Here is a 72,089-nt window from a genome sequence, read left to right on the forward strand (position 1 = left end):
TACCAACTTACATGCATAAACACATACAATAACAGATTTAAAATACTACACGTATAATGCACACAAAGTGATCTGTAAAAAAAGATTGTTCATACATGCATACATATTATACTGGAAAAGAGAAAAAAAAGTCAGACAAAAAGAGTAATAAAGTTGCAAGGACAAAGAACAAATACAGGTTATAACAAACCCGATGCCAAACTCATCTTCAACATGAAAAATCCTTGTCGGCCGCCATCTGTAAGAAAACAGAAGAGAGACAAAACAGAAAAAGAGAAAACAACGTACATGCATTTACACATACAATGGAAGAAATAAAATATTACACATTGCAAAACTAAAGGATACTACAGGGAGGGCCATTTATATGGATACAGCGTATCTATGGATACACCCCATAACCACACAGACCAATAGCGGTGGTTGTTTGTTAACTTCACAATTTACATAAAACGGTGTATCTATATAAATGGTCATATAAACGTGTATCCATATAAATGGCCCACCCTGTACTGTGGCCTCCTCCTCCCCAATAGCCACCCTATTCCTCTCCAGATTTATTTTCTTTAACAGTTAGTGTGCAAAATCTGCACAGTGAATGTCAAGACACAAATATGCCCAACTGTCACCGCCATAACAATTCACATGCAAAAGTCTTTCTCAACATGAAAAATACTTGTAAACCCCATCTGTAAAAAAACAGAAGACAGACAAAAAAAAATACCAACTTACATGCATGAACACATACAATAACAGATATAAAATACTACACGTAAAATGCACACAAAGTGATCTGTAAAAAAAGATTGTTCATACATGCATACATATTATACTGGAAAAGAGAAAAAAAAGTCAGACAAAAAGAGTAATAAAGAGGCAAGGAGAAAGAACAAATACATGTTATAACAAACCCGATGCCAAACTCATCTTCAACATGAAAAATCCTTGTCGGCCGCCATCTGTAAGAAAACAGAAGAGAGACAAAACAGAAAAAGAGAAAACAACATACATGCAACTACACATACAATGGAAGAAATAAAATATTACACATTGCAAAACTAAAGGATACTACAGGTTGGGCCATTTATATGGATACACTGTATCTATGGATACACCCCATAAACCACACCATACCATCAATTTTTTTGTTCCAACAGTCTTGGAGGGATCTTTCCAATGTGGGTTAGTGTCAGACCAATAGCGGTGGTTGTTTGTTAACTTCACCATTTACATAAAACGGTGTATCTATATAAATGGCCATATAAACGTGTATCCATATAAATGGCCCACCCTGTACTGTGGCCTCCTCCTCCCCAATAGCCACCCTATTCCTCTCCAGATTTATTTTCTTTAACAGTTAGTGTGCAAAATCTGCACAGTGAATGTGAAGACACAAATATGCCCAACTGTCACCGCCATAACAATTCACATGCAAAAGTCTTTCTCAACATGAAAAATACTTGTAAACCCCATCTGTAAAAAAACAGAAGACAGACAAAAAAATACCAACTTACATGCATGAACACATACAATAACAGATATAAAATACTACACGTAAAATGCACACAAAGTGATCTGTAAAAAAAGATTGTTCATACATGCATACATATTATACTGGAAAAGAGAAAAAAAAGTCAGACAAAAAGAGTAATAAAGTTACAAGGAGAAAGAACAAATACATGTTATAACAAACCCGATGCCAAACTCATCTTCAACATGATAAATCCTTGTCGGCCGCCATCTGTAAGAAAACAGAAGAGAGACAAAACAGAAAAAGAGAAAACAACATACATGCAACTACACATACAATGGAAGAAATAAAATATTACACATTGCAAAACTAAAGGATACTACAGGTTGGGCCATTTATATGGATACACTGTATCTATGGATACACCCCATAAACCACACCATACCATCAATTTTTTTGTTCCAACAGTCTTGGAGGGATCTTTCCAATGTGGGTTAGTGTCAGACCAATAGCGGTGGTTGTTTGTTAACTTCACCATTTACATAAACCGGTGTATCTATATAAATAGCCATATTAAAGTGTATCCATATAAATGGACCACCCTGTACTGTGGCCTCCTCCTCCCCAATAGCCACCCTATTCCTCTCCAGATTTATTTTCTTTAACAGTTAGTGTGCAAAATCTGCACAGTGAATGTGAAGACACAAATATGCCCAACTGTCATCGCCATAACAATTCACATGCAAAAGTCTTCCTCAACATGAAAAATACTTGTAAACCCCATCTGTAAAAAAACAGAAGACAGACAAAAAAAAATACCAACTTACATGCATAAACACATACAATAACAGATTTAAAATACTACACGTATAATGCACACAAAGTGATCTGTAAAAAAAGATTGTTCATACATGCATACATATTATACTGGAAAAGAGAAAAAAAAGTCAGACAAAAAGAGTAATAAAGTTGCAAGGACAAAGAACAAATACAGGTTATAACAAACCCGATGCCAAACTCATCTTCAACATGAAAAATCCTTGTCGGCCGCCATCTGTAAGAAAACAGAAGAGAGACAAAACAGAAAAAGAGAAAACAACGTACATGCATTTACACATACAATGGAAGAAATAAAATATTACACATTGCAAAACTAAAGGATACTACAGGGAGGGCCATTTATATGGATACAGCGTATCTATGGATACACCCCATAACCACACAGACCAATAGCGGTGGTTGTTTGTTAACTTCACAATTTACATAAAACGGTGTATCTATATAAATGGTCATATAAACGTGTATCCATATAAATGGCCCACCCTGTACTGTGGCCTCCTCCTCCCCAATAGCCACCCTATTCCTCTCCAGATTTATTTTCTTTAACAGTTAGTGTGCAAAATCTGCACAGTGAATGTCAAGACACAAATATGCCCAACTGTCACCGCCATAACAATTCACATGCAAAAGTCTTTCTCAACATGAAAAATACTTGTAAACCCCATCTGTAAAAAAACAGAAGACAGACAAAAAAATACCAACTTACATGCATGAACACATACAATAACAGATATAAAATACTACACGTAAAATGCACACAAAGTGATCTGTAAAAAAAGATTGTTCATACATGCATACATATTATACTGGAAAAGAGAAAAAAAAGTCAGACAAAAAGAGTAATAAAGTTGCAAGTAGAAAGAACAAATACATGTTATAACAAACCCGATGCCAAACTCTTCTTCAACATGAAAAATCCTTGTCGGCCGCCATCTGTAAGAAAACAGAAGAGAGACAAAACAGAAAAAGAGAAAACAACATACATGCAACTACACATACAATGGAAGAAATAAAATATTACACATTGCAAAACTAAAGGATACTACAGGTTGGGCCATTTATATGGATACACTGTATCTATGGATACACCCCATAAACCACACCATACCATCAATTTTTTTGTTCCAACAGTCTTGGAGGGATCTTTCCAATGTGGGTTAGTGTCAGACCAATAGCGGTGGTTGTTTGTTAACTTCACCATTTACATAAACCGGTGTATCTATATAAATAGCCATATTAAAGTGTATCCATATAAATGGACCACCCTGTACTGTGGCCTCCTCCTCCCCAATAGCCACCCTATTCCTCTCCAGATTTATTTTCTTTAACAGTTAGTGTGCAAAATCTGCACAGTGAATGTGAAGACACAAATATGCCCAACTGTCATCGCCATAACAATTCACATGCAAAAGTCTTCCTCAACATGAAAAATACTTGTAAACCCCATCTGTAAAAAAACAGAAGACAGACAAAAAAAAATACCAACTTACATGCATAAACACATACAATAACAGATTTAAAATACTACACGTATAATGCACACAAAGTGATCTGTAAAAAAAGATTGTTCATACATGCATACATATTATACTGGAAAAGAGAAAAAAAAGTCAGACAAAAAGAGTAATAAAGTTGCAAGGACAAAGAACAAATACAGGTTATAACAAACCCGATGCCAAACTCATCTTCAACATGAAAAATCCTTGTCGGCCGCCATCTGTAAGAAAACAGAAGAGAGACAAAACAGAAAAAGAGAAAACAACGTACATGCATTTACACATACAATGGAAGAAATAAAATATTACACATTGCAAAACTAAAGGATACTACAGGGAGGGCCATTTATATGGATACAGCGTATCTATGGATACACCCCATAACCACACAGACCAATAGCGGTGGTTGTTTGTTAACTTCACAATTTACATAAAACGGTGTATCTATATAAATGGCCATATAAACGTGTATCCATATAAATGGCCCACCCTGTACTGTGGCCTCCTCCTCCCCAATAGCCACCCTATTCCTCTCCAGATTTATTTTCTTTAACAGTTAGTGTGCAAAATCTGCACAGTGAATGTCAAGACACAAATATGCCCAACTGTCACCGCCATAACAATTCACATGCAAAAGTCTTTCTCAACATGAAAAATACTTGTAAACCCCATCTGTAAAAAAACAGAAGACAGACAAAAAAATACCAACTTACATGCATGAACACATACAATAACAGATATAAAATACTACACGTAAAATGCACACAAAGTGATCTGTAAAAAAAGATTGTTCATACATGCATACATATTATACTGGAAAAGAGAAAAAAAAGTCAGACAAAAAGAGTAATAAAGTTGCAAGTAGAAAGAACAAATACATGTTATAACAAACCCGATGCCAAACTCTTCTTCAACATGAAAAATCCTTGTCGGCCGCCATCTGTAAGAAAACAGAAGAGAGACAAAACAGAAAAAGAGAAAACAACATACATGCAACTACACATACAATGGAAGAAATAAAATATTACACATTGCAAAACTAAAGGATACTACAGGTTGGGCCATTTATATGGATACACTGTATCTATGGATACACCCCATAAACCACACCATACCATCAATTTTTTTGTTCCAACAGTCTTGGAGGGATCTTTCCAATGTGGGTTAGTGTCAGACCAATAGCGGTGGTTGTTTGTTAACTTCACCATTTACATAAAACGGTGTATCTATATAAATAGCCATATTAAAGTGTATCCATATAAATGGCCCACCCTGTACTGTGGCCTCCTCCTCCCCAATAGCCACCCTATTCCTCTCCAGATTTATTTTCTTTAATAGTTAGTGTGCAAAATCTGCACAGTGAATGTGAAGACACAAATATGCCCAACTGTTACTGCCATAACAATTCACATGCAAAATTCTTCTTCAACATGAAAAATACTTGCAAACCCCATCTGTAAAAACACAGAAGACAGACAAAAAAAAATACCAACTTACAAGCATGAACACATACAATAACAGATATAACATACTACACGTATAATGCACACAAAGTGATCTGTAAAAAAAGATTGTTTATACATGCATACATATTTACTGGAAAAGAGAAAAAAAAGTCAGACAAAAAGAGTAATAAAGTTGCAAGGACAAAGAACAAATACATGTTATAACAAACCCGATGCCAAACTCTTCTTCAACATGAAAAATTCTTGTCGGCCGCCATCTGTAAGAAAACAGAAAAGAGACATAACAGAAAAAGAGAAAACAACGTACATGCATTTACACATACAATGGAAGAAATAAAATATTACACATTGCAAAACTAAAGGATACTACAGGGTGGGCCATTTATATGGATACAGCGTATCTATGGATACACCCCATAAACCACACAGACCAATAGCGGTGGTTGTTTGTTAACTTCACCATTTACATAAAACGGTGTATCTATATAAATGGCCATATAAACGTGTATCCATATAAATGGCCCACCCTGTACTGTGGCCTCCTCCTCCCCAATAGCCACCCTATTCCTCTCCAGATTTATTTTCTTTAACAGTTAGTGTGCAAAATCTGCACAGTGAATGTCAAGACACAAATATGCCCAACTGTCACCGCCATAACAATTCACATGCAAAAGTCTTTCTCAACATGAAAAATACTTGTAAACCCCATCTGTAAAAAAACAGAAGACAGACAAAAAAAAATACCAACTTACATGCATGAACACATACAATAACAGATATAAAATACTACACGTAAAATGCACACAAAGTGATCTGTAAAAAAAGATTGTTCATACATGCATACATATTATACTGGAAAAGAGAAAAAAAAGTCAGACAAAAAGAGTAATAAAGTTACAAGGAGAAAGAACAAATACATGTTATAACAAACCCGATGCCAAACTCATCTTCAACATGATAAATCCTTGTCGGCCGCCATCTGTAAGAAAACAGAAGAGAGACAAAACAGAAAAAGAGAAAACAACATACATGCAACTACACATACAATGGAAGAAATAAAATATTACACATTGCAAAACTAAAGGATACTACAGGTTGGGCCATTTATATGGATACACTGTATCTATGGATACACCCCATAAACCACACCATACCATCAATTTTTTTGTTCCAACAGTCTTGGAGGGATCTTTCCAATGTGGGTTAGTGTCAGACCAATAGCGGTGGTTGTTTGTTAACTTCACCATTTACATAAACCGGTGTATCTATATAAATAGCCATATTAAAGTGTATCCATATAAATGGACCACCCTGTACTGTGGCCTCCTCCTCCCCAATAGCCACCCTATTCCTCTCCAGATTTATTTTCTTTAACAGTTAGTGTGCAAAATCTGCACAGTGAATGTGAAGACACAAATATGCCCAACTGTCATCGCCATAACAATTCACATGCAAAAGTCTTCCTCAACATGAAAAATACTTGTAAACCCCATCTGTAAAAAAACAGAAGACAGACAAAAAAAAATACCAACTTACATGCATAAACACATACAATAACAGATTTAAAATACTACACGTATAATGCACACAAAGTGATCTGTAAAAAAAGATTGTTCATACATGCATACATATTATACTGGAAAAGAGAAAAAAAAGTCAGACAAAAAGAGTAATAAAGTTGCAAGGACAAAGAACAAATACAGGTTATAACAAACCCGATGCCAAACTCATCTTCAACATGAAAAATCCTTGTCGGCCGCCATCTGTAAGAAAACAGAAGAGAGACAAAACAGAAAAAGAGAAAACAACGTACATGCATTTACACATACAATGGAAGAAATAAAATATTACACATTGCAAAACTAAAGGATACTACAGGGAGGGCCATTTATATGGATACAGCGTATCTATGGATACACCCCATAACCACACAGACCAATAGCGGTGGTTGTTTGTTAACTTCACAATTTACATAAAACGGTGTATCTATATAAATGGCCATATAAACGTGTATCCATATAAATGGCCCACCCTGTACTGTGGCCTCCTCCTCCCCAATAGCCACCCTATTCCTCTCCAGATTTATTTTCTTTAACAGTTAGTGTGCAAAATCTGCACAGTGAATGTCAAGACACAAATATGCCCAACTGTCACCGCCATAACAATTCACATGCAAAAGTCTTTCTCAACATGAAAAATACTTGTAAACCCCATCTGTAAAAAAACAGAAGACAGACAAAAAAATACCAACTTACATGCATGAACACATACAATAACAGATATAAAATACTACACGTAAAATGCACACAAAGTGATCTGTAAAAAAAGATTGTTCATACATGCATACATATTATACTGGAAAAGAGAAAAAAAAGTCAGACAAAAAGAGTAATAAAGTTGCAAGTAGAAAGAACAAATACATGTTATAACAAACCCGATGCCAAACTCTTCTTCAACATGAAAAATCCTTGTCGGCCGCCATCTGTAAGAAAACAGAAGAGAGACAAAACAGAAAAAGAGAAAACAACATACATGCAACTACACATACAATGGAAGAAATAAAATATTACACATTGCAAAACTAAAGGATACTACAGGTTGGGCCATTTATATGGATACACTGTATCTATGGATACACCCCATAAACCACACCATACCATCAATTTTTTTGTTCCAACAGTCTTGGAGGGATCTTTCCAATGTGGGTTAGTGTCAGACCAATAGCGGTGGTTGTTTGTTAACTTCACCATTTACATAAAACGGTGTATCTATATAAATAGCCATATTAAAGTGTATCCATATAAATGGCCCACCCTGTACTGTGGCCTCCTCCTCCCCAATAGCCACCCTATTCCTCTCCAGATTTATTTTCTTTAATAGTTAGTGTGCAAAATCTGCACAGTGAATGTGAAGACACAAATATGCCCAACTGTTACTGCCATAACAATTCACATGCAAAATTCTTCTTCAACATGAAAAATACTTGCAAACCCCATCTGTAAAAACACAGAAGACAGACAAAAAAAAATACCAACTTACAAGCATGAACACATACAATAACAGATATAACATACTACACGTATAATGCACACAAAGTGATCTGTAAAAAAAGATTGTTTATACATGCATACATATTTACTGGAAAAGAGAAAAAAAAGTCAGACAAAAAGAGTAATAAAGTTGCAAGGACAAAGAACAAATACATGTTATAACAAACCCGATGCCAAACTCTTCTTCAACATGAAAAATTCTTGTCGGCCGCCATCTGTAAGAAAACAGAAAAGAGACATAACAGAAAAAGAGAAAACAACGTACATGCATTTACACATACAATGGAAGAAATAAAATATTACACATTGCAAAACTAAAGGATACTACAGGGTGGGCCATTTATATGGATACAGCGTATCTATGGATACACCCCATAAACCACACAGACCAATAGCGGTGGTTGTTTGTTAACTTCACCATTTACATAAAACGGTGTATCTATATAAATGGCCATATAAACGTGTATCCATATAAATGGCCCACCCTGTACTGTGGCCTCCTCCTCCCCAATAGCCACCCTATTCCTCTCCAGATTTATTTTCTTTAACAGTTAGTGTGCAAAATCTGCACAGTGAATGTCAAGACACAAATATGCCCAACTGTCACCGCCATAACAATTCACATGCAAAAGTCTTTCTCAACATGAAAAATACTTGTAAACCCCATCTGTAAAAAAACAGAAGACAGACAAAAAAAATACCAACTTACATGCATGAACACATACAATAACAGATATAAAATACTACACGTAAAATGCACACAAAGTGATCTGTAAAAAAAGATTGTTCATACATGCATACATATTATACTGGAAAAGAGAAAAAAAAGTCAGACAAAAAGAGTAATAAAGTTGCAAGTAGAAAGAACAAATACATGTTATAACAAACCCGATGCCAAACTCTTCTTCAACATGAAAAATCCTTGTCGGCCGCCATCTGTAAGAAAACAGAAGAGAGACAAAACAGAAAAAGAGAAAACAACATACATGCAACTACACATACAATGGAAGAAATAAAATATTACACATTGCAAAACTAAAGGATACTACAGGTTGGGCCATTTATATGGATACACTGTATCTATGGATACACCCCATAAACCACACCATACCATCAATTTTTTTGTTCCAACAGTCTTGGAGGGATCTTTCCAATGTGGGTTAGTGTCAGACCAATAGCGGTGGTTGTTTGTTAACTTCACCATTTACATAAAACGGTGTATCTATATAAATAGCCATATTAAAGTGTATCCATATAAATGGCCCACCCTGTACTGTGGCCTCCTCCTCCCCAATAGCCACCCTATTCCTCTCCAGATTTATTTTCTTTAATAGTTATTGTGCAAAATCTGCACAGTGAATGTGAAGACACAAATATGCCCAACTGTCACCGCCATAACAATTCACATGCAAAATTCTTCTTCAACATGAAAAATACTTGCAAACCCCATCTGTAAAAAAACAGAAGACAGACAAAAAAAAATACCAACTTACAAGCATGAACACATACAATAACAGATATAACATACTACACGTATAATGCACACAAAGTGATCTGTAAAAAAAGATTGTTTATACATGCATACATATTTACTGGAAAAGAGAAAAAAAAGTCAGACAAAAAGAGTAATAAAGTTGCAAGGACAAAGAACAAATACATGTTATAACAAACCCGATGCCAAACTCTTCTTCAACATGAAAAATTCTTGTCGGCCGCCATCTGTAAGAAAACAGAAAAGAGACATAACAGAAAAAGAGAAAACAACGTACATGCATTTACACATACAATGGAAGAAATAAAATATTACACATTGCAAAACTAAAGGATACTACAGGGTGGGCCATTTATATGGATACAGCGTATCTATTGATACACCCCATAAACCACACAGACCAATAGCGGTGGTTGTTTGTTAACTTCACCATTTACATAAAACGGTGTATCTATATAAATGGCCATATAAACGTGTATCCATATAAATGGCCCACCCTGTACTGTGGCCTCCTCCTCCCCAATAGCCACCCTATTCCTCTCCAGATTTATTTTCTTTAACAGTTAGTGTGCAAAATCTGCACAATGAATGTCAAGACACAAATATGCCCAACTGTCACCGCCATAACAATTCACATGCAAAAGTCTTTCTCAACATGAAAAATACTTGTAAACCCCATCTGTAAAAAAACAGAAGACAGACAAAATAAATACCAACTTACATGCATGAACACATACAATAACAGATATAAAATACTACACGTAAAATGCACACAAAGTGATCTGTAAAAAAAGATTGTTCATACATGCATACATATTATACTGGAAAAGAGAAAAAAAAGTCAGACAAAAAGAGTAATAAAGTTGCAAGGAGAAAGAACAAATACATGTTATAACAAACCCGATGCCAAACTCATCTTCAACATGAATAATCCTTGTCGGCCGCCATCTGTAAGAAAACAGAAGAGAGACAAAACAGAAAAAGAGAAAACAACATACATGCAACTACACATACAATGGAAGAAATAAAATATTACACATTGCAAAACTAAAGGATACTACAGGGTGGGCCATTTATATGGATACAGCGTATCTATGGATACACCCCATAAACCACACCATATCATCAATTTTTTTTGTTCCAACAGTCTTGGAGGGATCTATCCAATGTGGGTTAGTGTCAGACCAATATCGGTGGTTGTTTGTTAACTTCACCATTTACATAAAACGGTGTATCTATATAAATGGCCATATAAACGTGTATCCATATAAATGGCCCACCCTGTACTGTGGCCTCCTCCTCCCCAATAGCCACCCTATTCCTTTCCAGATTTATTTTCTTTAACAGTTAGTGTGCAAAATCTGCACAGTGAATGTGAAGACACAAATATGCCCAACTGTCACCGCCATAACAATTCACATGCAAAAGTCTTTCTCAACATGAAAAATACTTGTAAACCACATCTGTAAAAAAACAGAAGACAGACAAAAAAAATACCAACTTACATGCATGAACACATACAATAACAGATAGAAAATACTACACGTAACATGCACACAAAGTGATCTGTAAAAAAAGATTGTTCATACATGCATACATATTATACTGGAAAAGAGAAAAAAAAGTCAGACAAAAAGAGTAATAAAGTTGCAAGGAGAAAGAACAAATACATGTTATAACAAATCCGATGCCAAACTCATCTTCAACATGAAAAATCCTTGTCGGCCGCCATCTGTAAGAAAACAGAAGAGAGACAAAACAGAAAAAGAGAAAACAACATACATGCAACTACACATACAATGGAAGAAATAAAATATTACACATTGCAAAACTAAAGGATACTACAGGGTGGGCCATTTATATGGATACAGCGTATCTATGGATACACCCCATAAACCACACCATATCATCAATTTTTTTTGTTCCAACAGTCTTGGAGGGATCTATCCAATGTGGGTTAGTGTCAGACCAATATCGGTGGTTGTTTGTTAACTTCACCATTTACATAAAACGGTGTATCTATATAAATGGCCATATAAACGTGTATCCATATAAATGGCCCACCCTGTACTGTGGCCTCCTCCTCCCCAATAGCCACCCTATTCCTCTCCAGATTTATTTTTTTTAACAGTTAGTGTGCAAAATCTGCACAGTGAATGTGAAGACACAAATATGCCCAACTGTCACCGCCATAACAATTCACATGCAAAAGTCTTCCTCAACATGAAAAATACTTGTAAACCCCATCTGTAAAAAAACAGAAGACAGACAAAAAAAATACCAACTTACATGCATGCACACATACAATAACAGATATAAAATACTACACGTAAAATGCACACAAAGTGATCTGTAAAAAAAGATTGTTCATACATGCATACATATTATACTGGAAAAGAGAAAAAAAAGTCAGACAAAAAGAGTAATAAAGTTGCAAGTAGAAAGAACAAATACATGTTATAACAAACCCGATGCCAAACTCTTCTTCAACATGAAAAATCCTTGTCGGCCGCCATCTGTAAGAAAACAGAAGAGAGACAAAACAGAAAAAGAGAAAACAACATACATGCAACTACACATACAATGGAAGAAATAAAATATTACACATTGCAAAACTAAAGGATACTACAGGTTGGGCCATTTATATGGATACACTGTATCTATGGATACACCCCATAAACCACACCATACCATCAATTTTTTTGTTCCAACAGTCTTGGAGGGATCTTTCCAATGTGGGTTAGTGTCAGACCAATAGCGGTGGTTGTTTGTTAACTTCACCATTTACATAAAACGGTGTATCTATATAAATAGCCATATTAAAGTGTATCCATATAAATGGCCCACCCTGTACTGTGGCCTCCTCCTCCCCAATAGCCACCCTATTCCTCTCCAGATTTATTTTCTTTAATAGTTAGTGTGCAAAATCTGCACAGTGAATGTGAAGACACAAATATGCCCAACTGTCACCGCCATAACAATTCACATGCAAAATTCTTCTTCAACATGAAAAATACTTGCAAACCCCATCTGTAAAAAAACAGAAGACAGACAAAAAAAATACCAACTTACAAGCATGAACACATACAATAACAGATATAAAATACTACACGTATAATGCACACAAAGTGATCTGTAAAAAAAAGATTGTTTATACATGCATACATATTATACTGGAAAAGAGAAAAAAAAGTCAGACAAAAAGAGTAATAAAGTTGCAAGGACAAAGAACAAATACATGTTATAACAAACCCCGATGCCAAACTCTTCTTCAACATGAAAAATTCTTGTCGGCCGCCATCTGTAAGAAAACAGAAAAGAGACAAAACAGAAAAAGAGAAAACAACGTACATGCATTTACACATACAATGGAAGAAATAAAATATTACACATTGCAAAACTAAAGGATACTACAGGGTGGGCCATTTATATGGATACAGCGTATCTATGGATACACCCCATAAACCACACAGACCAATAGCGGTGGTTGTTTGTTAACTTCACCATTTACATAAATCGGTGTATCTATATAAATGGCCATATTAACGTGTATCTATATATATGGCCCACCCTGTACTGTGGCCTCCTCCTCCCCAATAGCCACCCTATTCCTCTCCAGATTTATTTTCTTTAACAGTTAGTGTGCAAAATCTGCACAGTGAATGTGAAGACACAAATATGCCCAACTGTCACCACCATAACAATTCACATGCAAAAGTCTTCCTCAACATGAAAAATACTTGTAAACCCCATCTGTAAAAAAACAGAAGACAGACAAAAAAAATACCAACTTACATGCATGAACACATACAATAACAGATATAAAATACTACACGTAAAATGCACACAAAGTGATCTGTAAAAAAAGATTATTCGTACATGCATACATATTATACTGGAAACGAGAAAAAAAGTCAGACAAAAAGAGTAATAAAGTTGCAAGGAGAAAGAACAAATACATGTCATAACAATCTCGATGCCAAACTCTTCTTCAACATGAAAAATTCTTGTCGGCCGCCATCTGTAAGAAAACAGAAGAGAGACAAAACAGAAAAAGAGAAAACAACGTACATGCAACTACACATACAATGGAAGAAATAAAATATTACACATTGCAAAACTAAAGGATACTACAGGGTGGGCCAATTATATGGATACAGCGTATCTATGGATACACCCCATAAACCACACCATATCATCAATTTTTTTTGTTCCAACAGTCTTGGAGGGATCTATCCAATGTGGGTTAGTGTCAGACCAATATCGGTGGTTGTTTGTTAACTTCACCATTTACATAAAACGGTGTATCTATATAAATGGCCATATAAACGTGTATCCATATAAATGGCCCACCCTGTACTGTGGCCTCCTCCTCCCCAATAGCCACCCTATTCCTCTCCAGATTTATTTTTTTTAACAGTTAGTGTGCAAAATCTGCACAGTGAATGTGAAGACACAAATATGCCCAACTGTCACCGCCATAACAATTCACATGCAAAAGTCTTCCTCAACATGAAAAATACTTGTAAACCCTATCTGTAAAAAAACAGAAGACAGACAAAAAAAATACCAACTTACATGCATGCACACATACAATAACAGATATAAAATACTACCCGTAAAATGCACACAAAGTGATCTGTAAAAAAAGATTGTTCATACATGCATACATATTATACTGGAAAAGAGAAAAAAAAGTCAGACAAAAAGAGTAATAAAGTTGCAAGTAGAAAGAACAAATACATGTTATAACAAACCCGATGCCAAACTCTTCTTCAACATGAAAAATCCTTGTCGGCCGCCATCTGTAAGAAAACAGAAGAGAGACAAAACAGAAAAAGAGAAAACAACATACATGCAACTACACATACAATGGAAGAAATAAAATATTACACATTGCAAAACTAAAGGATACTACAGGTTGGGCCATTTATATGGAAACACTGTATCTATGGATACACCCCATAAACCACACCATACCATCAATTTTTTTGTTCCAACAGTCTTGGAGGGATCTTTCCAATGTGGGTTAGTGTCAGACCAATAGCGGTGGTTGTTTGTTAACTTCACCATTTACATAAAACGGTGTATCTATATAAATAGCCATATTAAAGTGTATCCATATAAATGGCCCACCCTGTACTGTGGCCTCCTCCTCCCCAATAGCCACCCTATTCCTCTCCAGATTTATTTTCTTTAATAGTTAGTGTTCAAAATCTGCACAGTGAATGTGAAGACACAAATATGCCCAACTGTCACCGCCATAACAATTCACATGCAAAATTATTCTTCAACATGAAAAATACTTGCAAACCCCATCTGTAAAAAAACAGAAGACAGACAAAAAAAATACCAACTTACAAGCATGAACACATACAATAACAGATATAAAATACTACACGTATAATGCACACAAAGTGATCTGTAAAAAAAGATTGTTTATACATGCATACATATTATACTGGAAAAGAGAAAAAAAAGTCAGACAAAAAGAGTAATAAAGTTGCAAGGACAAAGAACAACGACATGTTATAACAAACCCGATGCCAAACTCTTCTTCAACATGAAAAATTCTTGTCGGCCGCCATCTGTAAGAAAACAGAAAAGAGACAAAACAGAAAAAGAGAAAACAACGTACATGCATTTACACATACAATGGAAGAAATAAAATATTACACATTGCAAAACTAAAGGATACTACAGGGTGGGCCATTTATATGGATACAGCGTATCTATGGATACACCCCATAAACCACACAGACCAATAGCGGTGGTTGTTTGTTAACTTCACCATTTACATAAATCGGTGTATCTATATAAATGGCCATATTAACGTGTATCTATATATATGGCCCACCCTGTACTGTGGCCTCCTCCTCCCCAATAGCCACCCTATTCCTCTCCAGATTTATTTTCTTTAACAGTTAGTGTGCAAAATCTGCACAGTGAATGTGAAGACACAAATATGCACAACTGTCACCGCCATAACAATTCACATGCAAAAGTCTTCCTCAACATGAAAAATACTTGTAAACCCCATCTGTAAAAAAACAGAAGACAGACAAAAAAAATTCCAACTTACATGCATGAACACATACAATAACAGATATAAAATACTACACGTAAAAAGCACACAAAGTGATCTGTAAAAAAAGATTGTTCGTACATGCATACATATTATACTGGAAAAGAGAAAAAAAAGTCAGACAAAAAGAGTAATAAAGTTGCAAGGAGAAAGAACAAATACATGTCATAACAAACCCGATGCCAAACTCTTCTTCAACATGAAAAATTCTTGTCGGCCGCCATCTGTAAGAAAACAGAAAAGAGACAAAACAGAAAAAGAGAAAACAACGTACATGCATTTACACATACAATGGAAGAAATAAAATATTACACATTGCAAAACTAAAGGATACTACAGGGTGGGCCATTTATATGGATACAGCGTATCTATGGATACACCCCATAAACCACACAGACCAATAGCGGTGGTTGTTTGTTAACTTCACCATTTACATAAAACGGTGTATCTATATAAATGGCCATATAAACGTGTATCCATATAAATGGCCCATCCTGTACTGTGGCCTCCTCCTCCCCAATAGCCACCCTATTCCTCTCCAGATTTATTTTCTTTAACAGTTAGTGTGCAAAATCTGCACAGTGAATGTGAAGACACAAATATGCCCAACTGTCACCGCCATAACAATTCACATGCAAAAGTCTTCCTCAACATGAAAAATACTTGTAAACCCCATCTGTAAAAAAACAGAACACAGACAAAAAAAAATACCAACTTACATGCATGAACACATACAATAACAGATATAAAATACTACACATATAATGCACACAAAGTGATCTGTAAAAAAAAAGATTGTTCATACATGCATACATATTATACTGGAAAAGAGAAAAAAAAGTCAGACAAAAAGAGTAATAAAGTTGCAAGGACAAAGAACAAATACATGTTATAACAAACCCGATGCCAAACTCTTCTTCAACATGAAAAATCCTTGTCGGCCGCCATCTGTAAGAAAACAGAAGAGAGACAAAACAGAAAAAGAGAAAACAATGTACATGCATTTACACATACAATGGAAGAAATAAAATATTACACATTGCAAAACTAAAGGATACTACAGGGTGGGCCATTTATATGGATACAGCGTATCTATGGATACACCCCATAAACCACACAGACCAATAGCGGTGGTTGTTTGTTAACTTCACCATTTACATAAAACGGTGTATCTATATAAATGGCCATATAAACGTGTATCCATATAAATGGCCCACCCTGTACTGTGGCCTCCTCCTCCCCAATAGCCACCCTATTCCTCTCCAGATTTATTTTCTTTAACAGTTAGTGTGCAAAATCTGCACAGTAAATGTGAAGACACAAATATGCCCAACTGTCACCGCCATAACAATTCACATGCAAAAGTCTTTCTCAACATGAAAAATACTTGTAAACCCCATCTGTAAAAAAACAGAAGACAGACAAAAAAAATACCAACTTACATGCATGAACACATACAATAACAGATATAAAATACTACACGTAAAATGCACACAAAGTGATCTGTAAAAAAAGATTGTTCATACATGCATACATATTATACTGGAAAAGAGAAAAAAAAGTCAGACAAAAAGAGTAATAAAGTTGCAAGGACAAAGAACAAATACATGTTATAACAAACCCGATGCCAAACTCTTCTTCAACATGAAAAATCCTTGTCGGCCGCCATCTGTAAGAAAACAGAAGAGAGACAAAACAGAAAAAGAGAAAACAACGTACATGCATTTACACATACAATGGAAGAAATAAAATATTACACATTGCAAAACTAAAGGATACTACAGGGTGGGCCATTTATATGGATACAGCGTATCTATGGATACACCCCATAAACCACACAGACCAATAGCGGTGGTTGTTTGTTAACTTCACCATTTACATAAAACGGTGTATCTATATAAATGGCCATATAAACGTGTATCCATATAAATGGCCCACCCTGTACTGTGGCCTCCTCCTCCCCAATAGCCACCCTATTCCTCTCCAGATTTATTTTCTTTAACAGTTAGTGTGCAAAATCTGCACAGTGAATGTGAAGACACAAATATGCCCAACTGTCACCGCCATAACAATTCACATGCAAAAGTCTTCCTCAACATGAAAAATACTTGTAAACCCCATCTGTAAAAAAACAGAAGACAGACAAAAAAAATACCAACTTACATGCATGAACACATACAATAACAGATATAAAATACTACACGTAAAATGCACACAAAGTGATCTGTAAAAAAAGATTGTTCATACATGCATACATATTATACTGGAAAAGAGAAAAAAAAGTCAGACAAAAAGAGTCATAAAGTTGCAAGGAGAAAGAACAAATACATGTTATAACAAACCCGATGCCAAACTCTTCTTTAACATGAAAAATCCTTGTCGGCCGCCATCTGTAAGAAAACAGAAGAGAGACAAAACAGAAAAAAAGAAAACAACATACATGCAACTACACATACAATGGAAGAAATAAAATATTACACATTGAAAATCTAAAGGATACTACAGGATGGGCCATTTATATGGATACACTGTATCTATGGATACACCCCATAAACCACACCATACCATCAATTTTTTTGTTCCATCAGTCTTGGAGGGATCTTTCCAATGTGGGTTAGTGTCAGACCAATAGCGGTGGTTGTTTGTTAACTTCACCATTTACATAAAACGGTGTATCTATATAAATAGCCATATTAAAGTGTATCCATATAAATGGCCCACCCTGTACTGTGGCCTCCTCCTCCCCAATAGCCACCCTATTCCTCTCCAGATTTATTTTCTTTAATAGTTAGTGTGCAAAATCTGCACAGTGAATGTGAAGACACAAATATGCCCAACTGTCACCGCCATAACAATTCACATGCAAAAGTCTTCCCCAACATGAAAAATAGAAGACAGACAAAAAAAATACCAACTTACATGCATGAACACATACAATAACAGATATAAAATACTACACGTAAAATGCACACAAAGTGATCTGTAAAAAAAGATTGTTCATACATGCATACATATTATACTGAAAAAGAGAAAAAAAAGTCAGACAAAAAGAGTAATAAAGTTGCAAGGACAAAGAACAAATACATGTTATAACAAACCCGATGCCAAACTCTTCTTCAACATGAAAAATTATTGTCGGCCGCCATCTGTAAGAAAACAGAAAAGAGACAAAACAGAAAAAGAGAAAACAACGTACATGCATTTACACATACAATGGAAGAAATAAAATATTACACATTGCAAAACTAAAGGATACTACAGGGTGGGCCATTTATATGGATACAGCGTATCTATGGATACACCCCATAAACCACACAGACCAATAGCGGTGGTTGTTTGTTAACTTCACCATTTACATAAATCGGTGTATCTATATAAATGGCCATATTAACGTGTATCTATATATATGGCCCACCCTGTACTGTGGCCTCCTCCTCCCCAATAGCCACCCTATTCCTCTCCAGATTTATTTTCTTTAACAGTTAGTGTGCAAAATCTGCACAGTGAATGTCAAGACACAAATATGCCCAACTCTCACCGCCATAACAATTCACATGCAAAATTCTTCTTCAACATGAAAAATTCTTGCAAACCCCATCTGTAAAAAAACAGAAGACAGACAAAAAAAATACCAACTTACATGCATGAACACATACAATAACAGATATAAAATACTACACGTAAAATGCACACAAAGTGATCTGTAAAAAAAGATTATTCGTACATGCATACATATTATACTGGAAACGAGAAAAAAAGTGAGACAAAAAGAGTAATAAAGTTGCAAGGAGAAAGAACAAATACATGTCATAACAATCTCGATGCCAAACTCTTCTTCAACATGAAAAATTCTTGTCGACCGCCATCTGTAAGAAAACAGAAGAGAGACAAAACAGAAAAAGAGAAAACAACGTACATGCAACTACACATACAATGGAAGAAATAAAATATTACACATTGCAAAACTAAAGGATACTACAGGGTGGGCCATTTATATGGATACAGTGTATCTATGGATACACCCCATAAACCACACCATATCATCAATTTTTTTTGTTCCAACAGTCTTGGAGGGATCTTTCCAATGTGGGTTAGTGTCAGACCAATAGCGGTGGTTGTTTGTTAACTTCACCATTTACATAAAACGGTGTATCTATATAAATAGCCATATTAAAGTGTATCCATATAAATGGCCCACCCTGTACTGTGGCCTCCTCCTCCCCAATAGCCACCCTATTCCTCTCCAGATTTATTTCCTTTAATAGTTAGTGTGCAAAATCTGCACAGTGAATGTGAAGACACAAATATGCCCAACTGTCACCGCCATAACAATTCACATGCAAAATTATTCTTCAACATGAAAAATACTTGCAAACCCCATCTGTAAAAAAACAGAAGACAGACAAAAAAAAATACCAACTTACAAGCATGAACACATACAATAACAGATATAAAATACTACACGTATAATGCACACAAAGTGATCTGTAAAAAAAGATTGTCTATACATGCATACATATTATACTGGAAAAGAGAAAAAAAAGTCAGACAAAAAGAGTAATAAAGTTGCAAGGACAAAGAACAAATACATGTTATAACAAACCCGATGCCAAACTCTTCTTCAACATGAAAAATTCTTGTCGGCCGCCATCTGTAAGAAAACAGAAAAGAGACAAAACAGAAAAAGAGAAAACAACGTACATGCATTTACACATACAATGGAAGAAATAAAATATTACACATTGCAAAACTAAAGGATACTACAGGGAGGGCCATTTATATGGATACAGCGTATCTATGGATACACCCCATAAACCACACAGACCAATAGCGGTGGTTGTTTGTTAACTTCACCATTTACATAAATCGGTGTATCTATATAAATGGCCATATTAACGTGTATCTATATATATGGCCCACCCTGTACTGTGGCCTCCTCCTCCCCAATAGCCACCCTATTCCTCTCCAGATTTATTTTCTTTAACAGTTAGTGTGCAAAATCTGCACAGTGAATGTGAAGACACAAATATGCCCAACTGTCACCGCCATAACAATTCACATGCAAAAGTCTTCCTCAACATGAAAAATACTTGTAAACCCCAGCTGTAAAAAAACAGAAGACAGACAAAAAAAATACCAACTTACATGCATGAACACATACAATAACAGATATAAAATACTACACGTAAAAAGCACACAAAGTGATCTGTAAAAAAAGATTGTTCGTACATGCATACATATTATACTGGAAAAGAGAAAAAAAAGTCAGACAAAAAGAGTAATAAAGTTGCAAGGAGAAAGAACAAATACATGTCATAACAAACCCGATGCCAAACTCTTCTTCAACATGAAAAATTCTTGTCGGCCGCCATCTGTAAGAAAACAGAAGAGAGACAAAACAGAAAAAGAGAAAACAACGTACATGCATTTACACATACAATGGAAGAAATAAAATATTACACATTGCAAAACTAAAGGATACTACAGGGTGGGCCATTTATATGGATACAGCGTATCTATGGATACACCCCATAAACCACACAGACCAATAGCGGTGGTTGTTTGTTAACTTCACCATTTACATAAAACGGTGTATCTATATAAATGGCCATATACACGTGTATCCATATAAATGGCCCACCCTGTACTGTGGCCTCCTCCTCCCCAATAGCCACCCTATTCCTCTCCAGATTTATTTTCTTTAACAGTTAGTGTGCAAAATCTGCACAGTGAATGTGAAGACACAAATATGCCCAACTGTCACCGCCATAACAATTCACATGCAAAAGTCTTCCTCAACATGAAAAATACTTGTAAACCCCATCTGTAAAAAAACAGAACACAGACAAAAAAAAATACCAACTTACATGCATGAACACATACAATAACAGATATAAAATACTACACGTAAAATGCACACAAAGTGATCTGTAAAAAAAGATTGTTCATACATGCATACATATTATACTGGAAAAGAGAAAAAAAAGTCAGACAAAAAGAGTAATAAAGTTGCAAGGAGAAAGAACAAATACATGTTATAACAAACCCGATGCCAAACTCTTCTTCAACATGAAAAATCCTTGTCGGCCGCCATCTGTAAGAAAACAGAAGAGAGACAAAACAGAAAAAGAGAAAACAACGTACATGCATTTACACATACAATGGAAGAAATAAAATATTACACATTGCAAAACTAAAGGATACTACAGGGAGGGCCATTTATATGGATACAGCGTATCTATGGATACACCCCATAAACCACACAGACCAATAGCGGTGGTTGTTTGTTAACTTCACCATTTACATAAAACGGTGTATCTATATAAATGGCCATATAAACGTGTATCCATATAAATGGCCCACCCTGTACTGTGGCCTCCTCCTCCCCAATAGCCACCCTATTCCTCTCCAGATTTATTTTCTTTAACAGTTAGTGTGCAAAATCTGCACAGTGAATGTCAAGACACAAATATGCCCAACTGTCACCGCCATAACAATTCACATGCAAAAGTCTTTCTCAACATGAAAAATACTTGTAAACCCCATCTGTAAAAAAACAGAAGACAGACAAAAAAAATACCAACTTACATGCATGAACACATACAATAACAGATATAAAATACTACACGTAAAATGCACACAAAGTGATCTGTAAAAAAAGATTGTTCATACATGCATACATATTATACTGGAAAAGAGAAAAAAAAGTCAGACAAAAAGAGTAATAAAGAGGCAAGGAGAAAGAACAAATACATGTTATAACAAACCCGATGCCGAACTCATCTTCAACATGAAAAATCCTTGTCGGCCGCCATCTGTAAGAAAACAGAAGAGAGACAAAACAGAAAAAGAGAAAACAACATACATGCAACTACACATACAATGGAAGAAATAAAATATTACACATTGCAAAACTAAAGGATACTACAGGTTGGGCCATTTATATGGATACACTGTATCTATGGATACACCCCATAAACCACACCATACCATCAATTTTTTTGTTCCAACAGTCTTGGAGGGATCTTTCCAATGTGGGTTAGTGTCAGACCAATAGCGGTGGTTGTTTGTTAACTTCACCATTTACATAAAACGGTGTATCTATATACATAGCCATATTAAAGTGTATCCATATAAATGGCCCACCCTGTACTGTGGCCTCCTCCTCCCCAATAGCCACCCTATTCCTCTCCAGATTTATTTCCTTTAATAGTTAGTGTGCAAAATCTGCACAGTGAATGTGAAGACACAAATATGCCCAACTGTCACCGCCATAACAATTCACATGCAAAATTATTCTTCAACATGAAAAATACTTGCAAACCCCATCTGTAAAAAAACAGAAGACAGACAAAAAAAATACCAACTTACAAGCATGAACACATACAATAACAGATATAAAATACTACACGTATAATGCACACAAAGTGATCTGTAAAAAAAGATTGTTTATACATGCATACATATTATACTGGAAAAGAGAAAAAAAAGTCAGACAAAAAGAGTAATAAAGTTGCAAGGACAAAGAACAAATACATGTTATAACAAACCCGATGCCAAACTCTTCTTCAACATGAAAAATTCTTGTCGGCCGCCATCTGTAAGAAAACAGAAAAGAGACAAAACAGAAAAAGAGAAAACAACGTACATGCATTTACACATACAATGGAAGAAATAAAATATTACACATTGCAAAACTAAAGGATACTACAGGGTGGGCCATTTATATGGATACAGCGTATCTATGGATACACCCCATAAACCACACAGACCAATAGCGGTGGTTGTTTGTTAACTTCACCATTTACATAAATCGGTGTATCTATATAAATGGCCATATTAACGTGTATCTATATATATGGCCCACCCTGTACTGTGGCCTCCTCCTCCCCAATAGCCACCCTATTCCTCTCCAGATTTATTTTCTTTAACAGTTAGTGTGCAAAATCTGCACAGTGAATGTGAAGACACAAATATGCCCAACTGTCACCGCCATAACAATTCACATGCAAAAGTCTTCCTCAACATGAAAAATACTTGTAAACCCCAGCTGTAAAAAAACAGAAGACAGACAAAAAAAATACCAACTTACATGCATGAACACATACAATAACAGATATAAAATACTACACGTAAAATGCACACAAAGTGATCTGTAAAAAAAGATTGTTCATACATGCATACATATTATACTGGAAAAGAGAAAAAAAAGTCAGACAAAAAGAGTAATAAAGTTGCAAGGAGAAAGAACAAATACATGTCATAACAAACCCGATGCCAAACTCTTCTTCAACATGAAAAATTCTTGTCGGCCGCCATCTTTAAGAAAACAGAAGAGAGACAAAACAGAAAAAGAGAAAACAACGTACATGCATTTACACATACAATGGAAGAAATAAAATATTACACATTGCAAAACTAAAGGATACTACAGGGTGGGCCATTTATATGGATACAGCGTATCTATGGATACACCCCATAAACCACACCATACCATCAATTTTTTTGTTCCAACAGTCTTGGAGGGATCTTTCCAATGTGGGTTAGTGTCAGACCAATAGCGGTGGTTGTTTGTTAACTTCACCATTTACATAAAACGGTGTATCTATATAAATGGCCATATAAACGTGTATCCATATAAATGGCCCACCCTGTACTGTGGCCTCCTCCTCCCCAATAGCCACCCTATTCCTCTCCAGATTTATTTTCTTTAACAGTTAGTGTGCAAAATCTGCACAGTGAATGTGAAGACACAAATATGCCCAACTGTCACCGCCATAACAATTCACATGCAAAAGTCTTTCTCAACATGAAAAATACTTGTAAACCCCATCTGTAAAAAAACAGAAGACAGACAAAAAAATACCAACTTACATGCATGAACACATACAATAACAGATATAAAATACTACACGTAAAATGCACACAAAGTGATCTGTAAAAAAAGATTGTTCATACATGCATACATATTATACTGGAAAAGAGAAAAAAAAGTCAGACAAAAAGAGTAATAAAGTTACAAGGAGAAAGAACAAATACATGTTATAACAAACCCGATGCCAAACTCATCTTCAACATGATAAATCCTTGTCGGCCGCCATCTGTAAGAAAACAGAAGAGAGACAAAACAGAAAAAGAGAAAACAACATACATGCAACTACACATACAATGGAAGAAATAAAATATTACACATTGCAAAACTAAAGGATACTACAGGTTGGGCCATTTATATGGATACACTGTATCTATGGATACACCCCATAAACCACACCATACCATCAATTTTTTTGTTCCAACAGTCTTGGAGGGATCTTTCCAATGTGGGTTAGTGTCAGACCAATAGCGGTGGTTGTTTGTTAACTTCACCATTTACATAAACCGGTGTATCTATATAAATAGCCATATTAAAGTGTATCCATATAAATGGACCACCCTGTACTGTGGCCTCCTCCTCCCCAATAGCCACCCTATTCCTCTCCAGATTTATTTTCTTTAACAGTTAGTGTGCAAAATCTGCACAGTGAATGTGAAGACACAAATATGCCCAACTGTCATCGCCATAACAATTCACATGCAAAAGTCTTCCTCAACATGAAAAATACTTGTAAACCCCATCTGTAAAAAAACAGAAGACAGACAAAAAAAAATACCAACTTACATGCATAAACACATACAATAACAGATTTAAAATACTACACGTATAATGCACACAAAGTGATCTGTAAAAAAAGATTGTTCATACATGCATACATATTATACTGGAAAAGAGAAAAAAAAGTCAGACAAAAAGAGTAATAAAGTTGCAAGGACAAAGAACAAATACAGGTTATAACAAACCCGATGCCAAACTCATCTTCAACATGAAAAATCCTTGTCGGCCGCCATCTGTAAGAAAACAGAAGAGAGACAAAACAGAAAAAGAGAAAACAACGTACATGCATTTACACATACAATGGAAGAAATAAAATATTACACATTGCAAAACTAAAGGATACTACAGGGAGGGCCATTTATATGGATACAGCGTATCTATGGATACACCCCATAACCACACAGACCAATAGCGGTGGTTGTTTGTTAACTTCACAATTTACATAAAACGGTGTATCTATATAAATGGCCATATAAACGTGTATCCATATAAATGGCCCACCCTGTACTGTGGCCTCCTCCTCCCCAATAGCCACCCTATTCCTCTCCAGATTTATTTTCTTTAACAGTTAGTGTGCAAAATCTGCACAGTGAATGTCAAGACACAAATATGCCCAACTGTCACCGCCATAACAATTCACATGCAAAAGTCTTTCTCAACATGAAAAATACTTGTAAACCCCATCTGTAAAAAAACAGAAGACAGACAAAAAAATACCAACTTACATGCATGAACACATACAATAACAGATATAAAATACTACACGTAAAATGCACACAAAGTGATCTGTAAAAAAAGATTGTTCATACATGCATACATATTATACTGGAAAAGAGAAAAAAAAGTCAGACAAAAAGAGTAATAAAGTTGCAAGTAGAAAGAACAAATACATGTTATAACAAACCCGATGCCAAACTCTTCTTCAACATGAAAAATCCTTGTCGGCCGCCATCTGTAAGAAAACAGAAGAGAGACAAAACAGAAAAAGAGAAAACAACATACATGCAACTACACATACAATGGAAGAAATAAAATATTACACATTGCAAAACTAAAGGATACTACAGGTTGGGCCATTTATATGGATACACTGTATCTATGGATACACCCCATAAACCACACCATACCATCAATTTTTTTGTTCCAACAGTCTTGGAGGGATCTTTCCAATGTGGGTTAGTGTCAGACCAATAGCGGTGGTTGTTTGTTAACTTCACCATTTACATAAACCGGTGTATCTATATAAATAGCCATATTAAAGTGTATCCATATAAATGGCCCACCCTGTACTGTGGCCTCCTCCTCCCCAATAGCCACCCTATTCCTCTCCAGATTTATTTTCTTTAATAGTTAGTGTGCAAAATCTGCACAGTGAATGTGAAGACACAAATATGCCCAACTGTCACCGCCATAACAATTCACATGCAAAATTCTTCTTCAACATGAAAAATACTTGCAAACCCCATCTGTAAAAAAACAGAAGACAGACAAAAAAAAATACCAACTTACAAGCATGAACACATACAATAACAGATATAACATACTACACGTATAATGCACACAAAGTGATCTGTAAAAAAAGATTGTTTATACATGCATACATATTTACTGGAAAAGAGAAAAAAAAGTCAGACAAAAAGAGTAATAAAGTTGCAAGGACAAAGAACAAATACATGTTATAACAAACCCGATGCCAAACTCTTCTTCAACATGAAAAATTCTTGTCGGCCGCCATCTGTAAGAAAACAGAAAAGAGACATAACAGAAAAAGAGAAAACAACGTACATGCATTTACACATACAATGGAAGAAATAAAATATTACACATTGCAAAACTAAAGGATACTACAGGGTGGGCCATTTATATGGATACAGCGTATCTATTGATACACCCCATAAACCACACAGACCAATAGCGGTGGTTGTTTGTTAACTTCACCATTTACATAAAACGGTGTATCTATATAAATGGCCATATAAACGTGTATCCATATAAATGGCCCACCCTGTACTGTGGCCTCCTCCTCCCCAATAGCCACCCTATTCCTCTCCAGATTTATTTTCTTTAACAGTTAGTGTGCAAAATCTGCACAATGAATGTCAAGACACAAATATGCCCAACTGTCACCGCCATAACAATTCACATGCAAAAGTCTTTCTCAACATGAAAAATACTTGTAAACCCCATCTGTAAAAAAACAGAAGACAGACAAAATAAATACCAACTTACATGCATGAACACATACAATAACAGATATAAAATACTACACGTAAAATGCACACAAAGTGATCTGTAAAAAAAGATTGTTCATACATGCATACATATTATACTGGAAAAGAGAAAAAAAAGTCAGACAAAAAGAGTAATAAAGTTGCAAGGAGAAAGAACAAATACATGTTATAACAAACCCGATGCCAAACTCATCTTCAACATGAAAAATCCTTGTCGGCCGCCATCTGTAAGAAAACAGAAGAGAGACAAAACAGAAAAAGAGAAAACAACATACATGCAACTACACATACAATGGAAGAAATAAAATATTACACATTGCAAAACTAAAGGATACTACAGGGTGGGCCATTTATATGGATACAGCGTATCTATGGATACACCCCATAAACCACACCATATCATCAATTTTTTTTGTTCCAACAGTCTTGGAGGGATCTATCCAATGTGGGTTAGTGTCAGACCAATATCGGTGGTTGTTTGTTAACTTCACCATTTACATAAAACGGTGTATCTATATAAATGGCCATATAAACGTGTATCCATATAAATGGCCCACCCTGTACTGTGGCCTCCTCCTCCCCAATAGCCACCCTATTCCTTTCCAGATTTATTTTCTTTAACAGTTAGTGTGCAAAATCTGCACAGTGAATGTGAAGACACAAATATGCCCAACTGTCACCGCCATAACAATTCACATGCAAAAGTCTTTCTCAACATGAAAAATACTTGTAAACCACATCTGTAAAAAAACAGAAGACAGACAAAAAAAATACCAACTTACATGCATGAACACATACAATAACAGATAGAAAATACTACACGTAACATGCACACAAAGTGATCTGTAAAAAAAGATTGTTCATACATGCATACATATTATACTGGAAAAGAGAAAAAAAAGTCAGACAAAAAGAGTAATAAAGTTGCAAGGAGAAAGAACAAATACATGTTATAACAAATCCGATGCCAAACTCATCTTCAACATGAAAAATCCTTGTCGGCCGCCATCTGTAAGAAAACAGAAGAGAGACAAAACAGAAAAAGAGAAAACAACATACATGCAACTACACATACAATGGAAGAAATAAAATATTACACATTGCAAAACTAAAGGATACTACAGGTTGGGCCATTTATATGGAAACACTGTATCTATGGATACACCCCATAAACCACACCATACCATCAATTTTTTTGTTCCAACAGTCTTGGAGGGATCTTTCCAATGTGGGTTAGTGTCAGACCAATAGCGGTGGTTGTTTGTTAACTTCACCATTTACATAAAACGGTGTATCTATATAAATAGCCATATTAAAGTGTATCCATATAAATGGCCCACCCTGTACTGTGGCCTCCTCCTCCCCAATAGCCACCCTATTCCTCTCCAGATTTATTTTCTTTAATAGTTAGTGTTCAAAATCTGCACAGTGAATGTGAAGACACAAATATGCCCAACTGTCACCGCCATAACAATTCACATGCAAAATTCTTCTTCAACATGAAAAATACTTGCAAACCCCATCTGTAAAAAAACAGAAGACAGACAAAAAAAATACCAACTTACAAGCATGAACACATACAATAACAGATATAAAATACTACACGTATAATGCACACAAAGTGATCTGTAAAAAAAGATTGTTTATACATGCATACATATTATACTGGAAAAGAGAAAAAAAAGTCAGACAAAAAGAGTAATAAAGTTGCAAGGACAAAGAACAACGACATGTTATAACAAACCCGATGCCAAACTCTTCTTCAACATGAAAAATTCTTGTCGGCCGCCATCTGTAAGAAAACAGAAAAGAGACAAAACAGAAAAAGAGAAAACAACGTACATGCATTTACACATACAATGGAAGAAATAAAATATTACACATTGCAAAACTAAAGGATACTACAGGGTGGGCCATTTATATGGATACAGCGTATCTATGGATACACCCCATAAACCACACAGACCAATAGCGGTGGTTGTTTGTTAACTTCACCATTTACATAAATCGGTGTATCTATATAAATGGCCATATTAACGTGTATCTATATATATGGCCCACCCTGTACTGTGGCCTCCTCCTCCCCAATAGCCACCCTATTCCTCTCCAGATTTATTTTCTTTAACAGTTAGTGTGCAAAATCTGCACAGTGAATGTGAAGACACAAATATGCCCAACTGTCACCGCCATAACAATTCACATGCAAAAGTCTTCCTCAACATGAAAAATACTTGTAAACCCCATCTGTAAAAAAACAGAAGACAGACAAAAAAAATTCCAACTTACATGCATGAACACATACAATAACAGATATAAAATACTACACGTAAAAAGCACACAAAGTGATCTGTAAAAAAAGATTGTTCGTACATGCATACATATTATACTGGAAAAGAGAAAAAAAAGTCAGACAAAAAGAGTAATAAAGTTGCAAGGAGAAAGAACAAATACATGTCATAACAAACCCGATGCCAAACTCTTCTTCAACATGAAAAATTCTTGTCGGCCGCCATCTGTAAGAAAACAGAAAAGAGACAAAACAGAAAAAGAGAAAACAACGTACATGCATTTACACATACAATGGAAGAAATAAAATATTACACATTGCAAAACTAAAGGATACTACAGGGTGGGCCATTTATATGGATACAGCGTATCTATGGATACACCCCATAAACCACACAGACCAATAGCGGTGGTTGTTTGTTAACTTCACCATTTACATAAAACGGTGTATCTATATAAATGGCCATATAAACGTGTATCCATATAAATGGCCCATCCTGTACTGTGGCCTCCTCCTCCCCAATAGCCACCCTATTCCTCTCCAGATTTATTTTCTTTAACAGTTAGTGTGCAAACTCTGCACAGTGAATGTGAAGACACAAATATGCCCAACTGTCACCGCCATAACAATTCACATGCAAAAGTCTTCCTCAACATGAAAAATACTTGTAAACCCCATCTGTAAAAAAACAGAACACAGACAAAAAAAAATACCAACTTACATGCATGAACACATACAATAACAGATATAAAATACTACACGTATAATGCACACAAAGTGATCTGTAAAAAAAAAGATTGTTCATACATGCATACATATTATACTGGAAAAGAGAAAAAAAAGTCAGACAAAAAGAGTAATAAAGTTGCAAGGACAAAGAACAAATACATGTTATAACAAACCCGATGCCAAACTCTTCTTCAACATGAAAAATCCTTGTCGGCCGCCATCTGTAAGAAAACAGAAGAGAGACAAAACAGAAAAAGAGAAAACAATGTACATGCATTTACACATACAATGGAAGAAATAAAATATTACACATTGCAAAACTAAAGGATACTACAGGGTGGGCCATTTATATGGATACAGCGTATCTATGGATACACCCCATAAACCACACAGACCAATAGCGGTGGTTGTTTGTTAACTTCACCATTTACATAAAACGGTGTATCTATATAAATGGCCATATAAACGTGTATCCATATAAATGGCCCACCCTGTACTGTGGCCTCCTCCTCCCCAATAGCCACCCTATTCCTCTCCAGATTTATTTTCTTTAACAGTTAGTGTGCAAAATCTGCACAGTAAATGTGAAGACACAAATATGCCCAACTGTCACCGCCATAACAATTCACATGCAAAAGTCTTTCTCAACATGAAAAATACTTGTAAACCCCATCTGTAAAAAAACAGAAGACAGACAAAAAAAATACCAACTTACATGCATGAACACATACAATAACAGATATAAAATACTACACGTAAAATGCACACAAAGTGATCTGTAAAAAAAGATTGTTCATACATGCATACATATTATACTGGAAAAGAGAAAAAAAAGTCAGACAAAAAGAGTAATAAAGTTGCAAGGACAAAGAACAAATACATGTTATAACAAACCCGATGCCAAACTCTTCTTCAACATGAAAAATCCTTGTCGGCCGCCATCTGTAAGAAAACAGAAGAGAGACAAAACAGAAAAAGAGAAAACAACGTACATGCATTTACACATACAATGGAAGAAATAAAATATTACACATTGCAATACTAAAGGATACTACAGGGTGGGCCATTTATATGGATACAGCGTATCTATGGATACACCCCATAAACCACACAGACCAATAGCGGTGGTTGTTTGTTAACTTCACCATTTACATAAAACGGTGTATCTATATAAATGGCCATATAAACGTGTATCCATATAAATGGCCCACCCTGTACTGTGGCCTCCTCCTCCCCAATAGCCACCCTATTCCTCTCCAGATTTATTTTCTTTAACAGTTAGTGTGCAAAATCTGCACAGTGAATGTGAAGACACAAATATGCCCAATTGTCACCGCCATAACAATTCACATGCAAAAGTCTTCCTCAACATGAAAAATACTTGTAAACCCCATCTGTAAAAAAACAGAAGACAGACAAAAAAAATACCAACTTACATGCATGAACACATACAATAACAGATATAAAATACTACACGTAAAATGCACACAAAGTGATCTGTAAAAAAAGATTGTTCATACATGCATACATATTATACTGGAAAAGAGAAAAAAAAGTCAGACAAAAAGAGTCATAAAGTTGCAAGGAGAAAGAACAAATACATGTTATAACAAACCCGATGCCAAACTCTTCTTTAACATGAAAAATCCTTGTCGGCCGCCATCTGTAAGAAAACAGAAGAGAGACAAAACAGAAAAAAAGAAAACAACATACATGCAACTACACATACAATGGAAGAAATAAAATATTACACATTGAAAATCTAAAGGATACTACAGGATGGGCCATTTATATGGATACACTGTATCTATGGATACACCCCATAAACCACACCATACCATCAATTTTTTTGTTCCATCAGTCTTGGAGGGATCTTTCCAATGTGGGTTAGTGTCAGACCAATAGCGGTGGTTGTTTGTTATTTTCACCATTTACATAAAACGGTGTATCTATATAAATAGCCATATTAAAGTGTATCCATATAAATGGCCCACCCTGTACTGTGGCCTCCTCCTCCCCAATAGCCACCCTATTTCTCTCCAGATTTATTTTCTTTAATAGTTAGTGTGCAAAATCTGCACAGTGAATGTGAAGACACAAATATGCCCAACTGTCACCGCCATAACAATTCACATGCAAAAGTCTTCCCCAACATGAAAAATACTTGTAAACCCCATCTGTAAAAAAACAGAAGACAGACAAAAAAAATACCAACTTACATGCATGAACACATACAATAACAGATATAAAATACTACACGTAAAATGCACACAAAGTGATCTGTAAAAAAAGATTGTTCATACATGCATACATATTATACTGAAAAAGAGAAAAAAAAGTCAGACAAAAAGAGTAATAAAGTTGCAAGGACAAAGAACAAATACATGTTATAACAAACCCGATGCCAAACTCTTCTTCAACATGAAAAATCCTTGTCGGCCGCCATCTGTAAGAAAACAGAAGAGAGACAAAACAGAAAAAGAGAAAACAACATACATGCAACTACACATACAATGGAAGAAATAAAATATTACACATTGCAAAACTAAAGGATACTACAGGATGGGCCATTTATATGGATACACTGTATCTATGGATACACCCCATAAACCACACCATACCATCAATTTTTTTGTTCCATCAGTCTTGGAGGGATCTTTCCAATGTGGGTTAGTGTCAGACCAATAGCGGTGGTTGTTTGTTAACTTCACCATTTACATAAAACGGTGTATCTATATAAATAGCCATATTAAAGTGTATCCATATAAATGGCCCACCCTGTACTGTGGCCTCCTCCTCCCCAATAGCCACCCTATTCCTCTCCAGATTTATTTTCTTTAATAGTTAGTGTGCAAAATCTGCACAGTGAATGTGAAGACACAAATATGCCCAACTGTCACCGCCATAACAATTCACATGCAAAAGTCTTCCCCAACATGAAAAATACTTGTAAACCCCATCTGTAAAAAAACAGAAGACAGACAAAAAAAATACCAACTTACATGCATGAACACATACAATAACAGATATAAAATACTACACGTAAAATGCACACAAAGTGATCTGTAAAAAAAGATTGTTCATACATGCATACATATTATACTGGAAAAGAGAAAAAAAAGTCAGACAAAAAGAGTAATAAAGTTGCAAGGACAAAGAACAAATACATGTTATAACAAACCCGATGCCAAACTCTTCTTCAACATGAAAAATCCTTGTCGGCCGCCATCTGTAAGAAAACAGAAGAGAGACAAAACAGAAAAAGAGAAAACAACGTACATGCATTTACACATACAATGGAAGAAATAAAATATTACACATTGCAAAACTAAAGGATACTACAGGGTGGGCCATTTATATGGATACAGCGTATCTATGGATACACCCCATAAACCACACAGACCAATAGCGGTGGTTGTTTGTTAACTTCACCATTTACATAAAACGGTGTATCTATATAAATGGCCATATAAACGTGTATCCATATAAATGGCCCACCCTGTACTGTGGCCTCCTCCTCCCCAATAGCCACCCTATTCCTCTCCAGATTTATTTTCTTTAACAGTTAGTGTGCAAAATCTGCACAGTGAATGTGAAGACACAAATATGCCCAACTGTCACCGCCATAACAATTCACATGCAAAAGTCTTTCTCAACATGAAAAATACTTGTAAACCCCATCTGTAAAAAAACAGAAGACAGACAAAAAAATACCAACTTACATGCATGAACACATACAATAACAGATATAAAATACTACACGTAAAATGCACACAAAGTGATCTGTAAAAAAAGATTGTTCATACATGCATACATATTATACTGGAAAAGAGAAAAAAAAGTCAGACAAAAAGAGTAATAAAGTTGCAAGGAGAAAGAACAAATACATGTTATAACAAACCCGATGCCAAACTCATCTTCAACATGAAAAATTCTTGTCGGCCGCCATCTGTAAGAAAACAGAAAAGAGACAAAACAGAAAAAGAGAAAACAACGTACATGCATTTACACATACAATGGAAGAAATAAAATATTACACATTGCAAAACTAAAGGATACTACAGGGTGGGCCATTTATATGGATACAGCGTATCTATGGATACACCCCATAAACCACACAGACCAATAGCGGTGGTTGTTTGTTAACTTCACCATTTACATAAAACGGTGTATCTATATAAATGGCCATATAAACGTGTATCCATATAAATGGCCCACCCTGTACTGTGGCCTCCTCCTCCCCAATAGCCACCCTATTCCTCTCCAGATTTATTTTCTTTAACAGTTAGTGTGCAAAATCTGCACAGTGAATGTGAAGACACAAATATGCCCAACTGTCACCTCCATAACAATTCACATGCAAAAGTCTTTCTCAACATGAAAAATACTTGTAAACCCCATCTGTAAAAAAACAGAAGACAGACAAAAAAAATACCAACTTACATGCATGAACACATACAATAACAGATATAAAATACTACACGTAAAATGCACACAAAGTGATCTGTAAAAAAAGATTGTTCATACATGCATACATATTATACTGGAAAAGAGAAAAAAAAGTCAGACAAAAAGAGTAATAAAGTTGCAAGGACAAAGAACAAATACATGTTATAACAAACCCGATGCCAAACTCTTCTTCAACATGAAAAATCCTTGTCGGCCGCCATCTGTAAGAAAACAGAAGAGAGACAAAACAGAAAAAGAGAAAACAACGTACATGCATTTACACATACAATGGAAGAAATAAAATATTACACATTGCAAAACTAAAGGATACTACAGGGAGGGCCATTTATATGGATACAGCGTATCTATGGATACACCCCATAAACCACACAGACCAATAGCGGTGGTTGTTTGTTAACTTCACCATTTACATAAAACGGTGTATCTATATAAATGGCCATATAAACGTGTATCCATATAAATGGCCCACCCTGTACTGTGGCCTCCTCCTCCCCAATAGCCACCCTATTCCTCTCCAGATTTATTTTCTTTAACAGTTAGTGTGCAAAATCTGCACAGTGAATGTGAAGACACAAATATGCCCAACTGTCACCGCCATAACAATTCACATGCAAAAGTCTTTCTCAACATGAAAAATACTTGTAAACCCCATCTGTAAAAAAACAGAAGACAGACAAAAAAATACCAACTTACATGCATGAACACATACAATAACAGATATAAAATACTACACGTAAAATGCACACAAAGTGATCTGTAAAAAAAGATTGTTCATACATGCATACATATTATACTGGAAAAGAGAAAAAAAAGTCAGACAAAAAGAGTAATAAAGTTGCAAGGAGAAAGAACAAATACATGTTATAACAAACCCGATGCCAAACTCATCTTCAACATGAAAAATCCTTGTCGGCCGCCATCTGTAAGAAAACAGAAGAGAGACAAAACAGAAAAAGAGAAAACAACATACATGCAACTACACATACAATGGAAGAAATAAAATATTACACATTGCAAAACTAAAGGATACTACAGGTTGGGCCATTTATATGGATACACTGTATCTATGGATACACCCCATAAACCACACCATACGATCAATTTTTTTGTTCCAACAGTCTTGGAGGGATCTTTCCAATGTGGGTTAGTGTCAGACCAATAGCGGTGGTTGTTTGTTAACTTCACCATTTACATAAAATGGTGTATCTATATAAATGGCCATATAAACGTGTATCCATATAAATGGCCCACCCTGTACTGTGGCCTCCTTCTCCCCAATAGCCACCCTATTCCTCTCCAGATTTATTTTTTTTAACAGTTAGTGTGCAAAATCTGCACAGTGAATGTGAAGACACAAATATGCCCAACTGTCACCGCCATAACAATTCACATGCAAAAGTCTTCCTCAACATGAAAAATACTTGTAAACCCCATCTGTAAAAAAACAGAAGACAGACAAAAAAAATACCAACTTACATGCATGCACACATACAATAACAGATATAAAATACTACACGTAAAATGCACACAAAGTGATCTGTAAAAAAAGATTGTTCATACATGCATACATATTATACTGGAAAACAGAAAAAAAAGTCAGACAAAAAGAGTAATAAAGTTGCAAGTAGAAAGAACAAATACATGTTATAACAAACCCGATGCCAAACTCTTCTTCAACATGAAAAATCCTTGTCGGCCGCCATCTGTAAGAAAACAGAAGAGAGACAAAACAGAAAAAGAGAAAACAACATACATGCAACTACACATACAATGGAAGAAATAAAATATTACACATTGCAAAACTAAAGGATACTACAGGTTGGGCCATTTATATGGATACAGCGTATCTATGGATACACCCCATAAACCACACAGACCAATAGCGGTGGTTGTTTGTTAACTTCACCATTTACATAAAACGGTGTATCTATATAAATGGCCATATAAACGTGTATCCATATAAATGGCCCACCCTGTACTGTGGCCTCCTCCTCCCCAATAGCCACCCTATTCCTCTCCAGATTTATTTTCTTTAACAGTTAGTGTGCAAAATCTGCACAGTAAATGTGAAGACACAAATATGCCCAACTGTCACCGCCATAACAATTCACATGCAAAAGTCTTTCTCAACATGAAAAATACTTGTAAACCCCATCTGTAAAAAAACAGAAGACAGACAAAAAAAATACCAACTTACATGCATGAACACATACAATAACAGATATAAAATACTACACGTAAAATGCACACAAAGTGATCTGTAAAAAAAGATTGTTCATACATGCATACATATTATACTGGAAAAGAGAAAAAAAAGTCAGACAAAAAGAGTAATAAAGTTGCAAGGACAAAGAACAAATACATGTTATAACAAACCCGATGCCAAACTCTTCTTCAACATGAAAAATCCTTGTCGGCCGCCATCTGTAAGAAAACAGAAGAGAGACAAAACAGAGAAAGAGAAAACAACGTACATGCATTTACACATACAATGGAAGAAATAAAATATTACACATTGCAAAACTAAAGGATACTACAGGGTGGGCCATTTATATGGATACAGCGTATCTATGGATACACCCCATAAACCACACAGACCAATAGCGGTGGTTGTTTGTTAACTTCACCATTTACATAAAACGGTGTATCTATATAAATAGCCATATTAAAGTGTATCCATATAAATGGCCCACCCTGTACTGTGGCCTCCTCCTCCCCAATAGCCACCCTATTTCTCTCCAGATTTATTTTCTTTAATAGTTAGTGTGCAAAATCTGCACAGTGAATGTGAAGACACAAATATGCCCAACTGTCACCGCCATAACAATTCACATGCAAAAGTCTTCCCCAACATGAAAAATACTTGTAAACCCCATCTGTAAAAAAACAGAAGACAGACAAAAAAAATACCAACTTACATGCATGAACACATACAATAACAGATATAAAATACTACACGTAAAATGCACACAAAGTGATCTGTAAAAAAAGATTGTTCATACATGCATACATATTATACTGAAAAAGAGAAAAAAAAGTCAGACAAAAAGAGTAATAAAGTTGCAAGGACAAAGAACAAATACATGTTATAACAAACCCGATGCCAAACTCTTCTTCAACATGAAAAATCCTTGTCGGCCGCCATCTGTAAGAAAACAGAAGAGAGACAAAACAGAAAAAGAGAAAACAACATACATGCAACTACACATACAATGGAAGAAATAAAATATTACACATTGCAAAACTAAAGGATACTACAGGATGGGCCATTTATATGGATACACTGTATCTATGGATACACCCCATAAACCACACCATACCATCAATTTTTTTGTTCCATCAGTCTTGGAGGGATCTTTCCAATGTGGGTTAGTGTCAGACCAATAGCGGTGGTTGTTTGTTAACTTCACCATTTACATAAAACGGTGTATCTATATAAATAGCCATATTAAAGTGTATCCATATAAATGGCCCACCCTGTACTGTGGCCTCCTCCTCCCCAATAGCCACCCTATTCCTCTCCAGATTTATTTTCTTTAATAGTTAGTGTGCAAAATCTGCACAGTGAATGTGAAGACACAAATATGCCCAACTGTCACCGCCATAACAATTCACATGCAAAAGTCTTCCCCAACATGAAAAATACTTGTAAACCCCATCTGTAAAAAAACAGAAGACAGACAAAAAAAATACCAACTTACATGCATGAACACATACAATAACAGATATAAAATACTACACGTAAAATGCACACAAAGTGATCTGTAAAAAAAGATTGTTCATACATGCATACATATTATACTGGAAAAGAGAAAAAAAAGTCAGACAAAAAGAGTAATAAAGTTGCAAGGACAAAGAACAAATACATGTTATAACAAACCCGATGCCAAACTCTTCTTCAACATGAAAAATCCTTGTCGGCCGCCATCTGTAAGAAAACAGAAGAGAGACAAAACAGAAAAAGAGAAAACAACGTACATGCATTTACACATACAATGGAAGAAATAAAATATTACACATTGCAAAACTAAAGGATACTACAGGGTGGGCCATTTATATGGATACAGCGTATCTATGGATACACCCCATAAACCACACAGACCAATAGCGGTGGTTGTTTGTTAACTTCACCATTTACATAAAACGGTGTATCTATATAAATGGCCATATAAACGTGTATCCATATAAATGGCCCACCCTGTACTGTGGCCTCCTCCTCCCCAATAGCCACCCTATTCCTCTCCAGATTTATTTTCTTTAACAGTTAGTGTGCAAAATCTGCACAGTGAATGTGAAGACACAAATATGCCCAACTGTCACCGCCATAACAATTCACATGCAAAAGTCTTTCTCAACATGAAAAATACTTGTAAACCCCATCTGTAAAAAAACAGAAGACAGACAAAAAAATACCAACTTACATGCATGAACACATACAATAACAGATATAAAATACTACACGTAAAATGCACACAAAGTGATCTGTAAAAAAAGATTGTTCATACATGCATACATATTATACTGGAAAAGAGAAAAAAAAGTCAGACAAAAAGAGTAATAAAGTTGCAAGGAGAAAGAACAAATACATGTTATAACAAACCCGATGCCAAACTCATCTTCAACATGAAAAATTCTTGTCGGCCGCCATCTGTAAGAAAACAGAAAAGAGACAAAACAGAAAAAGAGAAAACAACGTACATGCATTTACACATACAATGGAAGAAATAAAATATTACACATTGCAAAACTAAAGGATACTACAGGGTGGGCCATTTATATGGATACAGCGTATCTATGGATACACCCCATAAACCACACAGACCAATAGCGGTGGTTGTTTGTTAACTTCACCATTTACATAAAACGGTGTATCTATATAAATGGCCATATAAACGTGTATCCATATAAATGGCCCACCCTGTACTGTGGCCTCCTCCTCCCCAATAGCCACCCTATTCCTCTCCAGATTTATTTTCTTTAACAGTTAGTGTGCAAAATCTGCACAGTGAATGTGAAGACACAAATATGCCCAACTGTCACCTCCATAACAATTCACATGCAAAAGTCTTTCTCAACATGAAAAATACTTGTAAACCCCATCTGTAAAAAAACAGAAGACAGACAAAAAAAATACCAACTTACATGCATGAACACATACAATAACAGATATAAAATACTACACGTAAAATGCACACAAAGTGATCTGTAAAAAAAGATTGTTCATACATGCATACATATTATACTGGAAAAGAGAAAAAAAAGTCAGACAAAAAGAGTAATAAAGTTGCAAGGACAAAGAACAAATACATGTTATAACAAACCCGATGCCAAACTCTTCTTCAACATGAAAAATCCTTGTCGGCCGCCATCTGTAAGAAAACAGAAGAGAGACAAAACAGAAAAAGAGAAAACAACGTACATGCATTTACACATACAATGGAAGAAATAAAATATTACACATTGCAAAACTAAAGGATACTACAGGGAGGGCCATTTATATGGATACAGCGTATCTATGGATACACCCCATAAACCACACAGACCAATAGCGGTGGTTGTTTGTTAACTTCACCATTTACATAAAACGGTGTATCTATATAAATGGCCATATAAACGTGTATCCATATAAATGGCCCACCCTGTACTGTGGCCTCCTCCTCCCCAATAGCCACCCTATTCCTCTCCAGATTTATTTTCTTTAACAGTTAGTGTGCAAAATCTGCACAGTGAATGTGAAGACACAAATATGCCCAACTGTCACCGCCATAACAATTCACATGCAAAAGTCTTTCTCAACATGAAAAATACTTGTAAACCCCATCTGTAAAAAAACAGAAGACAGACAAAAAAATACCAACTTACATGCATGAACACATACAATAACAGATATAAAATACTACACGTAAAATGCACACAAAGTGATCTGTAAAAAAAGATTGTTCATACATGCATACATATTATACTGGAAAAGAGAAAAAAAAGTCAGACAAAAAGAGTAATAAAGTTGCAAGGAGAAAGAACAAATACATGTTATAACAAACCCGATGCCAAACTCATCTTCAACATGAAAAATCCTTGTCGGCCGCCATCTGTAAGAAAACAGAAGAGAGACAAAACAGAAAAAGAGAAAACAACATACATGCAACTACACATACAATGGAAGAAATAAAATATTACACATTGCAAAACTAAAGGATACTACAGGTTGGGCCATTTATATGGATACACTGTATCTATGGATACACCCCATAAACCACACCATACGATCAATTTTTTTGTTCCAACAGTCTTGGAGGGATCTTTCCAATGTGGGTTAGTGTCAGACCAATAGCGGTGGTTGTTTGTTAACTTCACCATTTACATAAAATGGTGTATCTATATAAATGGCCATATAAACGTGTATCCATATAAATGGCCCACCCTGTACTGTGGCCTCCTTCTCCCCAATAGCCACCCTATTCCTCTCCAGATTTATTTTTTTTAACAGTTAGTGTGCAAAATCTGCACAGTGAATGTGAAGACACAAATATGCCCAACTGTCACCGCCATAACAATTCACATGCAAAAGTCTTCCTCAACATGAAAAATACTTGTAAACCCCATCTGTAAAAAAACAGAAGACAGACAAAAAAAATACCAACTTACATGCATGCACACATACAATAACAGATATAAAATACTACACGTAAAATGCACACAAAGTGATCTGTAAAAAAAGATTGTTCATACATGCATACATATTATACTGGAAAACAGAAAAAAAAGTCAGACAAAAAGAGTAATAAAGTTGCAAGTAGAAAGAACAAATACATGTTATAACAAACCCGATGCCAAACTCTTCTTCAACATGAAAAATCCTTGTCGGCCGCCATCTGTAAGAAAACAGAAGAGAGACAAAACAGAAAAAGAGAAAACAACATACATGCAACTACACATACAATGGAAGAAATAAAATATTACACATTGCAAAACTAAAGGATACTACAGGTTGGGCCATTTATATGGATACAGCGTATCTATGGATACACCCCATAAACCACACAGACCAATAGCGGTGGTTGTTTGTTAACTTCACCATTTACATAAAACGGTGTATCTATATAAATGGCCATATAAACGTGTATCCATATAAATGGCCCACCCTGTACTGTGGCCTCCTCCTCCCCAATAGCCACCCTATTCCTCTCCAGATTTATTTTCTTTAACAGTTAGTGTGCAAAATCTGCACAGTAAATGTGAAGACACAAATATGCCCAACTGTCACCGCCATAACAATTCACATGCAAAAGTCTTTCTCAACATGAAAAATACTTGTAAACCCCATCTGTAAAAAAACAGAAGACAGACAAAAAAAATACCAACTTACATGCATGAACACATACAATAACAGATATAAAATACTACACGTAAAATGCACACAAAGTGATCTGTAAAAAAAGATTGTTCATACATGCATACATATTATACTGGAAAAGAGAAAAAAAAGTCAGACAAAAAGAGTAATAAAGTTGCAAGGACAAAGAACAAATACATGTTATAACAAACCCGATGCCAAACTCTTCTTCAACATGAAAAATCCTTGTCGGCCGCCATCTGTAAGAAAACAGAAGAGAGACAAAACAGAGAAAGAGAAAACAACGTACATGCATTTACACATACAATGGAAGAAATAAAATATTACACATTGCAAAACTAAAGGATACTACAGGGTGGGCCATTTATATGGATACAGCGTATCTATGGATACACCCCATAAACCACACAGACCAATAGCGGTGGTTGTTTGTTAACTTCACCATTTACATAAAACGGTGTATCTATATAAATGGCCATATAAACGTGTATCCATATAAATGGCCCACCCTGTACTGTGGCCTCCTCCTCCCCAATAGCCACCCTATTCCTCTCCAGATTTATTTTCTTTAACAGTTAGTGTGCAAAATCTGCACAGTGAATGTGAAGACACAAATATGCCCAACTGTCACCGCCATAACAATTCACATGCAAAAGTCTTCCTCAACATGAAAAATACTTGTAAAACCCATCTGTAAAAAAACAGAAGACAGACAAAAAAAATACCAACTTACATGCATGAACACATACAATAACAGATATAAAATACTACACGTAAAATGCACACAAAGTGATCTGTAAAAAAAGATTGTTCATACATGCATACATATTATACTGGAAAAGAGAAAAAAAAGTCAGACAAAAAGAGTCATAAAGTTGCAAGGAGAAAGAACAAATACATGTTATAACAAACCCAATGCCAAACTCTTCTTTAACATGAAAAATCCTTGTCGGCCGCCATCTGTAAGAAAACAGAAGAGAGACAAAACAGAAAAAAAGAAAACAACATACATGCAACTACACATACAATGGAAGAAATAAAATATTACACATTGCAAAACTAAAGGATACTACAGGATGGGCCATTTATATGGATACACTGTATCTATGGATACACCCCATAAACCACACCATACCATCAATTTTTTTGTTCCATCAGTCTTGGAGGGATCTTTCCAATGTGGGTTAGTGTCAGACCAATAGCGGTGGTTGTTTGTTAACTTCACCATTTACATAAAACGGTGTATCTATATAAATAGCCATATTAAAGTGTATCCATATAAATGGCCCACCCTGTACTGTGGCCTCCTCCTCCCCAATAGCCACCCTATTCCTCTCCAGATTTATTTTCTTTAATAGTTAGTGTGCAAAATCTGCACAGTGAATGTGAAGACACAAATATGCCCAACTGTCACCGCCATAACAATTCACATGCAAAAGTCTTCCCCAACATGAAAAATACTTGTAAACCCCATCTGTAAAAAAACAGAAGACAGACAAAAAAAATACCAACTTACATGCATGAACACATACAATAACAGATATAAAATACTACACGTAAAATGCACACAAAGTGATCTGTAAAAAAAGATTGTTCATACATGCATACATATTATACTGGAAAAGAGAAAAAAAGTCAGACAAAAAGAGTCATAAAGTTGCAAGGAGAAAGAACAAATACATGTTATAACAAACCCGATGCCAAACTCTTCTTCAACATGAAAAATCCTTGTCGGCCGCCATCTGTAAGAAAACAGAAGAGAGACAAAACAGAAAAAGAGAAAACAACATACATGCAACTACACATACAATGGAAGAAATAAAATATTACACATTGCAAAACTAAAGGATACTACAGGTTGGGCCATTTATATGGATACACTGTATCTATGGATACACCCCATAAACCACACCATACCATCAATTTTTTTGTTCCAACAGTCTTGGAGGGATCTTTCCAATGTGGGTTAGTGTCAGACCAATAGCGGTGGTTGTTTGTTAACTTCACCATTTACATAAAACGGTGTATCTATATAAATAGCCATATTAAAGTGTATCCATATAAATGGCCCACCCTGTACTGTGGCCTCCTCCTCCCCAATAGCCACCCTATTCCTCTCCAGATTTATTTTCTTTAATAGTTAGTGTGCAAAATCTGCACAGTGAATGTGAAGACACAAATATGCCCAACTGTCACCGCCATAACAATTCACATGCAAAAGTCTTCCCCAACATGAAAAATACTTGTAAACCCCATCTGTAAAAAAACAGAAGACAGACAAAAAAAATACCAACTTACATGCATGAACACATACAATAACAGATATAAAATACTACACGTAAAATGCACACAAAGTGATCTGTAAAAAAAGATTGTTCATACATGCATACATATTATACTGGAAAAGAGAAAAAAAGTCAGACAAAAAGAGTCATAAAGTTGCAAGGAGAAAGAACAAATACATGTTATAACAAACCCGATGCCAAACTCTTCTTCAACATGAAAAATCCTTGTCGGCCGCCATCTGTAAGAAAACAGAAGAGAGACAAAACAGAAAAAGAGAAAACAACATACATGCAACTACACATACAATGGAAGAAATAAAATATTACACATTGCAAAACTAAAGGATACTACAGGTTGGGCCATTTATATGGATACACTGTATCTATGGATACACCCCATAAACCACACCATACCATCAATTTTTTTGTTCCAACAGTCTTGGAGGGATCTTTCCAATGTGGGTTAGTGTCAGACCAATAGCGGTGGTTGTTTGTTAACTTCACCATTTACATAAAACGGTGTACCTATATAAATGTCCATATTAAAGTGTATCCATATAAATGGCCCACCCTGTACTGTGGCCTCCTCCTCCCCAATAGCCACCCTATTCCTCTCCAGATTTATTTTCTTTAATAGTTAGCGTGAAAAATCTGCACAGTGAATGTGAAGACACAAATATGCCCAACTGTCACCGCCATAACAATTCACATGCAAAATTCTTCTTCAACATGAAAAATACTTGTAAACCCCATCTGTAAAAAAACAGAAGACAGACAAAAAAAATACCAATTTACATGCATGAACACATACAATAACAGATATAAAATACTACACGTATAATGCACACAAAGTGATCTGTAAAAAAAGATTGTTCATACATGCATACATATTATACTGGAAAAGAGAAAAAAAAGTCAGACAAAAAGAGTAATAAAGTTGTAAGGACAAAGAACAAATACATGTTATAACAAACCCGATGCCAAACTCTTCTTCAACATGAAAAATTCTTGTCGGCCGCCATCTGTAAGAAAACAGAAAAGAGACAAAACAGAAAAAGAGAAAACAACGTACATGCATTTACACATACAATGAAAGAAATAAAATATTACACATTGCAAAACTAAAGGATACTACAGGGTGGGCCATTTATATGGATACAGCGTATCTATGGATACACCCCATAAACCACACAGACCAATAGCGGTGGTTGTTTGTTAACCTCACCATTTACATAAATCGGTGTATCTATATAAATGGCCATATTAACGTGTATCTATATATATGGCCCACCCTGTACTGTGGCCTCCTCCTCCCCAATAGCCACCCTATTCCTCTCCAGATTTATTTTCTTTAACAGTTAGTGTGCAAAATCTGCACAGTGAATGTGAAGACACAAATATGCCCAACTGTCACCGCCATAACAATTCACATGCAAAAGTCTTCCTCAACATGAAAAATACTTGTAAACCCCATCTGTTAAAAAACAGAAGACAGACAAAAAAAATACCAACTTACATGCATGAACACATACAATAACAGATATAAAATACTACACGTAAAAAGCACACAAAGTGATCTGTAAAAAAAGATTGTTCGTACATGCATACATATTATACTGGAAAAGAGAAAAAAAAGTCAGACAAAAAGAGTAATAAAGTTGCAAGGAGAAAGAACAAATACATGTCATAACAAACCCGATGCCAAACTCTTCTTCAACATGAAAAATTCTTGTCGGCCGCCATCTGTAAGAAAACAGAAAAGAGACAAAACAGAAAAAGAGAAAACAACGTACATGCATTTACACATACAATGGAAGAAATAAAATATTACACATTGCAAAACTAAAGGATACTACAGGGTGGGCCATTTATATGGATACAGCGTATCTATGGATACACCCCATAAACCACACAGACCAATAGCGGTGGTTGTTTGTTAACTTCACCATTTACATAAATCGGTGTATCTATATAAATGGCCATATTAACGTGTATCTATATATATGGCCCACCCTGTACTGTGGCCTCCTCCTCCCCAATAGCCACCCTATTCCTCTCCAGATTTATTTTCTTTAACAGTTAGTGTGCAAAATCTGCACAGTGAATGTGAAGACACAAATATGCCCAACTGTCACCGCCATAACAATTCACATGCAAAAGTCTTCCTCAACATGAAAAATACTTGTAAACCCCATCTGTAAAAAAACAGAAGACAGACAAAAAAAATACCAACTTACATGCATGAACACATACAATAACAGATATAAAATACTACACGTAAAAAGCACACAAAGTGATCTGTAAAAAAAGATTGTTCGTACATGCATACATATTATACTGGAAAAGAGAAAAAAAGTCAGACAAAAAGAGTAATAAAGTTGCAAGGAGAAAGAACAAATACATGTCATAACAAACCCGATGCCAAACTCTTCTTCAACATGAAAAATTCTTGTCGGCCGCCATCTGTAAGAAAACAGAAGAGAGACAAAACAGAAAAAGAGAAAACAACGTACATGCATTTACACATACAATGGAAGAAATAAAATATTAAACATTGCAAAACTAAAGGATACTACAGGGTGGGCCATTTATATGGATACAGCGTATCTATGGATACACCCCATAAACCACACAGACCAATAGCGGTGGTTGTTTGTTAACTTCACCATTTACATAAAACGGTGTATCTATATAAATGGCCATATAAACGTGTATCCATATAAATGGCCCACCCTGTACTGTGGCCTCCTCCTCCCCAATAGCCACCCTATTCCTCTCCAGATTTATTTTCTTTAACAGTTAGTGTGCAAAATCTGCACAGTGAATGTGAAGACACAAATATGCCCAACTGTCACCGCCATAACAATTCACATGCAAAAGTCTTCCTCAACATGAAAAATACTTGTAAACCCCATCTGTAAAAAAACAGAACACAGACAAAAAAAAATACCAACTTACATGCATGAACACATACAATAACAGATATAAAATACTACACGTAAAATGCACACAAAGTGATCTGTAAAAAAAGATTGTTCATACATGCATACATATTATACTGGAAAAGAGAAAAAAAAGTCAGACAAAAAGAGTAATAAAGTGGCAAGGAGAAAGAACAAATACATGTTATAACAAACCCGATGCCAAACTCATCTTCAACATGAAAAATCCTTGTCGGCCGCCATCTGTAAGAAAACAGAAGAGAGACAAAACAGAAAAAGAGAAAACAACATACATGCAACTACACATACAATGGAAGAAATAAAATATTACACATTGCAAAACTAAAGGATACTACAGGTTGGGCCATTTATATGGATACACTGTATCTATGGATACACCCCATAAACCACACCATACCATCAATTTTTTGTTCCAACAGTCTTGGAGGGATCTTTCCAATGTGGGTTAGTGTCAGACCAATAGCGGTGGTTGTTTGTTAACTTCACCATTTACATAAAACGGTGTATCTATATAAATGGCCATATAAACGTGTATCCATATAAATGGCCCACCCTGTACTGTGGCCTCCTCCTCCCCAATAGCCACCCTATTCCTCTCCAGATTTATTTTCTTTAACAGTTAGTGTGCAAAATCTGCACAGTGAATGTGAAGACACAAATATGCCCAACTGTCACCGCCATAACAATTCACATGCAAAAGTCTTTCTCAACATGAAAAATACTTGTAAACCCCATCTGTAAAAAAACAGAAGACAGACAAAAAAAAATACCAACTTACATGCATGAACACATACAATAACAGATATAAAATACTACACGTAAAATGCACACAAAGTGATCTGTAAAAAAAGATTGTTCATACATGCATACATATTATACTGGAAAAGAGAAAAAAAAGTCAGACAAAAAGAGTAATAAAGTTACAAGGAGAAAGAACAAATACATGTTATAACAAACCCGATGCCAAACTCATCTTCAACATGAAAAATCCTTGTCGGCCGCCATCTGTAAGAAAACAGAAGAGAGACAAAACAGAAAAAGAGAAAACAACATACATGCAACTACACATACAATGGAAGAAATAAAATATTACACATTGCAAAACTAAAGGATACTACAGGTTGGGCCATTTATATGGATACACTGTATCTATGGATACACCCCATAAACCACACCATACCATCAATTTTTTTGTTCCAACAGTCTTGGAGGGATCTTTCCAATGTGGGTTAGTGTCAGACCAATAGCGGTGGTTGTTTGTTAACTTCACCATTTACATAAAACGGTGTATCTATATAAATAGCCATATTAAAGTGTATCCATATAAATGGCCCACCCTGTACTGTGGCCTCCTCCTCTCCAATAGCCACCCTATTCCTCTCCAGATTTATTTTCTTTAATAGTTAGTGTTCAAAATCTGCACAGTGAATGTGAAGACACAAATATGCCCAACTGTCACCGCCATAACAATTCACATGCAAAATTCTTCTTCAACATGAAAAATACTTGCAAACCCCATCTGTAAAAAAACAGAAGACAGACAAAAAAAATACCAACTTACAAGCATGAACACATACAATAACAGATATAAAATACTACACGTATAATGCACACAAAGTGATCTGTAAAAAAAGATTGTTTATACATGCATACATATTATACTGGAAAAGAGAAAAAAAAGTCAGACAAAAAGAGTAATAAAGTTGCAAGGACAAAGAACAAATACATGTTATAACAAACCCGATGCCAAACTCTTCTTCAACAAGAAAAATTCTTGTCGGCCGCCATCTGTAAGAAAACAGAAAAGAGAGAAAACAGAAAAAGAGAAAACAACGTACATGCATTTACACATACAATGGAAGAAATAAAATATTACACATTGCAAAACTAAAGGATACTACAGGGTGGGCCATTTATATGGATACAGTGTATCTATGGATACACTCCATAAACCACACAGACCAATAGCGGTGGTTGTTTGTTAACTTCACCATTTACATAAATCGGTGTATCTATATAAATGGCCATATTAACGTGTATCTATATATATGGCCCACCCTGTACTGTGGCCTCCTCCTCCCCAAAAGCCACCCTATTCCTCTCCAGATTTATTTTCTTTAACAGTTAGTGTGCAAAATCTGCACAGTGAATGTGAAGACACAAATATGCCCAACTGTCACCGCCATAACAATTCACATGCAAAAGTCTTCCTCAACATGAAAAATACTTGTAAACCCCATCTGTAAAAAAACAGAAGACAGACAAAAAAATACCAACTTACATGCATGAACACATACAATAACAGATATAAAATACTACACGTAAAAAGCACACAAAGTGATCTGTAAAAAAAGATTGTTCGTACACGCATACATATTATACTGGAAAAGAGAAAAAAAGTCAGACAAAAAGAGTAATAAAGTTGCAAGGAGAAAGAACAAATACATGTCATAACAAACCCGATGCCAAACTCTTCTTCAACATGAAAAATTCTTGTCGGCCGCCATCTGTAAGAAAACAGAAGAGAGACAAAACAGAAAAAGAGAAAACAACGTACATGCATTTACACATACAATGGAAGAAATAAAATATTACACATTGCAAATCTAAAGGATACTACAGGGTGGGCCATTTATATGGATACAGCGTATCTATGGATACACCCCATAAACCACACAGACCAATAGCGGTGGTTGTTTGTTAACTTCACCATTTACATAAAACGGTGTATCTATATAAATGGCCATATAAACGTGTATCCATATAAATGGCCCACCCTGTACTGTGGCCTCCTCCTCCCCAATAGCCACCCTATTCCTCTCCAGATTTATTTTCTTTAACAGTTAGTGTGCAAAATCTGCACAGTGAATGTGAAGACACAAATATGCCCAACTGTCACCGCCATAACAATTCACATGCAAAAGTCTTCCTCAACATGAAAAATACTTGTAAACCCCATCTGTAAAAAAACAGAACACAGACAAAAAAAAATACCAACTTACATGCATGAACACATACAATAACAGATATAAAATACTACACGTAAAAAGCACACAAAGTGATCTGCAAAAAAAGATTGTTCGTACATGCATACATATTATACTGGAAAAGAGAAAAAAAGTCAGACAAAAAGAGTCATAAAGTTGCAAGGAGAAAGAACAAATACATGTCATAACAAACCCGATGCCAAACTCTTCTTCAACATGAAAAATTCTTGTCGGCCGCCATCTGTAAGAAAACAGAAGAGAGACAAAACAGAAAAAGAGAAAACAACGTACATGCATTTACACATACAATGGAAGAAATAAAATATTACACATTGCAAAACTAAAGGATACTACAGGGTGGGCCATTTATATGGATACAGCGTATCTATGGATACACCCCATAAACCACACAGACCAATAGCGGTGGTTGTTTGTTAACTTCACCATTTACATAAAACGGTGTATCTATATAAATGGCCATATAAACGTGTATCCATATAAATGGCCCACCCTGTACTGTGGCCTCCTCCTCCCCAATAGCCACCCTATTCCTCTCCAGATTTATTTTCTTTAACAGTTAGTGTGCAAAATCTGCACAGTGAATGTGAAGACACAAATATGCCCAACTGTCACCGCCATAACAATTCACATGCAAAAGTCTTTCTCAACATGAAAAATACTTGTAAACCCCATCTGTAAAAAAACAGAAGACAGACAAAAAAAATACCAACTTACATGCATGAACACATACAATAACAGATATAAAATACTACACGTAAAATGCACACAAAGTGATCTGTAAAAAAAGATTGTTCATACATGCATACATATTATACTGGAAAAGAGAAAAAAAAAGTCAGACAAAAAGAGTCATAAAGTTGCAAGGAGAAAGAACAAATACATGTTATAACAAACCCGATGCCAAACTCTTTTTTAACATGAAAAATCCTTGTCGGCCGCCATCTGTAAGAAAACAGAAGAGAGACAAAACAGAAAAAAAGAAAACAACATACATGCAACTACACATACAATGGAAGAAATAAAATATTACACATTGCAAAACTAAAGGATACTACAGGATGGGCCATTTATATGGATACACTGTATCTATGGATACACCCCATAAAGCACACCATACCATCAATTTTTTTGTTCCATCAGTCTTGGAGGGATCTTTCCAATGTGGGTTAGTGTCAGACCAATAGCGGTGGTTGTTTGTTAACTTCACCATTTACATAAAACGGTGTATCTATATAAATAGCCATATTAAAGTGTATCCATATAAATGGCCCACCCTGTACTGTGGCCTCCTCCTCCCCAATAGCCACCCTATTCCTCTCCAGATTTATTTTCTTTAATAGTTAGTGTGCAAAATCTGCACAGTGAATGTGAAGACACAAATATGCCCAACTGTCACCGCCATAACAATTCACATGCAAAAGTCTTCCCCAACATGAAAAATACTTGTAAACCCCATCTGTAAAAAAACAGAAGACAGACAAAAAAAATACCAACTTACATGCATGAACACATACAATAACAGATATAAAATACTACACGTAAAATGCACACAAAGTGATCTGTAAAAAAAGATTGTTCATACATGCATACATATTATACTGGAAAAGAGAAAAAAAAGTCAGACAAAAAGAGTAATAAAGTTGCAAGGACAAAGAACAAATACATGTTATAACAAACCCGATGCCAAACTCTTCTTCAACATGAAAAATCCTTGTCGGCCGCCATCTGTAAGAAAACAGAAGAGAGACAAAACAGAAAAAGAGAAAACAATGTACATGCATTTACACATACAATGGAAGAAATAAAATATTACACATTGCAAAACTAAAGGATACTACAGGGTGGGCCATTTATATGGATACAGCGTATCTATGGATACACCCCATAAACCACACAGACCAATAGCGGTGGTTGTTTGTTAACTTCACCATTTACATAAAACGGTGTATCTATATAAATGGCCATATAAACGTGTATCCATATAAATGGCCCACCCTGTACTGTGGCCTCCTCCTCCCCAATAGCCACCCTATTCCTCTCCAGATTTATTTTCTTTAACAGTTAGTGTGCAAAATCTGCACAGTAAATGTGAAGACACAAATATGCCCAACTGTCACCGCCATAACAATTCACATGCAAAAGTCTTTCTCAACATGAAAAATACTTGTAAACCCCATCTGTAAAAAAACAGAAGACAGACAAAAAAAATACCAACTTACATGCATGAACACATACAATAACAGATATAAAATACTACACGTAAAATGCACACAAAGTGATCTGTAAAAAAAGATTGTTCATACATGCATACATATTATACTGGAAAAGAGAAAAAAAAGTCAGACAAAAAGAGTAATAAAGTTGCAAGGACAAAGAACAAATACATGTTATAACAAACCCGATGCCAAACTCTTCTTCAACATGAAAAATCCTTGTCGGCCGCCATCTGTAAGAAAACAGAAGAGAGACAAAACAGAAAAAGAGAAAACAACGTACATGCATTTACACATACAATGGAAGAAATAAAATATTACACATTGCAAAACTAAAGGATACTACAGGGTGGGCCATTTATATGGATACAGCGTATCTATGGATACACCCCATAAACCACACAGACCAATAGCGGTGGTTGTTTGTTAACTTCACCATTTACATAAAACGGTGTATCTATATAAATGGCCATATAAACGTGTATCCATATAAATGGCCCACCCTGTACTGTGGCCTCCTCCTCCCCAATAGCCACCCTATTCCTCTCCAGATTTATTTTCTTTAACAGTTAGTGTGCAAAATCTGCACAGTGAATGTGAAGACACAAATATGCCCAACTGTCACCGCCATAACAATTCACATGCAAAAGTCTTCCTCAACATGAAAAATACTTGTAAACCCCATCTGTAAAAAAACAGAAGACAGACAAAAAAAATACCAACTTACATGCATGAACACATACAATAACAGATATAAAATACTACACGTAAAATGCACACAAAGTGATCTGTAAAAAAAGATTGTTCATACATGCATACATATTATACTGGAAAAGAGAAAAAAAAGTCAGACACAAAGAGTCATAAAGTTGCAAGGAGAAAGAACAAATACATGTTATAACAAACCCGATGCCAAACTCTTCTTTAACATGAAAAATCCTTGTCGGCCGCCATCTGTAAGAAAACAGAAGAGAGACAAAACAGAAAAAAAGAAAACAACATACATGCAACTACACATACAATGGAAGAAATAAAATATTACACATTGCAAAACTAAAGGATACTACAGGATGGGCCATTTATATGGATACACTGTATCTATGGATACACCCCATAAACCACACCATACCATCAATTTTTTTTGTTCCATCAGTCTTGGAGGGATCTTTCCAATGTGGGTTAGTGTCAGACCAATAGCGGTGGTTGTTTGTTAACTTCACCATTTACATAAAACGGTGTATCTATATAAATAGCCATATTAAAGTGTATCCATATAAATGGCCCACCCTGTACTGTGGCCTCCTCCTCCCCAATAGCCACCCTATTCCTCTCCAGATTTATTTTCTTTAATAGTTAGTGTGCAAAATCTGCACAGTGAATGTGAAGACACAAATATGCCCAACTGTCACCGCCATAACAATTCACATGCAAAAGTCTTCCCCAACAAGAAAAATACTTGTAAACTCCATCTGTAAAAAAACAGAAGACAGACAAAAAAAATACCAACTTACATGCATGAACACATACAATAACAGATATAAAATACTACACGTAAAATGCACACAAAGTGATCTGTAAAAAAAGATTGTTCATACATGCATACATATTATACTGGAAAAGAGAAAAAAAAGTCAGACAAAAAGAGTAATAAAGTTGCAAGGACAAAGAACAAATACATGTTATAACAAACCCGATGCTAAACTCTTCTTCAACATGAAAAATCCTTGTCGGCCGCCATCTGTAAGAAAACAGAAGAGAGACAAAACAGAAAAAGAGAAAACAACGTACATGCATTTACACATACAATGGAAGAAATAAAATATTACACATTGCAAAACTAAAGGATACTACAGGGTGGGCCATTTATATGGATACAGCGTATCTATGGATACACCCCATAAACCACACAGACCAATAGCGGTGGTTGTTTGTTAACTTCACCATTTACATAAAACGGTGTATCTATATAAATGGCCATATAAACGTGTATCCATATAAATGGCCCACCCTGTACTGTGGCCTCCTCCTCCCCAATAGCCACCCTATTCCTCTCCAGATTTATTTTCTTTAATAGTTAGTGTGCAAAATCTGCACAGTGAATGTGAAGACACAAATATGCCCAACTGTCACCGCCATAACAATTCACATGCAAAAGTCTTCCCCAACATGAAAAATACTTGTAAACCCCATCTGTAAAAAAACAGAAGACAGACAAAAAAAATACCAACTTACATGCATGAACACATACAATAACAGATATAAAATACTACACGTAAAATGCACACAAAGTGATCTGTAAAAAAAGATTGTTCATACATGCATACATATTATACTGGAAAAGAGAAAAAAAAGTCAGACAAAAAGAGTAATAAAGTTGCAAGGACAAAGAACAAATACATGTTATAACAAACCCGATGCCAAACTCTTCTTCAACATGAAAAATCCTTGTCGGCCGCCATCTGTAAGAAAACAGAAGAGAGACAAAACAGAAAAAGAGAAAACAATGTACATGCATTTACACATACAATGGAAGAAATAAAATATTACACATTGCAAAACTAAAGGATACTACAGGGTGGGCCATTTATATGGATACAGCGTATCTATGGATACACCCCATAAACCACACAGACCAATAGCGGTGGTTGTTTGTTAACTTCACCATTTACATAAAACGGTGTATCTATATAAATGGCCATATAAACGTGTATCCATATAAATGGCCCACCCTGTACTGTGGCCTCCTCCTCCCCAATAGCCACCCTATTCCTCTCCAGATTTATTTTCTTTAACAGTTAGTGTGCAAAATCTGCACAGTAAATGTGAAGACACAAATATGCCCAATTGTCACCGCCATAACAATTCACATGCAAAAGTCTTTCTCAACATGAAAAATACTTGTAAACCCCATCTGTAAAAAAACAGAAGACAGACAAAAAAAATACCAACTTACATGCATGAACACATACAATAACAGATATAAAATACTACACGTAAAATGCACACAAAGTGATCTGTAAAAAAAGATTGTTCATACATGCATACATATTATACTGGAAAAGAGAAAAAAAAGTCAGACAAAAAGAGTAATAAAGTTGCAAGGACAAAGAACAAATACATGTTATAACAAACCCGATGCCAAACTCTTCTTCAACATGAAAAATCCTTGTCGGCCGCCATCTGTAAGAAAACAGAAGAGAGACAAAACAGAAAAAGAGAAAACAACGTACATGCATTTACACATACAATGGAAGAAATAAAATATTACACATTGCAAAACTAAAGGATACTACAGGGTGGGCCATTTATATGGATACAGCGTATCTATGGATACACCCCATAAACCACACAGACCAATAGCGGTGGTTGTTTGTTAACTTCACCATTTACATAAAATGGTGTATCTATATAAATGGCCATATAAACGTGTATCCATATAAATGGCCCACCCTGTACTGTGGCCTCCTCCTCCCCAATAGCCACCCTATTCCTCTCCAGATTTATTTTCTTTAACAGTTAGTGTGCAAAATCTGCACAGTGAATGTGAAGACACAAATATGCCCAACTGTCACCGCCATAACAATTCACATGCAAAAGTCTTCCTCAACATGAAAAATACTTGTAAACCCCATCTGTAAAATAACAGAAGACAGACAAAAAAAATACCAACTTACATGCATGAACACATACAATAACAGATATAAAATACTACACGTAAAATGCACACAAAGTGATCTGTAAAAAAAGATTGTTCATACATGCATACATATTATACTGGAAAAGAGAAAAAAAAGTCAGACAAAAACAGTCATAAAGTTGCAAGGAGAAAGAACAAATACATGTTATAACAAACCCGATGCCAAACTCTTCTTTAACATGAAAAATCCTTGTCGGCCGCCATCTGTAAGAAAACAGAAGAGAGACAAAACAGAAAAAAAGAAAACAACATACATGCAACTACACATACAATGGAAGAAATAAAATATTACACATTGCAAAACTAAAGGATACTACAGGATGGGCCATTTATATGGATACACTGTATCTATGGATACACCCCATAAACCACACCATACCATCAATTTTTTTGTTCCATCAGTCTTGGAGGGATCTTTCCAATGTGGGTTAGTGTCAGACCAATAGCGGTGGTTGTTTGTTAACTTCACCATTTACATAAAACGGTGTATCTATATAAATAGCCATATTAAAGTGTATCCATATAAATGGCCCACCCTGTACTGTGGCCTCCTCCTCCCCAATAGCCACCCTATTCCTCTCCAGATTTATTTTCTTTAATAGTTAGTGTGCAAAATCTGCACAGTGAATGTGAAGACACAAATATGCCCAACTGTCACCGCCATAACAATTCACATGCAAAAGTCTTCCCCAACAAGAAAAATACTTGTAAACCCCAGCTGTAAAAAAACAGAAGACAGACAAAAAAAATACCAACTTACATGCATGAACACATACAATAACAGATATAAAATACTACACGTAAAATGCACACAAAGTGATCTGTAAAAAAAGATTGTTCATACATGCATACATATTATACTGGAAAAGAGAAAAAAAGTCAGACAAAAAGAGTCATAAAGTTGCAAGGAGAAAGAACAAATACATGTTATAACAAACCCGATGCCAAACTCTTCTTCAACATGAAAAATCCTTGTCGGCCGCCATCTGTAAGAAAACAGAAGAGAGACAAAACAGAAAAAGAGAAAACAACGTACATGCATTTACACATACAATGGAAGAAATAAAATATTACACATTGCAAAACTAAAGGATACTACAGGGTGGGCCATTTATATGGATACAGCGTATCTATGGATACACCCCATAAACCACACAGACCAATAGCGGTGGTTGTTTGTTAACTTCACCATTTACATAAAATGGTGTATCTATATAAATGGCCATATAAACGTGTATCCATATAAATGGCCCACCCTGTACTGTGGCCTCCTCCTCCCCAATAGCAAACCCTATTCCTCTCCAGATTTATTTTCTTTAACAGTTAGTGTGCAAAATCTGCACAGTGAATGTGAAGACACAAATATGCCCAACTGTCACCGCCATAACAATTCACATGCAAAAGTCTTCCTCAACATGAAAAATACTTGTAAACCCCATCTGTAAAATAACAGAAGACAGACAAAAAAAATACCAACTTACATGCATGAACACATACAATAACAGATATAAAATACTACACGTAAAATGCACACAAAGTGATCTGTAAAAAAAGATTGTTCATACATGCATACATATTATACTGGAAAAGAGAAAAAAAAGTCAGACAAAAAGAGTCATAAAGTTGCAAGGAGAAAGAACAAATACATGTTATAACAAACCCGATGCCAAACTCTTCTTTAACATGAAAAATCCTTGTCGGCCGCCATCTGTAAGAAAACAGAAGAGAGACAAAACAGAAAAAAAGAAAACAACATACATGCAACTACACATACAATGGAAGAAATAAAATATTACACATTGCAAAACTAAAGGATACTACAGGATGGGCCATTTATATGGATACACTGTATCTATGGATACACCCCATAAACCACACCATACCATCAATTTTTTTGTTCCATCAGTCTTGGAGGGATCTTTCCAATGTGGGTTAGTGTCAGACCAATAGCGGTGGTTGTTAGTTAACTTCACCATTTACATAAAACGGTGTATCTATATAAATAGCCATATTAAAGTGTATCCATATAAATGGCCCACCCTGTACTGTGGCCTCCTCCTCCCCAATAGCCACCCTATTCCTCTCCAGATTTATTTTCTTTAATAGTTAGTGTGCAAAATCTGCACAGTGAATGTGAAGACACAAATATGCCCAACTGTCACCGCCATAACAATTCACATGCAAAAGTCTTCCCCAACAAGAAAAATACTTGTAAACCCCATCTGTAAAAAAACAGAAGACAGACAAAAAAAATACCAACTTACATGCATGAACACATACAATAACAGATATAAAATACTACACGTAAAATGCACACAAAGTGATCTGTAAAAAAAGATTGTTCATACATGCATACATATTATACTGGAAAAGAGAAAAAAAGTCAGACAAAAAGAGTCATAAAGTTGCAAGGAGAAAGAACAAATACATGTTATAACAAACCCGATGCCAAACTCTTCTTCAACATGAAAAATCCTTGTCGGCCGCCATCTGTAAGAAAACAGAAGAGAGACAAAACAGAAAAAGAGAAAACAACATACATGCAACTACACATACAATGGAAGAAATAAAATATTACACATTGCAAAACTAAAGGATACTACAGGTTGGGCCATTTATATGGATACAGCGTATCTATGGATACACCCCATAAACCACACAGACCAATAGCGGTGGTTGTTTGTTAACTTCACCATTTACATAAAACGGTGTATCTATATAAATGGCCATATAAACGTGTATCCATATAAATGGCCCACCCTGTACTGTGGCCTCCTCCTCCCCAATAGCCACCCTATTCCTCTCCAGATTTATTTTCTTTAACAGTTAGTGTGCAAAATCTGCACAGTAAATGTGAAGACACAAATATGCCCAACTGTCACCGCCATAACAATTCACATGCAAAAGTCTTTCTCAACATGAAAAATACTTGTAAACCCCATCTGTAAAAAAACAGAAGACAGACAAAAAAAATACCAACTTACATGCATGAACACATACAATAACAGATATAAAATACTACACGTAAAATGCACACAAAGTGATCTGTAAAAAAAGATTGTTCATACATGCATACATATTATACTGGAAAAGAGAAAAAAAAGTCAGACAAAAAGAGTAATAAAGTTGCAAGGACAAAGAACAAATACATGTTATAACAAACCCGATGCCAAACTCTTCTTCAACATGAAAAATCCTTGTCGGCCGCCATCTGTAAGAAAACAGAAGAGAGACAAAACAGAAAAAGAGAAAACAACGTACATGCATTTACACATACAATGGAAGAAATAAAATATTACACATTGCAAAACTAAAGGATACTACAGGGAGGGCCATTTATATGGATACAGCGTATCTATGGATACACCCCATAAACCACACCATACCATCAATTTTTTTGTTCCAACAGTCTTGGAGGGATCTTTCCAATGTGGGTTAGTGTCAGACCAATAGCGGTGGTTGTTTGTTAACTTCACCATTTACATAAAATGGTGTATCTATATAAATGGCCATATAAACGTGTATCCATATAAATGGCCCACCCTGTACTGTGGCCTCCTCCTCCCCAATAGCCACCCTATTCCTCTCCAGATTTATTTTCTTTAACAGTTAGTGTGCAAAATCTGCACAGTGAATGTGAAGACACAAATATGCCCAACTGTCACCGCCATAACAATTCACATGCAAAAGTCTTCCTCAACATGAAAAATACTTGTAAACCCCATCTGTAAAAAAACAGAAGACAGACAAAAAAAATACCAACTTACATGCATGCACACATACAATAACAGATATAAAATACTACACGTAAAATGCACACAAAGTGATCTGTAAAAAAAGATTGTTCATACATGCATACATATTATACTGGAAAACAGAAAAAAAAGTCAGACAAAAAGAGTAATAAAGTTGCAAGTAGAAAGAACAAATACATGTTATAACAAACCCGATGCCAAACTCTTCTTCAACATGAACAATCCTTGTCGGCCGCCATCTGTAAGAAAACAGAAGAGAGACAAAACAGAAAAAGAGAAAACAACATACATGCAACTACACATACAATGGAAGAAATAAAATATTACACATTGCAAAACTAAAGGATACTACAGGTTGGGCCATTTATATGGATACACTGTATCTATGGATACACCCCATAAACCACACCATACCATCAATTTTTTTGTTCCAACAGTCTTGGAGGGATCTTTCCAATGTGGGTTAGTGTCAGACCAATAGCGGTGGTTGTTTGTTAACTTCACCATTTACATAAAACGGTGTATCTATATAAATAGCCATATTAAAGTGTATCCATATAAATGGCCCACCCTGTACTGTGGCCTCCTCCTCCCCAATAGCCACCCGATTCCTCTCCAGATTTATTTACTTTAATAGTTAGTGTGCAAAATCTGCACAGTGAATGTGAAGACACAAATATGCCCAACTGTCACCGCCATAACAATTCACATGCAAAATTCTTCTTCAACATGAAAAATACTTGCAAACCCCATCTGTAAAAAAACAGAAGACAGACAAAAAAAAATACCAACTTACAAGCATGAACACATACAATAACAGATATAAAATAGTACACGTATAATGCACACAAAGTGATCTGTAAAAAAAGATTGTTTATACATGCATACATATTATACTGGAAAAGAGAAAAAAAAGTCAGACAAAAAGAGTAATAAAGTTGCAAGGACAAAGAACAAATACATGTTATAACAAACCCGATGCCAAACTCTTCTTCAACATGAAAAATTCTCGTCGGCCGCCATCTGTAAGAAAACAGAAAAGAGACAAAACAGAAAAAGAGAAAACAACGTACATGCATTTACACATACAATGGAAGAAATAAAATATTACACATTGCAAAACTAAAGGATACTACAGGGTGGGCCATTTATATGGATACAGCGTATCTATGGATACACCCCATAAACCACACAGACCAATAGCGGTGGTTGTTTGTTAACTTCACCATTTACATAAATCGGTGTATCTATATAAATGGCCATATTAACGTGTATCTATATATATGGCCCACCCTGTACTGTGGCCTCCTCCTCCCCAATAGCCACCCTATTCCTCTCCAGATTTATTTTCTTTAACAGTTAGTGTGCAAAATCTGCACAGTGAATGTGAAGACACAAATATGCCCAACTGTCACCGCCATAACAATTCACATGCAAAAGTCTTCCTCAACATGAAAAATACTTGTAAACCCCATCTGTAAAAAAACAGAAGACAGACAAAACAAATACCAACTTACATGCATGAACACATACAATAACAGATATAAAATACTACACGTAAAAAGCACACAAAGTGATCTGTAAAAAAAGATTGTTCGTACATGCATACATATTATACTGGAAAAGAGAAAAAAAGTCAGACAAAAAGAGTAATAAAGTTGCAAGGAGAAAGAACAAATACATGTCATAACAAACCCGATGCCAAACTCTTCTTCAACATGAAAAATTCTTGTCGGCCGCCATCTGTAAGAAAACAGAAGAGAGACAAAACAGAAAAAGAGAAAACAACGTACATGCATTTACACATACAATGGAAGAAATAAAATATTACACATTGCAAAACTAAAGGATACTACAGGGTGGGCCATTTATATGGATACAGCGTATCTATGGATACACCCCATAAACCACACAGACCAATAGCGGTGGTTGTTTGTTAACTTCACCATTTACATAAAACGGTGTATCTATATAAATGGCCATATAAACGTGTATCCATATAAATGGCCCACCCTGTACTGTGGCCTCCTCCTCCCCAATAGCCACCCTATTCCTCTCCAGATTTATTTTCTTTAACAGTTAGTGTGCAAAATCTGCACAGTGAATGTGAAGACACAAATATGCCCAACTGTCACCGCCATAACAATTCACATGCAAAAGTCTTCCTCAACATGAAAAATACTTGTAAACCCCATCTGTAAAAAAACAGAACACAGACAAAAAAAAATACCAACTTACATGCATGAACACATACAATAACAGATATAAAATACTACACGTAAAATGCACACAAAGTGATCTGTAAAAAAAGATTGTTCATACATGCATACATATTATACTGGAAAAGAGAAAAAAAAGTCAGACAAAAAGAGTAATAAAGAGGCAAGGAGAAAGAACAAATACATGTTATAACAAACCCGATGCCAAACTCATCTTCAACATGAAAAATCCTTGTCGGCCGCCATCTGTAAGAAAACAGAAGAGAGACAAAACAGAAAAAGAGAAAACAACATACATGCAACTACACATACAATGGAAGAAATAAAATATTACACATTGCAAAACTAAAGGATACTACAGGTTGGGCCATTTATATGGATACACTGTATCTATGGATACACCCCATAAACCACACCATACCATCAATTTTTTTGTTCCAACAGTCTTGGAGGGATCTTTCCAATGTGGGTTAGTGTCAGACCAATAGCGGTGGTTGTTTGTTAACTTCACCATTTACATAAAACGGTGTATCTATATAAATGGCCATATAAACGTGTATCCATATAAATGGCCCACCCTGTACTGTGGCCTCCTCCTCCCCAATAGCCACCCTATTCCTCTCCAGATTTATTTTCTTTAACAGTTAGTGTGCAAAATCTGCACAGTGAATGTGAAGACACAAATATGCCCAACTGTCACCGCCATAACAATTCACATGCAAAAGTCTTTCTCAACATGAAAAATACTTGTAAACCCCATCTGTAAAAAAACAGAAGACAGACAAAAAAAATACCAACTTACATGCATGAACACATACAATAACAGATATAAAATACTACACGTAAAATGCACACAAAGTGATCTGTAAAAAAAGATTGTTTATACATGCATACATATTATACTGGAAAAGAGAAAAAAAAGTCAGACAAAAAGAGTAATAAAGTTGCAAGGACAAAGAACAAATACATGTTATAACAAACCCGATGCCAAACTCATCTTCAACATGAAAAATCCTTGTCGGCCGCCATCTGTAAGAAAACAGAAGAGAGACAAAACAGAAAAAGAGAAAACAACGTACATGCATTTACACATACAATGGAAGAAATAAAATATTACACATTGCAAAACTAAAGGATACTACAGGGAGGGCCATTTATATGGATACAGCGTATCTATGGATACACCCCATAAACCACACAGACCAATAGCGGTGGTTGTTTGTTAACTTCACAATTTACATAAAACGGTGTATCTATATAAATGGCCATATAAACGTGTATCCATATAAATGGCCCACCCTGTACTGTGGCCTCCTCCTCCCCAATAGCCACCCTATTCCTCTCCAGATTTATTTTCTTTAACAGTTAGTGTGCAAAATCTGCACAGTGAATGTGAAGACACAAATATGCCCAACTGTCACCGCCATAACAATTCACATGCAAAAGTCTTTCTCAACATGAAAAATACTTGTAAACCCCATCTGTAAAAAAACAGAAGACAGACAAAAAAATACCAACTTACATGCATGAACACATACAATAACAGATATAAAATACTACACGTAAAATGCACACAAAGTGATCTGTAAAAAAAGATTGTTCATACATGCATACATATTATACTGGAAAAGAGAAAAAAAAGTCAGACAAAAAGAGTAATAAAGTTGCAAGTAGAAAGAACAAATACATGTTATAACAAACCCGATGCCAAACTCTTCTTCAACATTAAAATCCTTGTCGGCCGCCATCTGTAAGAAAACAGAAGAGAGACAAAACAGAAAAAGAGAAAACAACATACATGCAACTACACATACAATGGAAGAAATAAAATATTACACATTGCAAAACTAAAGGATACTACAGGTTGGGCCATTTATATGGATACACTGTATCTATGGATACACCCCATAAACCACACCATACCATCAATTTTTTTGTTCCAACAGTCTTGGAGGGATCTTTCCAATGTGGGTTAGTGTCAGACCAATAGCGGTGGTTGTTTGTTAACTTCACCATTTACATAAAACGGTGTATCTATATAAATAGCCATATTAAAGTGTATCCATATAAATGGCCCACCCTGTACTGTGGCCTCCTCCTCCCCAATAGCCACCCTATTCCTCTCCAGATTTATTTTCTTTAATAGTTAGTGTGCAAAATCTGCACAGTGAATGTGAAGACACAAATATGCCCAACTGTCACCGCCATAACAATTCACATGCAAAATTCTTCTTCAACATGAAAAATACTTGCAAACCCCATCTGTAAAAAAACAGAAGACAGACAAAAAAAAATACCAACTTACATGCATGAACACATACAATAACAGATAAAACAGACTACACGTATAATGCACACAAAGTGATCTGTAAAAAAAGATTGTTTATACATGCATACATATTTACTGGAAAAGAGAAAAAAAAGTCAGACAAAAAGAGTAATAAAGTTGCAAGGACAAAGAACAAATACATGTTATAACAAACCCGATGCCAAACTCTTCTTCAACATGAAAAATTCTTGTCGGCCGCCATCTGTAAGAAAACAGAGAAGAGACATAACAGAAAAAGAGAAAACAACGTACATGCATTTACACATACAATGGAAGAAATAAAATATTACACATTGCAAAACTAAAGGATACTACAGGGTGGGCCATTTATATGGATACAGCGTATCTATGGATACACCCCATAAACCACACAGACCAATAGCGGTGGTTGTTTGTTAACTTCACCATTTACATAAATCGGTGTATCTATATAAATGGCCATATTAACGTGTATCTATATATATGGCCCACCCTGTACTGTGGCCTCCTCCTCCCCAATAGCCACCCTATTCCTCTCCAGATTTATTTTCTTTAACAGTTAGTGTGCAAAATCTGCACAGTGAATGTGAAGACACAAATATGCCCAACTGTCACCGCCATAACAATTCACATGCAAAAGTCTTCCTCAACATGAAAAATACTTGTAAACCCCATCTGTAAAAAAACAGAAGACAGACAAAACAAATACCAACTTACATGCATGAACACATACAATAACAGATATAAAATACTACACGTAAAAAGCACACAAAGTGATCTGTAAAAAAAGATTGTTCGTACATGCATACATATTATACTGGAAAAGAGAAAAAAAGTCAGACAAAAAGAGTAATAAAGTTGCAAGGAGAAAGAACAAATACATGTCATAACAAACCCGATGCCAAACTCTTCTTCAACATGAAAAATTCTTGTCGGCCGCCATCTGTAAGAAAACAGAAGAGAGACAAAACAGAAAAAGAGAAAACAACGTACATGCATTTACACATACAATGGAAGAAATAAAATATTACACATTGCAAAACTAAAGGATACTACAGGGTGGGCCATTTATATGGATACAGCGTATCTATGGATACACCCCATAAACCACACAGACCAATAGCGGTGGTTGTTTGTTAACTTCACCATTTACATAAAACGGTGTATCTATATAAATGGCCATATAAACGTGTATCCATATAAATGGCCCACCCTGTACTGTGGCCTCCTCCTCCCCAATAGCCACCCTATTCCTCTCCAGATTTATTTTCTTTAACAGTTAGTGTGCAAAATCTGCACAGTGAATGTGAAGACACAAATATGCCCAACTGTCACCGCCATAACAATTCACATGCAAAAGTCTTCCTCAACATGAAAAATACTTGTAAACCCCATCTGTAAAAAAACAGAACACAGACAAAAAAAAATACCAACTTACATGCATGAACACATACAATAACAGATATAAAATACTACACGTAAAATGCACACAAAGTGATCTGTAAAAAAAGATTGTTCATACATGCATACATATTATACTGGAAAAGAGAAAAAAAAGTCAGACAAAAAGAGTAATAAAGAGGCAAGGAGAAAGAACAAATACATGTTATAACAAACCCGATGCCAAACTCATCTTCAACATGAAAAATCCTTGTCGGCCGCCATCTGTAAGAAAACAGAAGAGAGACAAAACAGAAAAAGAGAAAACAACATACATGCAACTACACATACAATGGAAGAAATAAAATATTACACATTGCAAAACTAAAGGATACTACAGGTTGGGCCATTTATATGGATACACTGTATCTATGGATACACCCCATAAACCACACCATACCATCAATTTTTTTGTTCCAACAGTCTTGGAGGGATCTTTCCAATGTGGGTTAGTGTCAGACCAATAGCGGTGGTTGTTTGTTAACTTCACCATTTACATAAAACGGTGTATCTATATAAATGGCCATATAAACGTGTATCCATATAAATGGCCCACCCTGTACTGTGGCCTCCTCCTCCCCAATAGCCACCCTATTCCTCTCCAGATTTATTTTCTTTAACAGTTAGTGTGCAAAATCTGCACAGTGAATGTGAAGACACAAATATGCCCAACTGTCACCGCCATAACAATTCACATGCAAAAGTCTTTCTCAACATGAAAAATACTTGTAAACCCCATCTGTAAAAAAACAGAAGACAGACAAAAAAAATACCAACTTACATGCATGAACACATACAATAACAGATATAAAATACTACACGTAAAATGCACACAAAGTGATCTGTAAAAAAAGATTGTTTATACATGCATACATATTATACTGGAAAAGAGAAAAAAAAGTCAGACAAAAAGAGTAATAAAGTTGCAAGGACAAAGAACAAATACATGTTATAACAAACCCGATGCCAAACTCATCTTCAACATGAAAAATCCTTGTCGGCCGCCATCTGTAAGAAAACAGAAGAGAGACAAAACAGAAAAAGAGAAAACAACGTACATGCATTTACACATACAATGGAAGAAATAAAATATTACACATTGCAAAACTAAAGGATACTACAGGGAGGGCCATTTATATGGATACAGCGTATCTATGGATACACCCCATAAACCACACAGACCAATAGCGGTGGTTGTTTGTTAACTTCACAATTTACATAAAACGGTGTATCTATATAAATGGCCATATAAACGTGTATCCATATAAATGGCCCACCCTGTACTGTGGCCTCCTCCTCCCCAATAGCCACCCTATTCCTCTCCAGATTTATTTTCTTTAACAGTTAGTGTGCAAAATCTGCACAGTGAATGTGAAGACACAAATATGCCCAACTGTCACCGCCATAACAATTCACATGCAAAAGTCTTTCTCAACATGAAAAATACTTGTAAACCCCATCTGTAAAAAAACAGAAGACAGACAAAAAAATACCAACTTACATGCATGAACACATACAATAACAGATATAAAATACTACACGTAAAATGCACACAAAGTGATCTGTAAAAAAAGATTGTTCATACATGCATACATATTATACTGGAAAAGAGAAAAAAAAGTCAGACAAAAAGAGTAATAAAGTTGCAAGTAGAAAGAACAAATACATGTTATAACAAACCCGATGCCAAACTCTTCTTCAACATTAAAATCCTTGTCGGCCGCCATCTGTAAGAAAACAGAAGAGAGACAAAACAGAAAAAGAGAAAACAACATACATGCAACTACACATACAATGGAAGAAATAAAATATTACACATTGCAAAACTAAAGGATACTACAGGTTGGGCCATTTATATGGATACACTGTATCTATGGATACACCCCATAAACCACACCATACCATCAATTTTTTTGTTCCAACAGTCTTGGAGGGATCTTTCCAATGTGGGTTAGTGTCAGACCAATAGCGGTGGTTGTTTGTTAACTTCACCATTTACATAAAACGGTGTATCTATATAAATAGCCATATTAAAGTGTATCCATATAAATGGCCCACCCTGTACTGTGGCCTCCTCCTCCCCAATAGCCACCCTATTCCTCTCCAGATTTATTTTCTTTAATAGTTAGTGTGCAAAATCTGCACAGTGAATGTGAAGACACAAATATGCCCAACTGTCACCGCCATAACAATTCACATGCAAAATTCTTCTTCAACATGAAAAATACTTGCAAACCCCATCTGTAAAAAAACAGAAGACAGACAAAAAAAAATACCAACTTACATGCATGAACACATACAATAACAGATATAACAGACTACACGTATAATGCACACAAAGTGATCTGTAAAAAAAGATTGTTTATACATGCATACATATTTACTGGAAAAGAGAAAAAAAAGTCAGACAAAAAGAGTAATAAAGTTGCAAGGACAAAGAACAAATACATGTTATAACAAACCCGATGCCAAACTCTTCTTCAACATGAAAAATTCTTGTCGGCCGCCATCTGTAAGAAAACAGAGAAGAGACATAACAGAAAAAGAGAAAACAACGTACATGCATTTACACATACAATGGAAGAAATAAAATATTACACATTGCAAAACTAAAGGATACTACAGGGTGGGCCATTTATATGGATACAGCGTATCTATGGATACACCCCATAAACCACACAGACCAATAGCGGTGGTTGTTTGTTAACTTCACAATTTACATAAAACGGTGTATCTATATAAATGGCCATATAAACGTGTATCCATATAAATGGCCCACCCTGTACTGTGGCCTCCTCCTCACCAATAGCCACCCTATTCCTCTCCAGATTTATTTTCTTTAACAGTTAGTGTGCAAAATCTGCACAGTGAATGTGAAGACACAAATATGCCCAACTGTCACCGCCATAACAATTCACATGCAAAAGTCTTCCTCAACATGAAAAATACTTGTAAACCCCATCTGTAAAAAAACAGAACACAGACAAAAAAAAATACCAACTTACATGCATGAACACATACAATAACAGATATAAAATACTACACGTAAAATGCACACAAAGTGATCTGTAAAAAAAGATTGTTCATACATGCATACATATTATACTGGAAAAGAGAAAAAAAAGTCAGACAAAAAGAGTAATAAAGAGGCAAGGAGAAAGAACAAATACATGTTATAACAAACCCGATGCCAAACTCATCTTCAACATGAAAAATCCTTGTCGGCCGCCATCTGTAAGAAAACAGAAGAGAGACAAAACAGAAAAAGAGAAAACAACATACATGCAACTACACATACAATGGAAGAAATAAAATATTACACATTGCAAAACTAAAGGATACTACAGGTTGGGCCATTTATATGGATACACTGTATCTATGGATACACCCCATAAACCACACCATACCATCAATTTTTTTGTTCCAACAGTCTTGGAGGGATCTTTCCAATGTGGGTTAGTGTCAGACCAATAGCGGTGGTTGTTTGTTAACTTCACCATTTACATAAAACGGTGTATCTATATAAATAGCCATATTAAAGTGTATCCATATAAATGGCCCACCCTGTACTGTGGCCTCCTCCTCCCCAATAGCCACCCTATTCCTCTCCAGATTTATTTTCTTTAATAGTTAGTGTGCAAAATCTGCACAGTGAATGTGAAGACACAAATATGCCCAACTGTCACCGCCATAACAATTCACATGCAAAATTCTTCTTCAACATGAAAAATACTTGCAAACCCCATCTGTAAAAAAACAGAAGACAGACAAAAAAAAATACCAACTTACATGCATGAACACATACAATAACAGATATAACAGACTACACGTATAATGCACACAAAGTGATCTGTAAAAAAAAGATTGTTTATACATGCATACATATTTACTGGAAAAGAGAAAAAAAAGTCAGACAAAAAGAGTAATAAAGTTGCAAGGACAAAGAACAAATACATGTTATAACAAACCCGATGCCAAACTCTTCTTCAACATGAAAAATTCTTGTCGGCCGCCATCTGTAAGAAAACAGAGAAGAGACATAACAGAAAAAGAGAAAACAACGTACATGCATTTACACATACAATGGAAGAAATAAAATATTACACATTGCAAAACTAAAGGATACTACAGGGTGGGCCATTTATATGGATACAGCGTATCTATGGATACACCCCATAAACCACACAGACCAATAGCGGTGGTTGTTTGTTAACTTCACAATTTACATAAAACGGTGTATCTATATAAATGGCCATATAAACGTGTATCCATATAAATGGCCCACCCTGTACTGTGGCCTCCTCCTCACCAATAGCCACCCTATTCCTCTCCAGATTTATTTTCTTTAACAGTTAGTGTGCAAAATCTGCACAGTGAATGTGAAGACACAAATATGCCCAACTGTCACCGCCATAACAATTCACATGCAAAAGTCTTCCTCAACATGAAAAATACTTGTAAACCCCATCTGTAAAAAAACAGAACACAGACAAAAAAAAATACCAACTTACATGCATGAACACATACAATAACAGATATAAAATACTACACGTAAAATGCACACAAAGTGATCTGTAAAAAAAGATTGTTCATACATGCATACATATTATACTGGAAAAGAGAAAAAAAAGTCAGACAAAAAGAGTAATAAAGAGGCAAGGAGAAAGAACAAATACATGTTATAACAAACCCGATGCCAAACTCATCTTCAACATGAAAAATCCTTGTCGGCCGCCATCTGTAAGAAAACAGAAGAGAGACAAAACAGAAAAAGAGAAAACAACATACATGCAACTACACATACAATGGAAGAAATAAAATATTACACATTGCAAAACTAAAGGATACTACAGGTTGGGCCATTTATATGGATACACTGTATCTATGGATACACCCCATAAACCACACCATACCATCAATTTTTTTGTTCCAACAGTCTTGGAGGGATCTTTCCAATGTGGGTTAGTGTCAGACCAATAGCGGTGGTTGTTTGTTAACTTCACCATTTACATAAAACGGTGTATCTATATAAATGGCCATATAAACGTGTATCCATATAAATGGCCCACCCTGTACTGTGGCCTCCTCCTCCCCAATAGCCACCCTATTCCTCTCCAGATTTATTTTCTTTAACAGTTAGTGTGCAAAATCTGCACAGTGAATGTGAAGACACAAATATGCCCAACTGTCACCGCCATAACAATTCACATGCAAAAGTCTTTCTCAACATGAAAAATACTTGTAAACCCCATCTGTAAAAAAACAGAAGACAGACAAAAAAAATACCAACTTACATGCATGAACACATACAATAACAGATATAAAATACTACACGTAAAATGCACACAAAGTGATCTGTAAAAAAAGATTGTTTATACATGCATACATATTATACTGGAAAAGAGAAAAAAAAGTCAGACAAAAAGAGTAATAAAGTTGCAAGGACAAAGAACAAATACATGTTATAACAAACCCGATGCCAAACTCATCTTCAACATGAAAAATCCTTGTCGGCCGCCATCTGTAAGAAAACAGAAGAGAGACAAAACAGAAAAAGAGAAAACAACGTACATGCATT

The sequence above is a fragment of the Hyperolius riggenbachi genome, chromosome 6 (genome assembly GCF_040937935.1).
Source record: "Hyperolius riggenbachi isolate aHypRig1 chromosome 6, aHypRig1.pri, whole genome shotgun sequence".
Classification (NCBI taxonomy): Eukaryota; Metazoa; Chordata; class Amphibia; order Anura; family Hyperoliidae; genus Hyperolius; species Hyperolius riggenbachi.